The sequence below is a fragment of the Gigantopelta aegis genome, unplaced genomic scaffold (assembly GCF_016097555.1).
Source record: "Gigantopelta aegis isolate Gae_Host unplaced genomic scaffold, Gae_host_genome scaffold1924, whole genome shotgun sequence".
Lineage (NCBI taxonomy): Eukaryota > Metazoa > Mollusca > Gastropoda > Neomphalida > Peltospiridae > Gigantopelta > Gigantopelta aegis.
This window is the reverse complement of record NW_024537373.1, coordinates 1-68,408: the sequence shown is the minus strand read 5'-3', so window position 1 is coordinate 68,408 and position 68,408 is coordinate 1. Positions and strand designations below refer to the sequence as shown.

The window sequence follows — 68,408 nt, the reverse complement described above, 5'->3', positions numbered from 1 at the left end:
TGGATTTATTTAACAATAATAAGAAACATTACAATATGTAACATGAGGACAATGCAAATACCTAGCTAAAATACATGACACCTCTTATCAACACAAAATACATTTAGTTAACAATGTAATCAAAATAGCTCAAATGTGCGAAGGATAGACATCAATTCACAAGTTAACACGACTAGATTTAAAAATAATTAAATATATATTATTCTAGTGTTTTTAATATTTCGATTTTTACACTTAAATAAACAACGTGGTTCTTCTATATCAGTATCACAAAGATACATAGCATGTTTTCTTTAAAGGGACATTCCTGAGTTTGTTGCAATTTTTAAGATGTTATCGACTAACAGAGACTTTTTTAACGATTGTAATTGCATATCAAATATATTTTTCTGCATACAATATTAGTGGCTGGATATTAAACGTATTTCTGATTGTTCTAATATTTGTACTAGGTTAAATTCCATTCTATTTCCTAAAAAAGATTTTTTCGTACGTACAAAATTATTTGAAGGGTAGACAAAATCCAGTTTGGGCATCTTACAAATATTAAGATGACCAGAAACACATTGAATATACAGACACTGATATTTTAAACAAGAACATATATTAAATATGTAAGTTTAATCGTAGAACTATTTTATTAGTCGGAAACATTTTACAATGCAGCAAACTCGGGAATGTCCCTTTAACAATATAATCAAAATAGCTAAAATATGCGAAGGATAGACATCAATTTACAAGTTCACAAGACTAAAATAAATATATATTATTCTAGTGTTTTTATTATTTCGATTTTTACACATAAATAAATAACGTGTTTCTTCTTCTATATCAGTATCACAAAGTTACATAGCATGTTTTCTTTAAGACTATTAAACCATCAGGCGTTTTGCCAGAAAATAATTTGAGGGTATATAATAAAACGGATCATAAGTCACCCTATTAAGTGACCGCCCTCGGTGGCGTCGTGGTTAGGTAATCGGTCTACAGGCTGGTAGGTACTGGGTACCGACTTCAAACCCTGAGTGAGTACTCCGCAAGGCTCAATGGGTAGGCGTAAACCATAACTGGCTCAACAAAGGCCATCGTTTCTGCTATCCTGCCTGTGGGAAGCGCAAACAAAAGATCCCTTGCTGCTAATCGGAAAGAGTAGCCCATGTAGTGGCAACAGCGGGTTTCCTCTCAAAATATGTGTGGTCCTTAACCATGTGTCCTACGCCATATAATCGCAAATAAAATGTGTTGAGTGCGTCGTTAAATGAAACATTTCTTTCCCTATTAAGTGCTTATTGGTTTCAAGTGTTTTGAAATGAACGCTGCATTTCACTCTCTTTGACACATTTTAAATAGCAGTTCTTTTCCTATCGTTTATCTAAAACCTAAAAAAAAAAATCCATTAATTTCTAATAATTTATGGAACGTAATTTTACACTCCATACCTTAAACGTGTTACAGCTTTTATTCACAGATCTAGTCGACCATCGATCGTCACTACCTCGTGTAAAAATAGCACAACTGTAAGTATGATTGCAATCCTATTGATTACTGTTATGAAGTGTCCAAATTAAAAATAGTTGTAAATAATATATACCAACTGTGTCATAAACATTTGTACAATAGGCTTCTGTAATACAGTCCCTGCATCAGAGGAGTGAATTGTACATAATGGTCAGGTCAGGTCACAGGGCTTTAAGTGCACATTCAGAGCAAGCTGTTGTAGAGCACGCCTGCCCTTGGCACAAACGCTGGCCTTGGCCGGCTCCTCTGTCCAGGACAGGAAAGGTGGGGATGGGAAGGAGGAGAGACCGCCTGCACTGGCAGGTGCAAGGGAGCAGCAGCAGCCCGACCGTGGTCGGTAACAGGCGGGGGTACATAATGGATATGTGATGTCTATAAATAATGATGATCAGAACAGAACAACACGGGTGATCTAGTGCCCGTAAGCTTACCCTAGTACATGCACTGCTTTTTCTCTAGAAACAACTGGGGTTTTTTGTCGACTCAATCGTTCATAAACCTTTATTTGACAGTAAATAGCCAATGATAATTTGCGCAGGTGTGTCGTTCGCGTGTACATGAATTGTGGAATGCTGGTCAACTCGCCATAAAACCAACTCGCCTCCTACCAACTCGCACAAGTGTTTGGTCAACTAGCCCCAATGTTTGAACAACTCGCTGCAAACTTTAATGTCCATAAATAATTGTGACAAAATTAAAAATGGACGTCTACAACTTTGGTGTCATATTTTTCACTTATTTCCTTAAAAGAATGAATAGGCGAGGTTTTTGGACTCCGACTGGTGTGCATATTCAACAATATTTAATGCACATTATTGCTTAAAATATTGGTATATTGATAAATAATATGGTAATGATATGAGTTGACTAAACAGTAAAGTGCGAGTTGACACACCGCTGGGGCCAGTTGGTAGGGGGCGAGTTGGTTTTGAGGCGAGTCGACCTGTTGTCTTCAGTATTCGGTCCGAAAATGGTATTCGAATATTCGATGGAAATAACGAGCGAATACTCCAATACCAACTAAACAAAAACTGACTAACTAGTTTGAATTGTGACGTAACCTTGAAGTCCTACAAAGCAAGTTACGACAGAAACTGTTTTTAAAAAGCTAAACTAGCTATATATTTTGATTTCTCGTCTAGTAATACTGAAATATAAATATGTAAAACAGTATGATCGAAACAACTATGCGCCTGGAACTCATTTAGAAAACCACTAGATCAGTTCGCATATTTAATTGTTGTAGTTGATTGTTTTTGTTTTATTTGTGGGAGTTTTTTCTTGTTCTTTTTTGCCAGAAAATGTAACATTCTAACAGTGCTCAGCTCTTCGAGATGCACTTTGAAATTACGGCTTAACGGACGGATGGATTTATTTAACAATAATAAGAAACATTACAATATGTAACATGAGGACAATGCAAATACCTAGCTAAAATACATGACACCTCTTATCAACACAAAATACATTTAGTTAACAATGTAATCAAAATAGCTCAAATGTGCGAAGGATAGACATCAATTCACAAGTTAACACGACTAGATTTAAAAACAATTAAATATATATTATTCTAGTGTTTTTAATATTTCGATTTTTACACTTAAATAAACAACGTGGTTCTTCTATATCAGTATCACAAAGATACATAGCATGTTTTCTTTAAAGGGACATTCCTGAGTTTGTTGCAATTTTTAAGATGTTATCGACTAACAGAGACTTTTTTAACGATTGTAATTGCATATCAAATATATTTTTCTGCATACAATATTAGTGGCTGGATATTAAACGTGTTTCTGATCGTTCTAATATTTGTACTAGGTTAAATTCCATTCTATTTCCTAAACAAGATTTTTTCGTACGTACACAATTATTTGAAGGGTAGACAAAATCCAGTTTGGGCGTCTTACAAATATTAAGATGACCAGAAACACATTGAATATACAGACACTGATATTCTAAACAAGAAAATATATTAAATATGTAAGTTTAATCGTAGAACTATTTTATTAGTCGGAAACATTTTACAATGCAGCAAACTCGGGAATGTCCCTTTAACAATATAATCAAAATAGCTAAAATATGCGAAGGATAGACATCAATTTACAAGTTCACAAGACTAAAATAAATATATATTATTCTAGTGTTTTTATTATTTCGATTTTTACACTTAAATAAACAACGTGCTTCTTATCCTATATCAGTATCACAAAGTTACATAGCATGTTTTCTTTAAGACTGTTAAACCATCAGGCGTTCTGCCAGAAAATAATTTGAGGGTACGTAATAAAACGGATCATAAGTGACCGCCCTCGGTGGCGTCGTGGTTAGGCCATCGGTCTACAGTCTGGTAGGTACTGGGTTCCGATCCCAGTCGAGGCATGGGATTTTTAATTCAGATACCGACTCCAAACCCTGAGTGAGTGCTCCGCAAGGCTCAATGGGTAGGCGTAAACCATAACTGGCTCAACAAAGGCCATCGTTTCTGCTATTCCTGCCTGTGGGAAGCGCAAACAAAAGATCCCTTGCTGCTAATCGGAAAGAGTAGCCCATGTAGTGGCAACAGCGGGTTTCCTCTCAAAATCTGTGTGGTCCTTAACCATGTGTCCTACGCCATATAACTGTAAATAAAATGTGTTGAGTGCGTCGTTAAATGAAACATTTCTTTCCCTATTAAGTGCTTATTGGTTTCAAGTGTTTTGAAATGAACGCTGCATTTCACTCTCTTTGACACATTTTAAATAGCAGTTCTTTTCCTATCGTTTATCTAAAACCTAAAAAAAAATCCATTAATTTCTAATAATTTATGGAACGTAATTTTATACTCCATACCGCAACCATCTACCTGTTTGTTGTAGTAATCTTTAATTTGACATATTTGAATTTAGTTATTCAGTATCTATTTTGGTACGATAGTCTCGTCAAAAAAGTTTTGATGTAAAATTTCGTTTTTAATAAAGATGTATAAAATTCACGCCTAAGGGTGTGTACTACCAAATCAAATCCTATAGGCGACAATAGTAACATGCATGTATGTGGCTAAAATTCCTACCTGCAGTGTATGAATCGACATAAACACCACGGATATAAATACCACGCCTCACCCTTAAAGCAATAAGAAAAACATTGGGAATCAAGCTGCTCATTTCAGAGATAAAGGATAGCGTTTACGACTACCCTAGTTCCGCACAAGATCTGAGCACTTTTTACAGGTATCCCATACATGTTTCAAGCACAAAGCTACTTGACACTGTGGTACTAGATGAAATAAAATTGCATACATTTTTTAATTGTTTTGCCCAGATAAAACTACTTTTGTTTTTAACAACCAACACACTGACATTTATCACCAATCACAGGACTTGTGGTGTTAACTTCTCTATCAAAAGTTCGGTGCACCTTGAGCTTTGATCAAGCCGGAAGTTATTTGGTTTTGTACTATCATAAAAGTGTGTAATATTCGAAAAACTGTTATTGTGTGAATTGATCGCAGAAATGTGTTTGAATTCTTGTTTATAGGATTTACAATCGACATATTGATCAGTGTAGATGAACCCCATTCCCGTGTTATGGAAATGTTATGTTTTGTTTTTTTAAATTTCAGCCACCCGCATGATGTCACTACTAATACTCTATTATGAAACTCGAAGCGTGCGTTGGGTGCGTTGAGACAACCCATTTGTTGGGGTGATAGTAGGTACATGTGTTTGCATAACTTTTACCATTTTGTTGTGGCCTCTAACCGGAAGTACCATTACTTATATGCGGATGCGGATAGATCCCTGATGATAATAGAGGCACGACAGAAAGTATTGACCAGTAAGGTAGGTCACAGTGTTCCCAATTTGGGGAGGTGTAATATCACTACACGGACCTGTTTTATATCGATAAATACCATGGGAATCCCCATGTCCCAATTGCTTGAAATAATTTTGAAAGTTAGTATTCTGATGTCACCGGTAGATGTCGCTCGAAGCACAACAAAACCTACGTCACGACAAATTTCACAGAGTGCGCACAGACTGTTCTGTCCTGGTTGTATCCCCTCTCCAGATATCGTAAGACTTAGCAAAATTATTGGTTTTAAGGGTTTGTAACGTTTTGTATTGAGATACTTACTTGACTGAACTTTATTGTTACTGAAAATTTTCACGAATTGTGAAGAAAAATGTCACAAATGAACAACAAGCAAACGACAACAAATCGGATGTTGATTGCGCGAACCGTGCACGAGAAAACAAACCGAACCAAAATGATAACGGCCACGTGGTATACCAACGCCTGTGACGTTTACACGGGAAGATTCCCTCTAAAAATAGATTGGACCTCGCTTGCTTAACGGTTTTTTCTCGAGTGCGCGCGGCTTTTTAAGAAATAAAAAAAATGCATTTCGTGGTTTTACAAACATCAGGATTACCAGGATTACCAAAAAGCACTTCAGGTGAATGGAAATGTGTATTGTAAATAATAAAATATAAGTAAAGTGCAATTTTATTTGTGAAAAAATGTGTTCAATAGCGAAAAACAACGCCGTAATGGTTAACAACTAGTCGTAACTAGGGCGTGTCCCTTTAATACAAGGGACGTAATCCTGTTAATCGAGAATATCTTCATTTCAGTGCTTGTTTGTAGAACTGTATTATTTTTGTGTGCGCCGCCGAGTGGCAGACTCGTGGCACCTCAGTTAATTTCCTTTTACGTGATAGTCTCGATAGATTACAGGGCCGTAGCTACCGGGGGGGGGGGGGGGGGGGGGTTGAAAAAAAACCCGGAATAAATTCACAGAAACCTAAAGACAATTATCTTCTTAACCGTTTGAAGAGTTTTGGACTATTAACTACTCAGTTGCCCCCCCCCCCCCCCCCCCCCCCCCCCCCGCCTCCCCCAAACAAAACATCCTAGCAACGGCCCTGGATTAGACAGACAGATGGATTGATGCATGGATTTGCGTTGTTGGAAGATTAAGGTTATAGATATATTTGTGTGATTCTGCTATTAGTTTGCTTATATATATATTTAAATTCATTAAACAAAACAATGTTCTTGATGCTGCGTCTCTTTGATACAGAATCATGTCGGACGGGATGTAGGTCAGTGAAATAACATATGTTAGACACGAAATAGCCGTGGTTTAAAACGTGTTGAGGTATCGTTAAACAGTATCTGCCTTTCATTTCAGAAAAAAACACGTATCTTGAAATGCGTAAAATTATATGAACGACCAGGTGTTTCAGTTTCTTAATAAATGTACTTTCGTTTTGTAATTGCATATTGTCAGTTTTTACAAATTCAAGTAAACTAGTTATTTAAGAAACGTGTATATTGTAAGTGCTGATTTCATAATAATTGATTTTGTATTTTGCTAAAGTGTCACTGTGTAGTCTCATGGTAATAATAATAATAATAATAATAATAATAATAACAATAATAATAATAATAATAATAATAATAATAATAATAATAATAATAATATAATAATAATATTAACAACAACAACAACAACAGTAACATGATGAACAACAACAACAATAACAACATGATGGTGATGATGATGATGATGATGATGATGATGATGAATATTATTATTATTATTATTATTATTATTATTATTATTATTAATATTATTGTTATTATTATTATTGTTATTATTATTATTAATTTGTATTTTTTTCTAGCCTGCACCGTATGGGGTCTTCCCGGGTGCTACCCTACCTGATGTCCTTCAGAGGGATTTGCATGTTTCGGCGTCTGTCCGTCCTCTTCAGATATATGTTTTGCCCCACCATCACCATGGTGAGATAACTCTTTTCTAACACCGGGCAACATTCATTTATTTATGTTTAGTTTAGTGTGTGGCCAGGACAACGTGCTTGAACCGTAATTGGATAGAAGCACGGAAATAAGTTGAAATGAAATAGGTTAATGAGAGAGGAGTCAGCGTAGCGGTGTTACACCTACTCCCTGAAGCGTTAATCTTGCTCCGAGTAGGAGACGGCACCGGGTTGCGAACCCAGAACCTACCAGCGTTATGTCCGATGGCTTAACCATTACACCACCGGTTCCGGACAGTATTATAAGAATCCTATCTCAAGTATATTGCACCATCCTATCTGCAGTGTTCGGTTCGTGTGATAAATTAACACTATAAATTAACACGATATGACAGGTTTTAATCACACTTCACTTCATATAGCCAATTAAGCTATCTGGGTTTCCTCCCTAAGAATATATGTCAGAATTATCAAATGTTTGACATCCAATAGCCATGAATGTGCTATAGTGGTGTCGTTAAACAAAACAAACGTTAAATGTTATAATTCTGGGTGAAGTAAGATACGTCATATTAGCTAGCATATCCAGTGTAATCAAAGTATGTGATGATATCATATAACGTACTTTGAGAACTTTGCAAATTAGATGCAAACTAATCGAGGTCACGGCACTACGTGTATTGACATTTAAGCAAACGTTCTACGGTGACACTCCATAATTGACGTGTGCATTCATAGTCATCAATAGTAGTAAGGAGGCCTGTTGAGTGCCATGACCTACTTTCCGTGACCTTGACCTTGATGACGTCACGGCCTTGTGCCGTGACCTCGTCCTACTGGCCCTGACCTACTTAGACTGGCCTACTGTGCCGTGTGCAACGTCCTACTGACCCGACCCTGACTTACTTAGAACAATAACGTGTTGAGACATTAACTGTTTCAAACACGTGTGAGACACATGTATGTTTTTGTCATAACTGTATGTTTTGTCATATATTTTATGTACTACATTTTTGTTGTTTAGTAATAAAATTTTGCGTTGTATCCTTCCGTTATTTATAAATAGCATGACTTTGTGACATGTAGGTCAGTTGAGAACCATGTCTCGGTGGGAAAGGTACCTAGAGTCTATTTACTACGATGTAAAACATCCTGGGAGTTATGCAGGTCCTAGTAAACTGTATCAAGCTGTTAAAGCAGAGGGTAAATTTAAAATTCCTCTGACACGTATTAAATTATGGTTGAAAGTTCAAGAGACCTATACCATGACACATCAAGTGAGGCGAACGTTTCCACGTAATACCTATGTTGTGGAAGGGTTAGACAGTCACTGGCAATCCGATCTAATGGATATGGTCAGTTTGGCTAAATACAATGACGGGGTGAGATACCTCATGGTGATCATTGACCTGTTCTCCAGGTACTTGTGGGTGCTACCACTCAAGTCGAAAACGGGGAACGACGTGGTAGAGACTTTGACAGAATTCTGGAAATTAGAGTCCAGAAAACCCAAACTGTTTCAGTCCGATTCAGGGTCAGAATACAAGAACCATAAGGTCAAAGCATTGTTGAAGTCGCATGGCATAACACAGCTGTTTGCTCTAAATGAAACCAAAGCAAGTTATGCCGAACGGGTCATTAAAACTATCAAAATGCGTCTCTATCGCTACATGTTAAAAAACTTTACTTACAAGAAAGTCGTCTATAGCTATAACCACACCAAGCATCGAATGTTAGGTCAAACACCAGCCAGTGTCATCCAAACGAACGAAGAAGAGGTCCGTCTGTCTCAGTACCTGATCAAACCTAAAAAGGCAATCCACAAAAAGAAGTTTACATTTAACATAGGTGATAAAGTACGAGTCAGTCATCTTCGGGGCACCTTTGATCGGGAATACCAAGAGAAATGGTCTGGCGAAATATTTACCATTGAGAAAAGGTACTGGTCTCAAGGTAAAGACTTGTACAAATTAAAGGACTGGGGTGGTGATGCCATCGAAGGGACATTCTATGCAGCTGAACTTCAAAAGGTGACTGAGAATCCTGATCAACTGTACCGTATCCAAGACATTGTGAAAAGGAGAACTCGTAACAAACAGAAAGAAGTGTTGGTCAAATGGCTTCACTGGCCTAAGAAGTACAATTCGTGGATTCAAGAAGCAGACGTTGTTCGATATCAGACAGTATAAAAGACCTCAGCACATGTTTGACTTTTCATTATCATGGAAGAAATTGTAGAGACACAACCTCTGTCAAGAAGTCATTCAGGTGATACCTGGACATTTTTTGGTAAACGTGTGGCCAAATCGGAAACGGTATTTTTCTCTCAAATCATCATCATATACGTGGTGGTGATTACGTGTATCATCAACTTATCTCTTCATCAATGTAATTCTAACTTGTGGACAACACTACTCAGCAGTAGCTTGGGTTATTTGCTGCCAAATCCCAATATCAAAACGAATAAGCACCATGGATAAGTACATTACCATTCGAAGTACAGACAGCACGTCTTACTTTCCTGACAACACACACTGGTCTTTTAGAGTCAATCTATATGACAGACTACATCTCGGAAAAAAAGTGGGTGGTAGCAGCCACCGAAATCACCATTCAGAACTGGGAAGTTTCGAGAACATCAGACAGCCATGACATTTACGTGTGTTCCAACATCTGCTACAGCTCACACGTTGGAGAAAGAAAGGAGCCCTTGCTGAGACGCATCTGTTTGATGGGGAATAAAAAGGAAAGATATTTTGTGTTTCCAAACTATCATTACGTACCCCTGAGACTGGAAGATGTGCAGATCGTGGATATCTATATACAGGACGCAGATGGCAATCCAGCCTCATTTATCACGGGACCAGTGACGGTGACACTGCACGTAAAGCCGCAGCCTTTTTGGTTTTGAAACATGGCTGAATACGTTCTAAAACATTACAATTATTTAAAACTGATGACGAATATTCACGATTACCATATGACTCTGGGATTACTGAATGATATGAATGAAGAGCAAATGTTGGCCTTGGTGGAGATCGTTCAAGGGTTGCTGGACGGACGTATTCACGTCGGAGCAGGACAGAAACGTCGATTTTTACAGTCTAACAATGAATATCTGAACATGATGAAAATGCTCGTATCACCTGCCTAGAAAACGTATATTGAAACAAAACACCCCTTTGTTAGCCTTCATTTTGGACGACAGTCACCTGGATCAGATGAAAGCAAAAACCGTATGGTCAGTGGTCACGGATAGCTGGAGATATGCAGGATCTCTATAAATAGGATGTCTGTCAAAAACCATCATCATTTGAGATAGAACCTTCAGAGGAGCAACATGTCAGACCAGTACAAGCTGTACGTTCCCGACGTAGACAAATGGACCCGTTTCTACAAACTGCAGGCACAAGGCAAACTTCAACCTCACTTCGAAATTCAACGTGGTGAGCAAAGTCAGATCATGTACAGTGTGGATCGATGTCTAGAACTCTACGACCCCACATGGAAAAAAGAAAAAGAAGAACAGAACAAACCCCCGGCACCCAATGTTGTCATGGTCTCCCCAACGCAGCAAGTAGTGGAACAAGCCAAGGCCGATCTGAAACGGAAACGAGAACAGAGTGGCGTGGAACAGAAACGACAAGAGCAGACTGGGCAAAAACGGCACAAGCATTTCTGAGAAGGCTATAAAAGGGGGCATGGCAGTTTCAACATCGCCAGTTCACGTCGAACACTTCAACAGTCAACAACATGAATCAGTGTCACATTTGCGAAAAAAAATATGTTTGGACCCACGACCTAACTCGGCACGTACGAAATAAACATGGACTCTTGGAATTTGACAATAAGCCTTCCCAGCAGCAGCAGCAGCAGCAGCAGCAGCAGCAGCAGCAACAGCAGCAGCAGCAGCAGCAACAGCAGCAGCAGCAGCAGCAGCAGCAGCAGCAGCAGCAGCAGCAGCAGCAGCAGCAGCATCAGCAGCAGCAGCAGCAGCAGCAGCCACCACCACCACCACCACCACAGCAGCAGCAGCAGCAGCAACAGCAGCAGCAGCAGCAGCAGCAGCAGCCCCTAAGATTGTTACATCCGTTCACCATGATCGTGTCGGGACCCACGTCGTGTGGAAAGACATTTTTGTTGTACAAACTGCTAAGGGATGGTAAAATCCACCCGCCTCCTCAACGCATCATTTGGCTCTACAAACGATGGCAACCCCTCTATGATATGATCAAAATGGTTGCTCGAGTGAAATTTGTTCAAGGTATACCCGAGAATTTAGAAAAGGATCGTTATTTGGATTCGAGAGTCAGAAATCTCATCGTGTTGGACGACCTGATGTCTACAGCTGGAAAAGACCCTCGCATCACCGACCTGTTCACGGAAGGAAGTCACCACAGAAACCTCTCTGTGATTGCCATCAACCAGAACTTGTATCACAGCAAGGACCCGACACAGAGAAGAAACTGTCATTACCTGGCACTGTTTAACAACCCCATCGACAAGCAGCAAGTCCTAACCTTGGCACAGCAGATGTATCCTGGAAATACTCGTCATTTCATGCAGCGGTTTGAGGAAGCTACCCACAGGCCCTACGGATATCTCTTGGTGGACTTGAAACCGACCACGCCCGAACATTGGCGTCTTCGGCCTAATGGTTTACAGACGGGGCCGTCCGAATGGTATAAAAGCACGAACGTAACGGCGAATGTCTCAGAAGAGTTGCAGCCACCGACGAAGAAAGAGCTCTACATGCAAATCATGCAAAGAAACGCATTCAAAAGAAAACTACCAGGCATACCGCCTACGAAAGTGACGACGAAGAAGAAGATGAGGTGGAACCCTATCTGAAAAAAGTCAAGAGAATGCAGTCTTGCGATACGTGTGGTCTGGTCTTTAAAGACGGAAGCGACTTGCAGCGACATCTGCGATTTAAAACGTGCGAAGAGGGAAATGAAAAAGAAGAAGAGCCGTCGCCCGACCTGGAAAACGAAGGCATTCGTCTCATGGTGGAACGTGAATTCGACATCAATCATGACTATATCGAAAGCAAGAGGAAACGCTACGAAGAAAAAAACATGTCCCAAGATGCCATTGAAAGAAACATGAAGACATTGCAATGGAAGTTATTTAAAGACACGTACTCTCGCTTTCTGACCTATATGCATTACTTTGACAAAGGTCCCAACACCAGAAAATTTTACAGTTTGCGAATCCAGACAAAGATGTGAGACCACAGATTCGTTTTAAATTAAATCAGTATCGTTCATGGATCGGCGAATATTTGGATGAACAAGACGACGACGATACCGACGATGATGATACTGATGAGGAGGACGATGATGAAGAGAAATGAACACTCATATTATTCACATGTCGCCCTTAAGGCCTCTCGATGTAACCCAGTGTGTGTCCATTTTATATATGTCAGTGATTTGTAATTTAGAAATAAATGAAAAACCAAAACATTGCGTTTGTTTTTTGTGTTTTTTTACTCTATGACTAGATTTGTGATTGGATATTTCTACTGCTACTTTATAATAGCAAGAGCTGTGTGTACAAGACAGAACATACCACGATCTTTGATATACCAGACATAATACACTAGTTGGCTATAGCTTAATGGGCCACCGACGGGGATCGATCCTAGATCGACCACTGTATTTACCCATTTGGTAATTAAAAAGCCTGTAAAAAGGCTTGTACTCTAGGGAAATACTTGTGTTTAAAATGCAGCTAAAGGATCATAGGTTAGGTTGGAGCGTTCAGTTGCAGTCACGCGTTCTTTCTTCAAAGCAATGGGCTGGGGATCTTTCACTCTCTTTCACACACACACACACACACACACACACCACACACACACACACACACACACACACACACACACACACACACACACACACACATTCCTTTCTTCTCCTTAACAAATATTCCTTTCTTCTCCTTAACGCATATGCCTTTCTTCTTAACAAACATTCCTTTCTTCAAGACAAATATGTCTTTCTTTCCCTATGACTAAAATAAAAATAAATATTTGTATTCAATTAATCTTTATTTTACGAGGAAGGAAATGTTTTATTTACTCAACATATTTTATTTATGGTTATACGGACATATGGTTAAGGACCACACAGATATTGATTGAGGAAACCCGCTGTCGCCACTTCATGGGCTACTCTTTTTTTATTAGCAGCAAGGGATCCTACACCATCCCACAGACAGGATAGTACATACCGTTGTCCAGTTGTGGAGCATTGGCTGGATATATCCCAGACCGGCCCACATCAAGGGAACACTGAGTTACGTCCCGTCCCCACAGGGTTATTAGAGGCTGCTTGAAAAAAATAGTAACATAATAAATAAATAAACAAATAAATAAATAAGTAAATAAGTAAAATAAAAACAAACTATAAATTATTATTTTGTTTTAAAAATAATAGAAAAAATATAATTTCCCCACATGAGATACGCGAAGTCGTTCGCACCTGACTACTAAACGCATGTTAACAAAACCTGTCATTTAAACCATTATATGTGCAAGCGGCGAAGCGCGGAATGAAGTGACGAAATAGGTCAGTTAATAATAATCTTGTGAATGCGTTATCAGATAGCGTAGAACGAAAATTCTGTTTTACACCTATTTAAATAATTTCTTATTTCACGTCTTTAAGAATGTAACTTCTAGTTCCGAAGAGTATTTTATTTAGAGACTGACAACACAAGATACCACCGCTTCCCGGATGTAAACAGTGATAACCATTCATCATTCAGCGCGCTAAAATTAAACACACTACCTCGCGTCGGGCAGAGTCCTTAGACGTGGTACGTTTTGTTTAACGACACCACTAGAGCACCTCGATTTATGAATCATTGGCTATTGGATGTGAAACATACTTCTGACAGTTTTAGAGAGGAAACCCCCTGCACTTTCCCATTAGTAGCAAGGGATCCTACACTTCCCACAGACAGGATAGCACGGGCGTTGCTAAGTACGACGGATCGGGGTCGGGCTAAATAGGTCAGGATTAGACTAAGTAGGTTGGGGCCGGTCTAAGTAGGTCAGGGTCGGGTCAGTAGGACGTTGCACACGACACAGTAGGCCAGTCTAAGTAGGTCAGGGCCGGGTCAGTAGGACGAAGTCACGTGACAAGACCGTGACGTCATCAAGGTCAAGGTCAGTATAAGTAGGTCAGGGCCGGGTCAGGAGGACGGTGCACACGGCACAGTAGTCCGTGACGTCATCACGGTCAAGGTCAGTCTAAGTAGGTCAGGGTCAGTAGGACGAGGTCACGTGACAAGGCCGTGACGTCATCAAGGGCAAGGTCACGGAAAGTAGGTCATGGCGCCCGGCAGGCCCTGATACTACTATCAATAATAACATTTCAATAGCAACCTTACACTGAAAGCTGTTCAGTGTTCAGAAAAAAAACAGAAGTTAAGAAATAGTTTATTTTGATGTAAAGACATCCAAAATGACGTCATTCCAGTTTGATTGGGACTGGCAGCCCAGTGGTAAAGCGCTCGCTTGATATGCGGACGGTCTAAGATCGATCCCTGTCAATGGGCCCATTGAACTATTTCTCGTTCCAGCCAGTGCACCACAACTGGTATATCAAAGGCCTTGGTATGTGATATCCTGTCTGTGGGATGGTACATATAAAAGATCCCTTGGTACTAATGGAACAATGTCCTGGACGGAGGAGCCGTCCGAGGCCGGCACCTGTGCCCAGGATAGGCGTGCGCTACAACAGCTTGCTCTGAACGTGGACGTTAAACATTTTTCCATTCCATTCCATTGGAACAATGTAGCGGGTTTCCTTTCTAATACTATATGTCAAATTATCACATTTGACATCCAATAGCCGATTATTAATAAATCAATGTGCTCTATTGGTGTCGTTAAACAAAACAACTTTTCATTTGAGTTTGACATCATTTCCATTGAAAAAGACACCGCATCACATATTCTTACGTCATTTGAATATCTAGTAATGGCGGACTGGAATTAAAGTTGTGTGTACAGTTTACAAAAACACGTAGCTCTCGACATATCTTGAGGTCCAGTGTCGGTCCCGGCAATTTTCGTACGTAATGTTACGAAACTAAACACTGTTATCTCGAGCATGCTAATTTCGAGTACGAGGCTTATCTCGAGCATATTTTGGTGTCCCTGGGTGCACTTTACTGGTTTTTTCTCGAAGTATATAAAATAATTACGTGTAAAATGACTTCTCTTTTACTTACATTTAGGGTATCAATTTTATATGTCATTTCCTTCAACCCTAAATTCCGCCACTTAATAAAACGCACTGTTGCATTAAACACTAATATTTTTATTACTAGTATCGATGGCTTCCAAGGTTTATTTTAGTTTGTTTGTTCCAATTCGAAATCAGTTAACATAATATTAAGCATGGCAGGCTATTAGCACATTATACAAGCGTCGAGAAATGGTTAATTGTATAATTGTTCGCTTGTATGTGGGCACAATTTGGTATACTTGGTAACTATGTCAGAATGAAGAAATTAACACACAAAAAAAGGTTATTTTAAAATACAAAAACGACTATACTGTTTAGTGTTGTTAAGTTTAAAAACTTAAATTTATGTTTGAGATAATTTTAATCAGCAACCAGTATGTTTATCTCGAGTTATCGATATCTCAAGCTTGTTGGTCCGGTCCCTTCAGCATCGAGATAAAGAAGGGTCTGAGGGAATAACCTACGATGTCCACGTTTGACATATTTGTTGATTGTCTGCTCTGAGCCATAATTAGAGTAAGTACTTTTGAACTGCAAACTACTGCAGTACTAGAACATGCTAATTCGCACTGTAAAAGCGTATTTAAAATGCATTTAATAGGTAAGGGGCCAGTGGTAAAGCGCTCACTTGATGCGCTGTCGGTTTGGGATCGATCCCCGTCAGTGGGCCTATTCGACTATTTCTCGCCCCAGCCAGTGCACCACGACTGGTACATCAAAGGCCGTGGTGTGTGCTATCCTGTCTGCGGGATGGTGCATAAAAAAGATCCCATGCTGCTAATAGAAAAGAGTAGCCCATGACGTGGCGACAGCGGGTTTCCTCTCTCAGTATATGTGTGGTCCTTAACCATATGTCGGACTCCATATAACCGTAAATAAAATGTGTTGAGTGCGTCGTTAAATAAGCTATTCCCTTCCTTCCTTAATAGGTAACGCCACACTAGCTATGAAGAAATTGATGACGTTACGTAAAACTAGGTCACACAGGCGAATCTTGAACTTGTAACATTTATTCACCTCACGCTTGGTTCAGTTAGTTATTATACTATGGTACTATAGTATAGCAAATTTTGGCAATAAATAGAAAGTAGTAAATAAACGAAAATAATGTGGAGTCATTGTTAACCAGACGTTGTATTATCAAAAACATAAATTACAATGGAATAAACATGATGTCCAAACATAGTCAATGTTATAGAGGGCATGTATTTCAAGTCACAGCAACACAATGAAATACAAATATATAGTTATGATTGGCTATTATGGGTTGTTTGTAAAACATACAAATTATTGGAAGGTAAAATCTGGTTTGAGCTACCCAAACATTATGACAACAACCAACACTTTGCTCACAGAGATATTGATACTCTAAACAAGAAAAGAGATTTAATATGTAAGTTTAGTCATCAAAACGGATCTGTTAATCGTAAACATAGTTCCACGGCAGCACACTCAGGACAATCCCTTTAAGTTTGCAAACTTAATAGCATTTTGTCACAGCTGGTAATTTCGACGTGGAGATAGTGGACACATATTGGTTTTAGAGATAATGCAGTTATCAGACGTTAAACATTCAATTAACGTATGTCAGTTAATCTGCGTTTAATTCGATGTGCAGGTATTTATGCAGAATCAGACGTGGTACTTGCTTGATGACAAAGGATATCTACCACACGGTGGGTCATCCACAGGGTATGTTACTGTAATTAATTCTATTTAGAAAATTTAAAAATATTTTCTAAACGTTTTTTGTTCATAAAATACCTTTTAACACACACACACGCGCGCGCGCGCGCGCGCGCGATAAACGCCACTATACACACCCAATCCTAAAAGCGTTTTATTCCAAACCACCATAAACACTACGCCAGTTTCTCTGCAATCTGCAATATATCCTTAGATAATCGTATCGCGTTTTACTGAAAACTGAATTTGAACTTGTGTTTGTCTACGTGTGAACAGTGTCTGAGTGATGTTGGCACAATGGTTTTTAATATGGCGTTTATCGCGTTTTGCGATGAAACTCTTCATATATATATGTATGTATGTATGTATGTGTATGTATGTGTATGTATGTGTATATGTGTATATGTATATATGTATGTATATATATATATATATAGTATATATTAGCTAGCATATCCAATGCAATCAAAGTATGTGATATTTTTCAGATCACATACTTTCAGAACTTTGCAAGTTACAAACAAACGTACTACGGTGACTGACATATGCATTTATAGACATCAAACAAAAAAAACCCATTTCAATAGCAACTTTACACTGAAAGCTGTCCATCGTTTAAAAAACAAAACAAAAACCCAAACAATTGGTCACATTTATCCCCAATGGCAGGACTTGGGTATTAACTGCTCTGTCAAAAGTTAGGTGTGCCTCGAACTTTGACCCAGCCGAGTGTTATTTGATTTAGTATTACCTTCAACGTCACATACACTTGTTTAACTCGATTGCAACTTTATCCAAATAAGTCTCGTTGAAGGGGTTGACCCGGAAAAAAATGGAATTGTTTTTAGAAGCGGTTGAATATTTGTTTTTGCCATATAAGGTATATATATATATATATATATATATATAATATATATATATATATATATATATATATATATATATATATATATATATATATATATATACATACATAGTACCATCCCAGTTCAATTAGGAGATAAACATACTCTGATTTCATTTTCGAGATAGGTTATCGTTGACTTAACACCGCTAAATGCCATTTAAAACGGAATGCGTTATATGTTGAAGTCTTATTATTTTTCAACTGAATTTACAGTCAATGTTATAGAGCTGGGCGGTATTGAAATTTCAGGTTCGGTATCGGAATCGTAACACTGCTGACCCACTGCTGGAGGTAGCCTGTTGGACAGATTGGAGCAGTACCACTAAAGCAGGCAGGGGTGTACAGAATACATTACATAACCCAATAAAGAGTTTTGCCTATCAAATGGCATGTCTGTGTTATGGGATGTCTGACTTTTGGGAGGGAACCCTCTGAACACAGCGGCAAATGTGTGTGCATAATATCGCCAGTGCAATGAACTTAAACCTTACCATATTCTAGCTCAATCAAGAGTACTGTATAGCTTATATTTTGTTTAGTAATACTATAGCAGAACCTGTTTTTCCATCCAATTTGAACATATTGTAATATCATAATAGCCCTACTAAATTTAAAATGATACTAATTATGTTATTTTGTTGGTTTGACGTCACTTTGATCTGTGCATTTCAATGTGTTGATATATAATAATCAATTTTATGGGATTGAATTTGTTGTCGTCAGAATAGTTAGTGGATTGAAACAAGTACGATATACCTTGGCTTGGTAATACAAAGGCAAACTAATTAGGCCTTCTTGACCAGAAATAAAGGAGTGGAGGCTTGGACCCCTATCTAAATCCACGTCTGGAAACCTATGAAAATGTTTGAAAGAAGTATATTGTCGATCAATTTACCTGTCAATTTACGTTGTTTCAGTAGATTAACTAAACTAGGATATGCGAATTTGAAGAAACCTTTCTTACATCTTGTAGATACGGTCACTGACTTGAATCCAAACACAACGATGTCCTTGTCACAAGCTGAAAGTGACGACTATGTGAACGAAGCCAGTAACGAGACGCACGTGAAAGAGGAACATGATAAACAAGACCATGAGAGGTATAGTGATTTTAAAAACAACCTTTAATACGATACTCCATGGTGATGACGTAGATGTCAAAACCAAACCGTCCACTGAAATTAATATTATCGAAACTTTTTTGGTACCTTTGACTTGCAAGTTCATTGTACAAGCGCGGCGACTGCGTTTTAGATGTAAACTATATTTCAATATCTTTTGATCAAAATTTCTTGTTTTTTTGTTTTTTGTTTTTTTGGATGCGTTTTGAAGCAACTCGCTGTAAGATAAATGTTATTATGACGGCCACGCATGTATTGTATTCCCGTTAACCGTTCTTGGGGTTTTGCGGCGAAATGCACTATGACACACACATTGTGTTTGTTTTAAAGAACTCACTACATTGATTTGTTTAGTTCCTTTCTACATACTAACTGAGTATTAATACCTCTTTTTTTCTACTCATTTTAGATATGAACCTTACGCATGGGACATGTTCAAGCCGAATGAAGACGAGGAGGTCTCTAGGTCAGCAGAGTTAGAAGTATGGAAGACCGTTAACACCATAATAAAAATTCTCACCTGCACAGTTTTCTTTGGAATCGTTCTGTGCACGGCGGTTATTTCAAAACTCACCTTCCTCATGATGACGTATTACATCAATCCTCAAAACAGAGACTTCGACGTCACAAACCCTGGTGCGCGCGGAAGTGACGCAGTCTTCAGAATCAAGCCGTCTGGAGCCACGGACGTGAAGTGGGTGTGGGGGTTAATGATATGCATATGTACTCCGTACATCTTCACGTTTATTTTGAGATTGTGGCAACTGATTACCGAGAGGAAATCGAAATCTGACGTTCAGCTGGCAGAAGCAAATGTCGTGCCTAAGGACAATGAAGACAATCTGTGTTGCGTGCCTCTTTTTGTGGTAAGCTTGCTTTGAAAGTTTAGCGACGTAATCGGAATTGCAAGCACATTTTATCGCCTTTTGTGACGAAATGATGAAGCCCATACATCACTTCATCTGATTATTTGCAGTAGTGAAACCTCTGACACTATTTCAGTGAATAAATGGCCGATAGCGCAGCGGCATTAGATAAAGCCACGGGCCTCAGTGGTGTTGTGGTGAAGCCATCGGACATAAGGCTGGTAGGTACCGGCTCCTACCCAGAGCGAGTTTTAGTGGGTAGGTGTAAGACCACTACACCTTCTTCTTTCTCACTAACCACTAACAACTAAACCACTGTCCTGGACAGACAGCCCAGATAGCTGAGGTGTGTGCCCAGCACAGTCTGCTTGAACTTTAATTGGATATAAGGTCGAAAAGAAGTTGAAAAGAAAATTATAAAACCTTGACTCCTGGGGACATTCAAAACTTTTATGGAAGACATTCGGAGTCTGTATCTACTCAATACGATGCACGACTGACCGAAATCATGGCCGATGCTATTCTGTATTTTGAACTTGTGCATAATTTTGCATCTCTTTGGTGAAACCTTTGTGCATTTTTTCACAGATTTAGATGAACTGACGGACGTGACAGCTGTGGTGGCTGCACTAATGACGGGTGTCATCGGTGGGGCGGGACATGCTCATATTTCGCTAAAACCTAATAATCATCACTGTTTTGACAGTGATTCATGAGTGTGCACTAGTTATTGTTCTACTGTCATCCGACTTACTTTAGGCTAGGTACGGCCGTGAATAGATGTACTTTAAAATAAGACGAGGTGTCAGTAAACGAATAGTCTTGTTCTGTCTCTTTTCAGGCCTTAGTCGTCGAAACTGTCCATTCCATTAGCCTCTGCATGCTGGTGTTCTTTGTCATACCATGTCTGGATCCTCTCGTAGGATGTCTACTGACAACCAACATTGCGGTGATTCCCAGCTTTCTGAAGTTGATGGACACGTCTACGTTAAATGACACAGACAAGGCGCAAAATAATTATTTTTCATCGTACAGTTCGGTCAGTGGGACTCATCCAATTGTTAAAAACATTAAAATAGCATTAGCAATAGCTTGGGCTGCCGCTCGTCTAGCGGTTAGAATTATTAAAATTACATTACACGCAACTTCTGCACCCGCCCAGCTCTTAGCATTAATTCTATGGACAACAAAAGTGACTCTTAAAATCAAGTCTGTGACTTTGTCGGTGGTACTTCCGGTGAGTCTCATTTTCATTTCCATTACCTGGTGGCAGAATTTTGTCAGAAATGACGGCTTCTTAGGTAAAATAAAGAAAGATATCAAAGAACAGAAAGTGAAAATAGACCTATTGACATCACTGTGGAAAACAATCCTCACCTTCATAATGCCTTCGGTGATGTTCGCATATGGCAATAAGAATTGCATCCAGACGTTTTACTTCATGCGCTCAAACGCATCTGAGTGCTCACTATTGGGCAACATAGTCCTGACTAACATCAGTCCACCCACAGAATCGTCCTGCCACGACAGCTTTCCTTTGATCATAGCCGCCGTCAACATCCTCTCCAGTGCCGTCTGCTACAAGATTGCGCAGGCGTGCTGCCAGGTTCGAGCACAGATCGTCTGCTTCTCCTTGCCTCTCCTCCTGGCAACACCTACCACGTTTCTGTTCCTTCTTCTCTCCTACTCGACCAGCAACACGAATTTATTGTTCCTTCAGTGCGTCACCTCTTGGGTGGAACCCATCTCAGACATGTCCGCCGCTTTGAGAGGATACACCATTGACTTCTGGATTCCACTTGCCATAGTGACGTACATCACTCTGTTTTACGTAGCTGGACATATTTGGATACCGCAAGATGAACGAATAGCTAGAACACAGAAGTAAATATGTTTCTTTCGTGTGCTTTTCTTCCATGTGCACCTAAGCATCAGAATGTATGATACTCTAACGTTTTGTAGCTTCATTTAAGAATAATAATCAACGTTTCTGGTATATGACGTATACAAAATCAGTACTCAGTGTTTGTCTCTCTTTAACTCTGTCTCTCTGTCTCTGTCTCTCTCTCTGTCTGTATGTCTGTCTCTCTGTCTCTGTCTGTCTGTCTGTCTGTCTCTCTCTCTCTCTCTCTCTCTCTCTCTCTCTCTCTCTCTCTCTCTCTCTCTCTCTCTCTCTCTCTCTCTCTCTCTCTCTCTCTCTCTCTCTCTGTGTGTGTGTGTGTGTGTGTCACACGTAGTGTGCAGGCGTGTAATTGTATTGATACACGAATGTTTGTGTATGGACAGTGCGGTGTACGTCAGAAATCGTGTGTCTAATCCGTACGTTTTTCAATACCAATAAAATATGCTTCAGTTCAAACATTCTTTTTTTCAGGATAACAACCGGGAGGAAACGAAGGAGACGGCAATGATTTACGTCTGCGCGACAATGTGGCACGAATCTGAACAGGAAATGGCGCAGTTAATCAGATCGTTACTCAGGTAGGTTTAACCAAATGTAAACATCTATTGAAGTAAAATATATTTATAGCAACACCAGTTAATTAGTTTCAGAGTAATTTCTACGTCAGAAAGCTTTCAACGTCTATTTCGCCTATTTCATTGGATAGTATGGCTGCAGTGACCGGGTCATCACCTAGGAGCAGCCAGTCACATATCAGTAAATCGACAACAATCGTATGTGTGTTATTAGTATGTGTTATTATGAATAACGAACGATATTCTCACCAACGAGTGTTTAAGAAATTGCCAAATTAGATACCCAATTGCAACGGCCCTGTATTGGATTCAGAGTTATATGGAAAAAGGATGGAAAAGTAAACCCTTTTTGGTGAATTAATATCGCACGTTTAAAATAAAATGCTCTTCGGGTGCTTAGATTCTCGGATATTCTACAGCAAGAAACGTTAAATGAATGAGTTAGTTCCTTTAGCGTGTTGATTTTTGTTTCAGAATTGACGAAGATCAAAATGCCATACAGGAGAGTAATGAGTGTTATATGTTCGAAGGTAAAATCTTGTTTACTTTTATTGTTGTGTGTGTGTGTGTGTGTGTGTGTGTGTGTGTGTGTGTGTGTGTGTGTGAATATCTATATATTGTATGTATGCCTAGGTTGACTGTTTCATACATAGATATCAACACACTGTATGTGTATGTCTATGTCAATATATATATATATATATATATATATATATATATATATATATATATATATATATAGATAGAGGGGATGATTTTCCGCGATCACGAAAAAACGGACGGAATCGCGGAATTTAGTAACTGAAACGGAATTTGCAATTTTTTAAAAATAACCTTCAAAAGTTGTATTTCTGGTTGAAGCACCATAATAAATATTTTTAGTAGTTTTAAGATTCAATATTGATAATATACGCATAGTGTTTTGGTATGCGAACTTTCATGGAGTGTACTGTATGCCTAAATATTTTCAGAACCCGTTAATTCTCGGAAGTTACGCTTAATTGCCGTAAGCTTGCAACAAAGCATGTGACTGTTTACCCGTGTCACTTTACATAGTGAAATTTAACTTGAAATATAAATATAAATATATATATATATACATATATATATACATATATATATACAATATATATATATATATATAGTATATATATATATATATAATTACAAACTTTCCGAATTTATACGATTTACTGTATTCTGATTGCCTGACGTCACTAAAAAACCAAGCGTTATCCTTCCATAAACCTCATAAAAATACGTCATCACGGAAGACCAAGATCGATTGGAACTATTTTTAGCTCGATGGGCGAGAAGCGCAATGACACAGTTTTTTCGATTAAAAAAATAAGGGAAACTGGATGAGATATTCATGTTATAAAAAAAAAATCACAATATATTTTTTATTTGTTTTTATTCTTTTAAAAAAAACCCCCAAAATATCCAATAGTATGTATACATGTATTCCTACGCTTATTTACAGAACATGGCTGACGGTAAGAACGAAAGAAATTATTTTTGAGTGTTTTAAGGTACACTTCTTGTACTGTTTGTAATTATAAGAATTGTTTCTCATTTTTTAGGAATTTATCGATGTATAAAAGTCACAAATGTAGTATAAAATCGCTTCGCTACGCTACGCGATTTTATACCATTTGTGACTTTTATACATCGATAAATTCCTAAAAAATGAGAGAAACAATTCTTATATATATATATATATATATATATATATATATATATATATATATTATATTTATATATATATATATTAACTTTAACAGATTTCGCTTCCATTGGTTAGCAGTAATGCGTATGGATTGAGATTTTTCTATGCTATAATTTCACATATGTAAATTCTTTAAGAAAAAGTATGCTTGTTTGCCCACAATTAATTGAATTTCGTGTTAAATACATTAAAAATGTTACTATTGTAAACCACCGGTTTCAAACTAAGTCAGTTATTACATAACCCAAGTATGAGAGTTATAACTAATATGTGCAAACAGAATCACGAGCTAAATAGCAAAGCAAATAAATAATCGTACCTAGAAAAATGACGTGCGATTGTTGGAGTTGTTTTTGCATGTGAAGTTCTATTTTATCTGCTAGGTCAAAAAATTACTGTTTTTCGCCTTTCACAAACTGCTATTTCGAGCCATGAAATTATTAACATTATTATATAAGTAATAGATTATAAAAAGCTAATTCGAAAATCAAACAAATCCATTTTGTTTTAGAGCCTTTTTTGGTTTTTGCCCTAACTGGAACTTCAATTTGGCTAACGGTTTTCCGACCAACTTCACTCAACTTACTGATAATGTTGTGAGTTCACCTTGTATTACCGGCCTCGGTGGCGTCGTGGTAGGCCATCGGTCTACATGCTGGTAGGTACTGGGTTCGGATCCCAGTCGAGGCATGGGATTTTTAATCCAGATACAGACTCCAAACCCTGACTGAGTGCTCCGCAAGGCTCAGTGGGTAGGTGTAAACCACTTGCACCGACCAGTGATCCATAACTGGTTCAACAAAGGCCATGGTTTGTGCTATCCTGCCTGTGGGAAGCGCAAATAAAAGATCCCTTGCTGCTAATCGAAAAGAGTAGCCCATGTAGTGGCGACAGCGGGTTTCCTCTCAAAATCTGTGTGGTCCTTAACCATATGTCTGACGCCATATAACCGTAAATAAAATGTGTTGAGTGTGTCGTTAAATAAAACATTTCTTTCTTTCACCGTGTGTTGGTGTTTTCCCTAGATCTAATAGGACGGGACGTAGCCCAGTGGTACAGCACCCGCTTGATGCGCTGTCGGTCTAGGATCGATCCCTGTCGGTGGGCCTATCGGGTTATGTCTCGCTCTAGCCAGTGCACCACGACTGGTATATTAAAAGACCGTGGTATGTGCTATCCTGTCTGTGGGATGGTGCATATAAAAGATCCCTTGCTACTAATGGAAAACAATGTAGCGGGTTTCATCTCTGTGACTGTGTCAAAATGACCATATGTCTGGCATCCAATAGCCGATGATTAATAAATCAGTGTGTTCTAGTGGTGTCGTTAAACGAAACAAACTTTAATTTTTACCCTAAATCTAAATATCAGTACACGTTTTCAGCTCACATATATTTTGATGACGCGTATGAATACGACAACGGGGGCGACGTCGACTTCAGAGTCAACAAATACGTCAAACGACTCTGTTGGATCCTCAACGGCGACGCAAAGTAAGCACTCTTGGATCGGTCCAAATAAAGGAATAATTAAATATATACATAGACAAACATAATTTCAAGTGTCTTTGTCCTGTAATCATTTCTCTGTGACTTTTTATTTAATATTTAATTACTAATATCTAAGTGACATTTATATCAGGGGTTTTTTCTCCACTTTTATCAATTTTAGGGGTGGGTAACGCAATATGACAAATTTCGGGAGAATGACTCATGCATTCTTATTACTTCATACAGAAAAAAATATTGTTTTAGTTAACTGTTACGCAGACTTAATGTAGTTAGAACATGACTAATGTAACTGTTACTGAAATATTAATTTTGACTTACCTTACTGTAGGGCAAAACTGAAAATAAGGGCGAACCTCTGTAACCCTAAGAAGACTGCCACTCCCTATGGGAGTAGGTTGGAGTGGACACTGCTGTTTGGTAACACGCTGACTGTACACCTGAAAAACAGACTGAAAATACGAAAAGGAAAGCGATGGAGCCAGGTATGTTAACGTATTCAATGCTATTTTTCTCTATGAGATATACGTATATATGCTACAACACCGTTAGATTTATCACCAAGCGATATCTAACAGGTGGTGGTGCTTATAGTGACACCGAATGTTAACACTTTTAAAGGGGCATACCCTAGTTTTTAAACACTAACGCATATTTTTGACCATTATAACCGTTTTTGATAACTTAAATCATACTTTACATAGATTTTATTGTTTAGAATATCACTTTCCGTACATTCGAAGTGTTGTTGGTCATCCTGGTGTTTTTAATATCACAAAATGCATTTGTCATATTTTTAAAAATGCATGTGCGTCTGAGAAGTAACAGTTATGGAGTAGAGTTTTAGTCTATTTTTAGAGGGTATTTCACCATTTCAAAGTCACAGACTCATGTTTCACTCACTTGTAACTTTATTCAAATGTGTTACAGGTTTGTAGATTAATTAAAGTTAGTGTTAATTTTACGGGTTAAAACTAGGGTATGTCCCTTTAAAACCGATTCTTAGTTATGGCGTACAAGTTAACTGTGGAAATGAAAGAGCAGTATATTGGATTTTAGTTGAAAGAAATAATTAAATTTCTTTTAAACCTGGTTTTATGAATACGTATATTTAAGAATGAGAATTCTACATTTCATTATTTTTGTCTGTTGAATAACAGCTATCTTTAGTTAGACATCTAACTGAAACGTACCCAGCTCACTATCACTATTTGGATACAAGTTGTGTTTTGCCGCCACAGTGACCGTTCGAAGAATTTTGGGTAAACATGTCTACCAAATCAGCAGCACGTTTGCCATCGGGCGGTAAACATGTAAGTTACTGCTATGACGTCACATACGTAACTTGTAGAGCACCCTGTAAAGATTTCACAATCAGAGTGCTGTTGTTGTTGTTGTTGTTTTGTTTTTTTTTTTTTTTTTTTTGTTTTATTGTGTGGTTTTTTTATGTATTTGTTTTTTTGTACTTTTTTTTTGTATTTGTGTTTGTTTGTTTGTTTGGGTGTTTTTTAGTTTGTTTTTTGTTTGTTTGTTGTTGTTGTTTTGTTGTTGTTGTTTTGTTTTTTTTTTTTTTTTTTTTTTTTTTGGGGGGGGGTTTGCTTCTGTTTTCTGAGCATGTTGGTTTGGTTATAATGCTTTTTGTATTTAGATTTCAAAACAAAAATTAAAACAGTAAGTTTGGCCGTTAGGCAACATTCATTTCATTTCAATTTGTTTTCTCGCTTATACTCAATGGAAGTTGAAGTACGCTCTCGTGGGCACACACCTCAGCTATCTTGGTAATTTGCCCAGGACAGTCGCTAGTTGTTGTTTTTATATTGTTGGTTAATGAAAGATAATCAAAGTTGGTGTAGTTGCCTTACTTTACCCATGGAGCGAACCCAGTACCTACCAGTATTCAGCTCCATGACAGGTATATCAAAGACCGTGGCATGTGTTGTACTGTATGTGGGAAAGTGAATGTAAAAAATCCCTTGCTGCTAATGGAAAATGATATCGGATTAATATGAAGACCACATCTCACTCTGAAGATATGTGTGTGATATCCAATAGCCGATGATTAATTAATCAATGTACTCTAGTGGTATCGTTAAACCAAGCAAACTTCACTGGCAGATCCAGAGAGGGGTTACAGGTGTCTCGTGCGCCACACATCCTTCCCCCTGCCATTTTCTTGAGTAAAATAAAACATTATCAACAATGTACAGCACTAAATGTGTCTTTCACAACTTTGTCAAAACATCCTTTTATGTCTGTCTGGTGCAGAGATACGACTATGATCATGTCTCAGAACCCGTTACAGACCTCGCTCTCTTTGAGAGCTTGGCTCGTTTACGTTTGGAAAACTCAAACTTGCCCATTTTCGTTCCAGCCAGTGCACCACGACTGGTATATCAAATGCCAACTACCCTGTCTGTGGGATGGTGCATATAAAAGATCCCTTGCTGCTAATCAAAAAGAGTAGCCCATGAAGTGGCGACAGCGGGTTTCCTCTCTCAATATCAGTGTGGTCCTTAACCATATGTCCGACGCCATATAACCGTAGATAAAATGTGTTGAGTGCTTCGTTAAATAAAATATTTCTTTCTTTCTTTCTTTTTTTACAATTGTATGTCCTCTCCCCAACACAAAATCCTTGATCCGCCACCTAAATTTAACCTGTTTTACTAGCCGACGATTTAGCCACCATGTCACCGAGACTGGGATTTTAAACTTTGATACGGCCCCTTTGTTTTGTAAATTCTATATTTAGGTTATGTACATGCACTACTTCCTGGGGCACAGACTGGCGCACGTTCCTGTAGAGCAGCGGATGAATATCGCCAATAACACGTTCATACTGGCGCTCGACGGAGACGTCGACTTCCAGGCCGATGCTCTGCGCATGTTGATGGATAGGATGAGGCGGGACCCAAATGTTGGAGCAGCGTGTGGGCGGATACATCCTATTGGTTCGGGTAAAACTATTTAAATATTTATATATTGATTGACAGAAACAACGTGTGGGCGGATACGCCCTTTTGGCTCGGGTAAACCTATTTTAATATTGATAGGAACACTGTTTGGGCGGATAAAATTATTTTATGTTTAACTGCGCAGATTGTAAATCGAAGGAAGGAAGAAAATGTTTTATTTAACGACGCACTCAACATATTTTATTTACGGTTATATGGCGTCAGACATATGGTTAAGGACCACACAAATATAGAGACAGGAAACCTCATGGGCTACTCTTGTCGATTAGCAGCAAGGGATTTTTATATGTACCATCCAATAGACATGATAGCCCATACCACGGAATTTGATGTACCAGTCGTGGTGCGCTGGCTGGAGCGAGAAATAGCCCAATTGGCCCACTGACAGGGATCGATCCCAAACCGACCGCGCATCAAGCGAGCGATTTACCACTGGGCTACGTTTCGCCCCCAGATTGTATATCGGTTCGTGGCATTCAGATAGAGCTATTTCTATGAGTGTCATCTTTCCAGGACATTTTGTTAATGATTAGCTGTTGATGGTTAATGAGAGAGAAGTCTATACAGTGGTCTTATACCTCCCCTCTGAGTCGTTAAAGGGACGTTCCTGAGTTTGCTGCATTGTAAGATGTTTCCGACTAATAAAATATTTCTACGATTAAACTTACAAATTAAATATATTTTCTTGTTTAGAATATCAGTGTCTGTATATTCAATGTGTTTCTGGTAGTCTTAATATTTGTAAGGAGCTAAAACCAGATTTTGTCTTCAAATAATTTCGTAAGTACGACAAAAAAAATATTTTTAGGAAATAAAATGAAATTTAACCTAGTACAAATATTAAAACGATCAGAAGCACGTTTACTATACAGCCACCAATATTTTATGTTGAAAAATATATTTGATATGTAATTACAGTCGTCAAAAAGTCTCTGTTCGTCGATAACATCTTTAAAATTGCAGCAAACCCAGGAATGTCCCTTTAATACTCGCTATGGTCTCTGAAAATGGAAATTTCGTGTAACCCATTAATGGTTTACACTTTACACACATCTAAATTCAAATAAAAAAAAAAATTTCTCTTGTGTGTAACCCATTATGTTCTTGTAAATGATGTCTTATGTAAAATGTAAAAGTTTTGTTTACCCAAAAACATTTACATGACTGACGTGCGTGATGATCGATCGCGCAATTTTTCGAGGACTGATATTCCTGGTTACCTGTCTACTTACTTTGTGTTGTTTTATTTAGGTCCTATAGTATGGTACCAGAAGTTTGAATACGCCATCAGCCAGTGGTTGCAGAAAGCAACGGAGCACGTGCTTGGCTGTGTCCTTTGCAGCCCCGGATGTTTCAGCCTGTTCCGGGGATCAGCTTTGATGCATTGTGACGTCATAGGAAAATACAGCACCCTTCCCACGGAGTCCCGTGATTACATTCAATGTGAACAAGGTGCGTTGCCCCGAGTAGCTATAGCTTTGTTGGGGGTTTTTTGTGGGTTTTTTTTTTTTTTTTTTTTTTTTGCAGGTATGTTGTGGTAAAGAATTTCCTATCTCTATCTCTGTTTCTCTCTGCCCACTCTCCCCCTCTTCACCCAGTTATCAAAATAGCTTTAGTTAAAAAATGTGTTGAGTTGTAGTTAAACTAATATTGGGGATGTGAGTAATTTGTGGCATGCTTCCAACAGGGAACTGTTCAAGGGAAGCGAATAGAGGATGGGGGATTTTGGAGCTAAGGTACTAGTCCCGCCTTTTCCTTCCCGTTAATTCATTCATGCTTTCATTCATTTATCCAATTAAGGTTCAAACACGCTATCCTGGGCACACAACTGAGCTATCTGAAGTGTCTGTCCAGGACATTGCTAGTGGTTAGTTGTTAGTGGTTCATGAGAGATACTAGGGTGTAGTGGCCTAACACCTACACAATTGGTCGTTAAATTCGCTCTGGGTGGGAGCCGGTACCTGGGTGCGAACCCAGTAGCTATCAGCCTTTCGTCCGGTAACTTCATCACTACACCGCTGTGTTAATTATATGCCGCAGGTGAGGACAGGTGGCTGTGTAATCTTCTGCTTCAGAACGGTCACCGAGTGGAGTACTGCGCAGCCTCAGACTCGTTCACCTTTGCCCCGGAAGGGTTTAATGAGTTCTTCAATCAGCGGAAGCGGTGGATTCCATCAACAATAGCGAACACACTGGATCTTCTGCAAGTACGTTACAATTAAAGGGACATACTCTAGCTTTTAAACACTAAGGCATATTTTTGACTATTATAGCCGTTTTAGATAACTGAAATCAAACTTTACTTAGATTTTATGTTTTAGATTATTAGTTTTCGTACATTCTAAGTGTTTTTGGGGGAGAGAGTATCCTACTGTATACACCACACACACACACACACACACACACACACACACACACACACACACACACAAAGTAACATAAGTAGTACATTATTTTCCATCGTCGGGACTAGAAAAAGACGAGAGTAATCATTTCCTGTATGCACATGCTGTACTATACTATCATCGTACCTGATTCTATTAGTATCACAAACACTATTGCCACCACGACCACCAGCACCACTATGTTTCATCCTCAGAATTGGAAGAAGGTGACGCGGGTGAACAACAACATCTCGTGTGTGTACATCATGTACCAGATCCTGCTGATGGCGTCCTCCATCATCACCCCCGGCACCGTCTTCCTGCTCGTGATGGACGCCATTGACCTGGCGATCCCCAACTTCCCCGTGTACGCCTCCCTCATCATCAACATCATCCCCATCGTTGTGTTCGTGCTCATCGTGCTGTTTGCACACACCGATACGCAGGTACGTGGCTGTGGCCTTACTTATTAGAGGGGACAGGGAGGCAACTGTATTCCCAGAAAATAGGAAAATGGTGCCATGTTTGAGGACGTCAGATTTACTTTAACCAGTTTGTTTTACCAAGAGTGTCTTGTGAAAAGTGAGTCTTATTTCCCTCGCCTTTGTGAAGTAAAAACTCGTACGTTTATCTCAATGTTAAGATTTCGTCTTTAGCTCCATTTCTCATACTGAAATTTGGTTTATAGTTGCACCTATGGATATTCATCACAATGCATGTACAATAATAATTATTTAAATTAACAAAAATTGACTTAAAACAAAAGGCATGCATTGACATCAGCATCTATGGATGCAATTATCAGCGACATTGAATACGTTTATGGTTACGCAGCATTCTTATTTCAAAAATGAAAATCTAAAGCAACGACCATTCATTCATTCATTCATTCATTCATTTCAACTTATTTTCGTGCTTATATCCAATCAAGGTTCAAGCACGCTGTCGTGGACATCCACCTGGGCTCTGTCCAGGACAGTGGTTTAGTTGTTAGTGAGAGAGAAGAGTGTAGTGATCTTACACCTACCCATTAAGGCATTACAACTCGCTCTGGGTGGGAGCAGGTACTGGGCTGCGAACCCAGTACCTACCAACTTTATATCCGATGGCTTAACCACGACACAACGGAGGCCTTTGATGAATGACCTTACTTCTAACATTTTTATACTGAGCAAGGGACGGGTCGTAGCCCAGTGGGAAAGCACTCGCCTGATGAGCGATCTATCTTAGATCGATTCCCCTCGGTGAGCCCATTGGGCCATATCTTGTTCCAAGCCGTGCCCTACATCTGAAGTAACAAAGGCCATGCAATGTACTGCCCTGTCTGTGGGATGGTGCATATAAAATATCCCTTGCTGCTAATCAAAAAGAGTAGACCGTGGACTGGCGGTAGCCTGCTCCCTCTTTCATTATCTGTGTGGTCGATATGTCCAACACCATACAATCGTAAATACAAATGTGCTGCGTCATTCATTCATTTATTTATATTTATTTGTGTGCTTATATCAAATTAGGTTCAAACACGCTGTCCTGGACACACACATCAGCGTTCTGGACTGGATGACCTGTCTGTCCAGGACAGTGGGTTAGTAGTCAGCTGTTAGTGGTTATGAGAGAGAAGTTGGTGTAGTTGCCCCTTTGATTTTTATATTGCTCCTCTTACCCCTTCTTTTTCAGTTATTGTATGCAAAAGTTCACACCACAATATACAGCTTAGTAATGATGCTGATTCTGGTGGGGCTGATGTACAAGCATCACTTCAAATTGTTCTTCTTGATTCTGGTGGGGCTGATCTACAAACATTACTTCAAATTGTTCCTCTTCCCCCTTCATTTTCAGTTATTTTACGCCAAAGTCCTTACCACATTATATAGCCTAGTAATGATGCTGATTCTGGTGGGGCTGATCTACCAGGCAGCGGAATTCGGCTACTGCTCTGTGTCCACCATCGTCCTGACAGTGTTGATCGTCATATTCCTCGTCTCGGCCATTTTACACCCGCAGGAGTTCACCTGCGTTTTTCACGGGATATTTTACTTTCTGTTCATCCCTTCTGTATCCATGCTGCTCATGATCTACGCCCTGGGAAATATGCACGTGGTGTCGTGGGGCACGCGTGAGAACAGTCCGGCAGCGTCACCTACCGAGCTGGAGGGTAAAGTGAGTCGTAATAGATTTCAAACATGGTGGAAGAGACTTGCTAGACGACCAGACGACGATGGTTCTGTTGGAAGGAGTAGGTCGTCGTCGTCCCCATCATCGTCCTGGCTGCGCTGTGCTGTTAAGTGTGTCTGTTTATCGGACGCCAGTGCCCAGGATTATGACAGTAAGTTCAAGGTGATCATGGACACTCTGGAGGCGATGGTCAAGGACGATGACAGCAGGTTCAAGGTCATCATGGAAAGACTGGATGAGATGGAGGGTGCGCCTACTGATGCAACTGTGTCAGAGTCTCAGTGTCTTCTCGGGACACAGGCTGAAACGACCGACCGAGTTTCTCAGCCTCCGTCGTGTGACACAGGTGACCATCACGAAGGTTAGTGTTTCTTTCTTTCTTGCATTCTCATTTATTTTCCTTTTATATTCATTTAAATGTTCAAGCACGCTGTCCAGTTGCATACGTCAGGGCAATGTGCTTGTTCACTGATGACTGTTTAGCTGGTTCAATGTTCAGGCGAGTGTGGAGGTGAGTTATGACGAGTGATCACTCGCCTTTCCTGCTGAAGACCTAATGAACTAGCATTCTGGATAAATTAAACGTATATTTTTTGGTTTTAAGTGTGTATGGTTCAAGGTAAACTCTATCATATATTTTGTTGGTTTATGATGTTGGTTAATTGTTGTGTGTGACCCAGCCTCTAAAGAATACTAAGATGTATACTGTCCATTGAGTTATTGCTGTCTGTCCACTGAGTTATTATTCACTGTCCATCGAGTTATTGTTCACTGTCCAGTTATTAATTATTCACTGCCCAGTTAATTATACAACCGGTTGTTGGGTTGGTTGTTATACAATTCTGGAGATATTGCAAAATATAATAGTAGCAAGAAAATATTTTTTAAAAAGATTATTTAAATAGTAGGCAGTTGCTACACATTTGTTCTTAAATTATGTGCTGCATTTCCATCGATAAATCATTCCTTTCTTTTTCTTTCATTTTAGTAAAGACAACACTTAAGTCAATTGAAGAGGGACAACAACCAGGAGAACTACCAGAACACGAGGTCAAATTCTGGTCCGAGATAATCGAGAAATACTTAAACCCTATCGCGAAAGACGCCGAGGAAGCAAAGAAAATGGCGGACAAACTACTTCAGCTGAGGAACAGCGCTTGTCTGTTCTTCTTCATCATCAACAGCCTGTTCGTGATCCTCATCTCGACTCTCCAGATCGCGTCCAAGTCCTCGAACAATCTTTCCTTCAGCCTTCCCTGTGTCTCCGGACGGGCCCACAGTCAGAAGTTCGACCTGATCGCCGTTGTCTTCATGCTTGTCGTCGGCGTGTTGTTGGTCATCCAGTTCCTGGGTATGTTCTACCACAGGCTGTCCACCTTCCTGCACATCGCTTCGTTCGTCAGCTTCACGGGTTTGGAGTCGTCGCGTGTGAATGGAACAAAAACCACCTTGGAAATGTCAGCAAGCACAACAGATGAAGATACGGAACTGCTTCTCAAGAAAGAACGACCTGAAAACAGATGCATAAGAGATAGAGGTAATGTTGTTATCAAGAGAGATGGCAATAATATATATATATATATATATATATATATATATATATATATATATATATATATATACATATACAGTCGAACTTGGTCTAACGGCCACCTCTATATTACGGCCACCTGCCCGTAACGGCCACCCTGAAGTCCCCCCAACACGTTTCTTTCTTTATTTGACCTCTATAGAACGGCCACCTGTCCAAAGCGGCCAGCGGCCACTATTTGTCAGCAAAACTAAGCTCAGAACCTGCTTTAGCGGCCAAAATATTATTTTAAAAAATAAATCAAATTCATCCCCACACAAATGACTACAGCGATTTAGTTCCCAGTAAATCCCATTGTTTTCTGCAATGCCGCCATTGTGGTGTCACGTGACCGGAATGTTTGGCTATTTGATTGACTCGACAAAAAAACACAACTTATTGTGATGTTATCATACGATGTTATTGTCGTAAACAAATATACGTTTACTAATACTAAGCATTATTTTAATCCTTTTGTTAATTTGGTAAATGTCAACAGCTGTTCAGTTTCGGTGGTTGCATAATTTGCATTCGATAGTTCAGCTCGAATCGTTACTCAATAACAAGGCGATTTCCCATTGGCTGTAGCCTATGAAAGCAGAATGTATTACGGTATCTGATTGTTGCGGTATTATCAAAGGCAATTATAACCAAGGTGCCTGAGTAGTCCCCACCGTCAATCATCATGTTTGTTGTTCATAAGCAGTTTGCACCAAGCGGCAAACATTAATGAATTTAGTTAGGCCTGTATCATGGTATGCTTGGGTAAATCGCGACCTTTGTTTACCAAAATTATTTTGTTTGCAGGTCGCGACGTAACCCCAATGCAAGTACCATACCATTGGATTAGCGGGAACATAAAACTAATAATGAGTTAAACATGTCACCTGAGTAATAAATCCAAATTAAACAAATGTAAATTTCAGTTTTGTGTTATTTATTTATGAACCAACTGTCAAACAAAATGCCACCGAAAAATTGTAGAGTAGAAGTTATCAGGAAGTCGGAGAAAGATCGTTTAAGTGCTAGAAAGTATCGGGGTATTGGAATTAACAAAGGAAATCAAACTGTTACAACAGTTAATAATGAGATTTTATAGTGAAATATGTTAGGGTCTCGATTGAATATTTTGGAACCTCTATATAAAGGCCACCTGTCCATAACGGCCACTTTCTTTTGGTCCCTTGAGTGGTTGTTATATACAAGATCGACTGTATATATATATATATATATACATATATATATATATACATATATGCATATATATATATATATATATATATATATATATATATATATATAAACCCATTGTTTTAGGACCCGGTTGGAATTTTATCATCGATCATTGGTTACAATTATCTTATATCCACCGATTTGGATTACACTATCGGAAGTTATGCGAACCTAAGTATACGTTGAATTATAAGGATCGTGCACCTGATGTATGTTCACTGCAATAGATCTTACAAATCGCTAATTTTACTTTTAACAACTTTTTTAAATATTTTTTTCTTTATGACACATAAAAACAAATACCAACATATTTACACCAATTCCATCATTTAAACTTCTGGAACAATTACAGTTAACATTTTCCAACAAAATCGAAATTTTATAATGGATCATCACATCGGTAGACGCAAATCGATGAATGTTCGATTTTAATCGATCGCTGGTACATTACTAAAAGTATTTTATCCTCCAAACAAATTCAGTATTTTACGTACAAATTTTTCTGTAAAATACTTGCTTGAAATATTACTCCATGCACATCCGTGAATGCATTAAAACGTTTCCTGAAAGTGTGTAAACTAGACATTATGTTTCTGGTACGCTACGAAAGTGGCAGTCCTCCTACAGACGGATGTAGAACCACATATTGTAGTCCAAATCAGACATTTATATATATATATATATATATATATATATATATATATATATATATATATATATATATATATATTTGGGACTATATATACAGTGAAACCCCTCTAAACCGGACACCCTACAGACCAAGTAAAATGTCTGGTTTCTAAGAGGTATCCAGTTTAGAGAGGTTAATTTCTGTACTGATTTTTAAAAAAAGGACTGAATTTTTTTTCCGGTTTGGGGGAATTCCGGTTTACAGAGGGTCCGGTTTTATATCTATATAACTCATCCTACGGTGAGTCATGGCTACTCACGCCCACACTGACAATATTACGATGACTTCGTTTGGAATCTAGCTGGTACAGAGGCACGCTGTTGAATATGTTGACGGCAGATTCACAATCGCCATGTGTGTTCAGGGCTTTAATTACACACTTTAAACATTTTATTTTATTTCGTTGTTTCAGGTAAACGACAGTATGGTGCAACGCCCGGCAGTGGCCTGCAGAAGAACACAGATAGTCAATCAGCATCTCAGTGATGTTAGGCTGTAGAGGAACAGGACCACCTCTAGGTCCAGCCTGAAGGTTACACACCACCATTAATTATTCCATGCAGTCCAATACAATTTCTATGTCAGAATATATTCTGTGAAAAAAAAAAAAAAATATATCGAGAGGGTTATGTGACTACTAATTTTAGGGGTTGCTCTCAACTGACAAGTACCCTATAACATATCAACATAGGTCGACCACGAAGTTTTGCAGCTAGCAGCCCTCATGCCTTGGCAATGTCTCGTGTTGCAGTTATACAAGTGACATTATATCACTTAGACATTTAGTAATACATATAACACGTAACTTCAAACCAATGGGTTATTTAAACACTGCAGAGGTCAACCTATTTGTAATCGTCAAATAAAGATTTGAAAAAAGCATATCAGAATTGTGTAGTATTTTTTTTTATGAGGAACTATTTTCTAAACCGGACTATATTAAGCTGCTGTAACAAGTAACGAATGGTGTGTTGCCGGAAGATACATTCACAGAACATACAAGCTAGCCTCATATATTTTGTAACCGAAGCTTTCATTGGCTCATACATTTCAGGCCCGTACGCAGAAATTTATATGGGGGATGCGTAATCGACGGCCCAAAGTTGCTTCGGGGGTCCGGGAGCATGTCTCCCCCCCCCCCCCCCCCCCCGACATTTGTTTTTAATCTAGAATGCAGGAGATGTATTTTACTGCATTTTCCTACATTCTGGGAAGTAAATTTGTCACATCGTCGGACTACTTTTTGTTTTAACACATCCACGGATGGACCTCGGCCGACTATGGGGGGGGGGGGGGGGGGGGATGCGTACACCCCCTCGCACCCCCCTGCGTACGGGCCTGCATTTCCACAAATAATTTCAAACGATCACTGGCTTACCACTGTGTTTGGTCGTCCTAGATTTTAGAATACTATTCACTATTGGCGAGGTTTATAGGAATTTATTTTTTTATTTAACGACGCACTCAACACATTTTATTTATGGTTATATGGCGTCAGACATATGGTTAATGACCACACAGACCTTGAGAGGAAACCCGCTGTCGCCACTACATGGGATACTCTTTCCGATTAGCAGCAAGGGATCTTTTATTTGCGCTTCCCACAGGCAGGATAGCACAAACCATGATCTTTGTTGAACCAGTTATGGATCACTGGTCGGTGCAAGTGGTTTACACCTACCTATTTAGCCTTGCGGAACACTCACTCAGGGTTTGGAGACGGTATCTCGATTAAAAATCCCATGCCTCGACTGGGATCCGAACCCAGTACCTACCAGCCTGTTGACCGATGGCCTGACCACGACGCCACCGAGGCCGGTTCTGCTTAAGCGAGGTCGGGGGGGGGGGGGGGGGGCACCCCAAACCCCTCCCCACACGCATGCGTGACGTCACACAATTGATACCGAAGTCAGTAGGAGATACCCGTTTATATACCCGATACACGTTTATTTTACCAATATTTGTTTGTGTTGCTGACATTCCATGTATTCATATAAATTTGTTCATGTTATGGTATATACTATCTCCTATAACTTTGGGGTGAGACGTAGGTTGGTTTAGGATCGATCTCCGTCGGTGGGCCCATTGGGCCATTTCTCGTTCCAGCCAGTGCACCACGATTGATATATCAAAGGTCGTAATGTGTTCTGTCCTGTCTGTGGGATGGTACAGATAAAAGATCCCTTGGTACTAATGAGATAAAATCTATCGGGTTTCCTTTCTGAGAATTTAATATTTTGTTTTTACCATAGTGTGACACACAATAGCCAATGTATGTTTCGTGCTGGGGTGTCGTTAAACATTCATTCATTCATTCTTCTCTGAGACTAATTCAAAATGACCAAATGTTTGACATCCAATAGCTGACGATTAATAAATCAATGTGCCCTAGTGGTGTCGTTAACAAAACAAACTCATAACATTATAAAGAGTAGCCTGTATATGAAGAATTCATTTCCAAAACGCTATATATCCATTTACATAATTTTGAGAAAACATGTTTTTTATGTAGCACGACGTTATCACAGTTTTAACATTTTGATCAATGAATATATATAGATAGCGATTTGGCGGAAACGTTATTGCTGTATATATGTTGAGGTGTACCAACATTAGTATACCGTCACTGCTAACTCCCAAATCTGGAACTTAGAATTATTATGTTTTGGAAAAGAACTCTTCGTATATTTTAGTGGTATATATTGTATTGGAAACAAGAAAACAAAAACAAACAGAAAAAATGAAAAAAGAATGAAACAACCATGTATAATACATTAATAATTATTTCATAACTGGCCATGCATAGGGCACATATTGTATTTTTATCAGAAATCATTAATCAACATCGGTTTCTGGATATACAATACCATAGGACAGTGCATACATATAGATAGCCATATTGCCATTTTGGGTCTGCTTAAGAAAACAAATACATATGTAATAAATTGGTTTAATATACATACCTGGTATATATATATATATATATATATATATATACCATGAAAAAAAAAGTAAACTTATCTGCCTTAAAAACTATAATTAAAGAAACGTTGGAAACTGAAAAATGTGTCTTATTTAAAAATGGTAATTATAAAGATTTAAAAAAATGGGAACAGTGGTATAATTTATTTCAAACATCATAAAAGCTTATTAAATCTATCAAATATTGAGATATATTTATTTCTAAAATACCCTCTTCGCACCTTTTTATAACACTTTTTTAATCACTGTTAATTCTGTACATGACATCTTTTTCTTTTCTTTTTCCTTTCCGTTTGGCCCCAAATAATAAATTGAAAACAAAATCAACAACAAAAAACCCAAACCAACAAGTACAACATCAACAAGAAATGTATACATAAAGTGTGTTGATTATATATATTCGTGTGTAATATTTTGCTATATGTATGTATGTATATAGACTACGTATACCATATGTAATATAAAAAAAAAAATTGTGAGCTCAGGACACCCCAACCCTGACACTGCCATTCTATATTATGAGAACATTTTAAAATTAAAATAAAATCAGTTTCTCTTTGCACTTTACATAAATAATATGTATTGTAACAGAAATTCAAAAGGCTGAAATAAATATTTGTCATCATGACCTCATGACCTCATGTACACAATTTAGCCACTAGAAAGAACAGAATTTGATGACGTTTTCGCAAAAAGGTTAGTCTGTGTATGTATGTATGAATGCGGGCATTGTAATAATTATATTTGTTAAAAATATATTTGATAAGAATGATGATTACGGTATTTTGTACACATATAATGAACGTATACACATATTATGTATAATGCACGTTTCTATGTGGGTTGTGTTTTGTGTACCTTATTAAATATCATGTGATGAATCTTCAATAAAATAAATGTGTGATTTATGTGTTTTGCCATTTATTTAACACCTACAAAGTATGCACCTACATACCCTATTTTATCTATTCTGTCTGTGTCTCTGTCTGGGAAAATCATCGGGGTTGTCAAGTACGTTCCTTTCGAACTGAGTGCCATCGATTTAGCTCGGTCGGTTGAGTGTTCGTTTTGGGTGGTTGCGTCGCAGGATATAATCACCTCGGTGGATCCATTAAATTAATTGGGGGTTTTCTCATTCCAACTACTGCGCCACGACTGGTCAAAAGCCGTGGTATGTGCTTTCATGTATGTGGGAATGTGCATATAAAATATCCCTTGCTGCATTAGGAAAAATGTAGCGGGTTTCCTCTGATGACTACGTGCCAGAATTACCAAATGTTTGACATCCAATAGCCGATGATTAATTGATAAATGTGTTCTAGTGGTGTCGTTAAACAAAACAAACTTTAACTCGATCAATTTAATTATCATGTTTGTGGATGTATTCTTTATACAGCGCTAGATTAACATAAAACTGTCCGTCTCTCTCATTTTCTGTCTGTCAGTGTGGCTAAGAAAACCACCGACGTTTAGTTTTGAAGTTCTAGCCTTACGTCGCCTTCGAACTGAGTGTTTAACAGCACAGCACTAATCGTAACTACGAATTAACTGGATTTTCATTTTTGTGGATGTATTGCTTATAGAGGGCAAGATTTGAATAAAATATCTTTCTCTCTGTCTGTCTGTCTGTCTGTCTCTTTATGTCTGCCTGCCTGCCTATCTGACTGTTTTTGTTTAACGACACCACTAGGGCACATTGATTAATTAACCATTGTCTATTGGATGTCAAACGTGTTAATTCTGACACATAGTCATCAGAGGAAACCTACTACACTTTTCCTAATGCAGCACGGAATCTTTTATATGCACTTTTCCACAGACAAGAAAGCACACACCACGGCCTTTGATCAGTTCTGGTGGACCCGTTGGAACGAGAGAAAAAAAAAATCAGTTGAATGTATCCAGTGCAGGACTAAAATAAAACCTCTTCTGCCTGTCTGACTGTTTAGGAAAAACACCGAGGTTATGAAGTATTTGTGTTAAGCCTTGGTCAGACCGAGCTGCGACGTCGTGCGATGGGGTGAGATTCTAGATATCTATGATTGTCCCCAACTCGGCTACGATATTACAATCTTAGTTGTGTGATCACACTGGAAGCAATGGGTTTGCGACGCATCCGAGACAATCGTAGGGAAATCTTACGACATTGTACGACCGTGATGACGTCAAAAAACATGACGATATCGGGTGCTCGCGAAACTTAAGTATATTCTGCTCTACCAGTGACACCCGTGATTATCAAAGAAACATTTCAAAAGCAATATACGAATTTATTTTAATTTTATGAGAAACTATTCCCTAAACTTAAACCAAGACAACAATTAACGACCCGAGATATGGTGGTGTAGTGCCTACATGTGGGTGCAAGGCAATAGCTGGTGACATCTATACGTGTAAAAGGTCAATGTGGGCGACAATCCAAGATGGGTGACATTAAAGAAGGAATATTGCCTTCCTGCCGACACAAAAAGCTGACTCCTTAACTACTACAAAGATCTGTCATGTGTATGACAAAAGTGACAACGTATTGCCAATATTATGGTGACATATAACTGCAATCGACATAACGACGTAATTGGAACCATTTTTTTCGACAAAATTATATATTTCTAGGCATGTTGTCAATATAACGATACAATTAAACCAACGTATTCTGAAAATGTTTCACAACATATTGCGAATACTAACCCTAACCCTAGCCCCAATATTAACCCTATATTATGTCATGTCGATGGCAGTTCTATGCCACCATATTTATCGACACTAAAGATTAGGTTAGTTTGTGCGCCGGGCATTCGCTCTGGCTCAGATATGAGTCATTAGCAAGAGTGTGATATACAGATACTATCGACCATATGAGAGATGGTGTATTTTAAAACAACATTCAGTTGACTGATAACTTCTGCGGCATAGAGGTGAGTACCATAGTTTATTTGGAGAAAAATGTTAGTGTCGTACGCTATCGGTTTTAGTATGTGATGATAAGAATGGGGAACCCTGCAATGCTACAAACAATAATAACTTAGTGACGTAGGTTATCGGTTTTATAACGTGATGGTAAGAATGGGGAATTCTGCATGGCTACAAACAATAACAGGTTAGTGACGTAGGTTATCGGTTTTATCACATGATGGTGAAAATGGGGTACTCTGTGCGGCTACAAACAATAGCAGGCTAGTGACGTAGGTTATCACTGTTATCAAGTGATGGTAAGAATGGGGAACTCTGCAAGGCTACGAATAATAACAAGTTAGTGACGTAGGTTATCAGTTTTATCACGTGGTGATGAGAATGGGGTACTCCTCCGACCCATCGCACTTCAGGCGATCGATCATGGGACCCATCACACCTCAGGCGATCGATCATGGGACCCATCACACCTCAGGCGATCGATCCTGCGACCCATCGCACCTCAGGCGATCGATCTCCAACTGATCTACAACACACTCCTGTCAGTCTGTCTGTCTAACTGTTTGTCTTTTTTGCTCTATATCTGTGCCTGTCCACATATAATACTAGTATGCAAAGACGTTCGAGTACGCCTGGCCTGTACGCAAAACTGCCACATTTCCACAGAACCGATACATAAAGATAATTTTAAAATGTTCTTATCTGCTAAATTGCTAAACAGACATTCCTTTTCATTCCCGTCAGGTCCATCAACCAGTACTCTGCCATGAACGTTCTGTTGGGGACCAGTCTATTTCTGGCATGTTTTGTCTTGTCAAAAGGTAAGTACTAAACAATCAACTATTGTTTCATGGGGGGGGGGGGGGGGGGGGGGGAGTATTTTTAATTTTTAATTTTTCGTTTGTTTTTTAAATTTTAAGCTTTGGTACTAAGGATCCAAACTACGTAATGGAATCTCTCACGCGACACTTATAAAACATATTTCTGAAGCTCTTATATGAATCCTTTCCACACCGATGTGTCCATAGGAGGGTCCATCCCCCACCTCAAACACACATCTCTTTTTCCCCACCACCTTCTATATTTGCCTCTTGACCCATAAAACAACCCCTAGACAGTCAGGGTGCCCACCCACCCTACTCCACTCTCAATGTAGGTGAACCGAAATCAAATGCTGGCTATGCTGTTTTCCATTAACGATACATTCCCGAGTTTGCTGCCATTGTGAAATTGTTCCTTACTGACAGAACATTTATAATGAATTGACCTAACTTCCACATTTAAATACTTTTTCTTGTTTATAATATCAGTGTCTGCATAGTTAATGTGTTTTGGTCGATCTAAGTTATGTAATAGCTGCAACTTCATTTATTTCCTAACATATGTTTTTGTTTATGTACAAAAGATTTTAATATTTTCCAGAGGTAAAATTATGGAATATATATATTGTATTTGACGCCAAGCTGAGACAGTAAAACGGATATTTACGATTGTAAAACCGTTATTAACGTCTACAAATGATCAAATACAACATACTTTTTTATCCGAATTATAATTCAATAAGACCGGCCTCAGTGGCGTCGTGGTAGGTCATCGGTCTACAAGCATTTAGGTACTGGGTTCGGATCCCAGTCGAGGCTTGGGATTTTTAATCCAGATACCGACTCCAAACCCTGAGTGAGTGCTCCGCAAGGCTCAATGGGTAGGTGTAAACCACTTGCACCAACCAGTGATCCATAACTGGTTCCACAAAGGTCATGGTCTGTGCTATAAAATAAAAGATTCCTTGCTGCTAATCGGAAGAGTAGCCTATGTAGTGGCGACAGCGGGTTTCCTCTCAAAATGTGTGTGGTCCTTAACCATATGTCTGACGCCATATAACCGTAAAATAAAATGTGTTGAGTGCGTCGTTAAATAAAACATTTCTTTCTTTCTTTTTATAATTCAATAAATTAATTTGGTTAAAATGTGTACATTTAAATAACCATTTCACTTCAACTTATTTTCGTGCTTATATCCAATTACGGTTCAAACACTCTGTCCTGGGTACATACCTCAGCTATCTGGGCTGTCTGTCCAGGACAGTAGGTTAGTGGTTAGAAGGAGAGAAGAGAGTATAGTGGTTTTACACCTACCCACTGAGTCGTTAAAACTCGCTCTGGGTGTGAGCCGGTATCGGGCTGCGAACCCTGTACCTACCAGCCTTATGTCCGATGCCTTAACCACGACACCACCGAAGCCGGTTCTTTGTATCATACTAATCGAGCTCCATTTTTAAAAAAACCTGCCATTTTAACAATAGCCTAATCACTACTATTCTGTTTCAAATCATCCGCTTTTAAAAAAAAAAAAATTCAGTACAAATAAGTGAAACGAAATATTACCATGTGTAACAGATCTGATGTTCCTAATTATATGTATGCATATTATTGTTATAATAGTGACAACGTTAATTACTGTTATCAACTGACACTTTTTTTCTGAATACTTATCGCGACGACAGGTGCTTGATAACGCGTAGTCATGCATAGCAATAATTAAGCACTCGGTATATTTGCAGTCGGAGTCTGATGTACAAGATTGGTGGGGGTCAATGGACCCGTCCCTATTAAATATATTCATGTGTCCTTTCTTTCTTTCTTTTTTTCGCGGGGGTGAGTTCTTGCATTTTGTTTTCATTGAGTTGCCCTCTTCACGAGTTGGTCCATGTGCCCTTTTACACTTAGTCCACACACCCGATATTTCCTCTGCAGAACCTTATAAACAGCATTTAGGTCATAAATTTACAGTTTTTGTGTATTGTGTTTCCAAAAAACACGCAAAAGTCATATTTCATGAACAATTGGAAACACTGTTGCTCGTAGATGCATTTTATAATGCAATTTAGTGTTATTTTGCTTTTGTTAGCAACATTGTGTACGATAATTTGTGAATTTTAATAATTATGTATAATAATAATATGATTTAAAGGCATATTGTCACATACCACTGACCTATTAAATTACCGTACAAAGTATTACCTGAAAACTAAATATATTTGATTTGTCCCTAAGTATACTTTATTGAACCAGCTACGTAACGACCATACTCCACGTATTAATGATATTTTGTAAAAAAAAAAAAAAAAAAAAAAAAAAAAAAAGTTATTGAATTATGGCAATGGTCCACAATTTAAAAACTAAAATTGCCAAGAGGGTTGCTATGGATTTCACTCCATCATGGTTCAGTTAAGGTGATGAGATAGCTGAATTATATTTCCAAAAATTGATGTAATTTTCATTTATTATTCATTTTGAGAGAAATAAGGTCCTTAAATCCGAGACAGTATTTAACACGACGTTGAACGCCAGCCAAGACACAAGAAACAACAAGACACATATCAACAATGACAGACAAAACGTTAGCCTGTTTGTAATACTAATATTTTTTTAACGACACCACTAGAGTACATTGAAGTATTAATCATTGGCTATTGGATGTCAAATATGGTACTTTCGACAGTCATAGAGAGGACATCTGCTACATTGTTCAATAGTTTTCGCATGTTTATACAAAATATTTTCCATTGCATTCTAGTCTCATTAGTAACATCACTTTATTTATTGAAATTGAGGATCTGTGTTACTTTGCACTTACTTTGCTTTACCAGTTGCTGTGACGTCTTTATCTGATGTCAGTGCGTAGGATGGTAATTCCACGGTCACCTCGAACTTTGGTAAAACTAGAAAAGAAATATAGTGTAATTAAATTAATACAGTTGGGGTTTTTTTTTTATTATACCAGTGTCGAATTTGTTTTAAATTGGTTTTCTTTTGGAAGTATCTTTTTAACATTAGACTTCAATATCTTTGCCTTTGGTTATATTCAACATATTTTCTAAAGAGAAGATACATGCATATGAATACTGCATGTGCCAAATAGCCGGCACTGTAATCTTTACTTCCTACTAATTAATATTTCCTAGTTTGTTCGCGTTAGGTGATTTCATTAAATGGAAAGTGTACTCATCAACCAACCCACGACCGCAATTGTGAATCTTCGTTTACCCCAAGGTATGTCTGCTAGACTCTAAGACGTATTAGAATGTCACTCCTAAAGCGTGAATGCAAGACGACCAAGACAGTAGTCTACACCCCGTGCCAGATCCTATTTCTAAAGTCATCATATATCTCTTGATTCCATTTCTCTCCGGTGACATCTGCTCGAGATCTGACTTGGGTCAGACGTGTTCTCGGGAGAGGTATGCGTTATACCGGCTGGCTCGGACCATGCACTTAGTGTAATTTGACTTCACTCTGTATCGGTTACAATTGCGTCATCCCCAGGGACAGTACAGTTATAATATAATAAGATTGAATAATCCTAAGTAGATTGTACAATCATCTAGAGATTTGCGCACTTACCATATTCAGCAATTGTGAAGATCTGCTCGTGAGAGGCAGTCTGGAAATGAAAGTAGAGATAATCGTATCTGACTCTGATGTAATCTACAAATGGTTATACAGCATTAGTCTAGCTTGTGCAACCTACTCTAACATACATTATGATGAAAATTTTTTGGTCTTGATGATGATGATGATGATGATAATGATGATGAGAACGAATGGGCAGGTGGTTATGACGTGATTGCACGACAATGGTGATGATAATGATGATGATGATGACGACGACGACGACGACGACGATGGTGTGATACTAATGGTAATGGTCAAGGATATATTTGTTCTGGTGATAATGGTTAGTGGTGGTTGTAGTGTTAGTGCGGACAGATGTATATATGCATAATCGGGGCAAGAGTCGAGATTAGACGCGACTATCGCGTTTTTGCCTTACACACACCTACCGATTAATGCCGACGCGACTGAAGAGTCTGTGTTAATCGTTAGGTGTGTGCCAAGCATAACAGTCCATGTCGTAACTTACGTCTGTAGTGACTCTAATCTTCCAGTCGCCCATAACAGGCTGCGTGATCGTTTGAATCTGACTCTCGTAGACTCCACTGGCGTCCTTGACCCCAATCATCTGCTTGATCTTGTTACTCTTGGGGTCCTGCAACAGAACAAGCCGTACAGGGTTGTCTAGTCCTAAGCGTTCACGTCATAGACAAAACAAACCATTATATACTAGAGTACCATATTGGGAACTTGATTTTGTAAGTTATTGCAACGTATAGGTATTTTTTGTGGTAAACAAAAAGACTGATAACTTATTGTAAATAAAAAGAAAGAAAAACAAAATAATAATAATTGGTACTTCTTTTTCCCAGACATTTTGTTAGATTAGCACATACTCGTTGCCTTGGTATATGGGCAACTCCACGCTCATACACACACATGACAATTAATAAATCGAAATAGATAGAAATATAACATACCATTTGCTGCGAATGTATACCGTTGACATATAGGGTGTATACTACCAAGTCAAATCCCATAGACGACAATAGTAACATATGTGGCTAAAACTCCTACCTGCAGCGTATCAATCTATATAAACGCCGCAGATATAAATACTACCACCCCTCACACTTAAAGTGAATCAGAAAAAAATGGAGGTCAAGCTGCTCGTTTCTGAGATAACAGGTAGCGTCTATGACTACCCTAGTTCCGCACAAAATTCGAGTACTTTTTTTTACAGGTACCTCATACATGTTTCAAGCACAAGGCTACTTGACACATTGGTACTAGATGAAATAAAATTGCTTTTTTTTTTTACCCAGATGAAACTATTATTTTTTACAACCAACACACTCACATTTATAACCAATCACAGGACTTGTGGTGTTCACTTCTCTATCAAAAGTTGGGTGCACATCGAACTTTGACCCAGCCGGAAGTTATTTGGTTTAGTACTACCAATAGGTCCAGTCGGGCTATCTGGGTGCCTAGTGAGTCGTAGATGTATATAGATGGATTTTATTAAAATATATATTTGCCTTCCAAACTATGGAAGTAAATATCAGCATGTGCAAGAATATCTTTATCTGTATAATAATTCGAACAATATAGATGTTGTACCTTTATACTTAGGTGATATTATCATCTGATATTGTATCCATCAAGTAACAGTAATTCCACTAAACCACTTGACTATTGTACATGTATGTACTTACAAGGATGTCGATCGTCATTGGTCCAGTGTAGACCTTCATGTCTGGGTACATGGCAAACGCTCTGAAATGAACTGAAATGGAAAGCTATATATTGCTTCATGGACATCTGTGGGGTAGGGGTATTTGTATATTCTGCAACCGATAACGACAATGACACAATTTTTGTAAAACTAATATCACTTAAATAATGGTTTGGGTGTGTGTAAATGCGCTTGAAAAGTTGCAATAGTTTTTATCTGTTTGACCGGGCTTGTACATGGCTTTGTCGGTCTGTACAAACACGGACATGCTCTTTCTGTTGAATGTCAAAGTAGTTTCGTTGTGGAAAGTCAGACGTCCGGACCCGGTTACTTGTAGTTTGTACTGGCCAGAATTGGTTGTCTGTGGAACCTAGAGATAAAACTAACACCAATCAACATAGTTCCCGTAACCTAGTTAGGTAAAACAGTAAGCTATATGTTCCCGTACGTAATAGGAGGGGGTCATTTAATTGCACCATAATTAAAGACTATTGTATATTTTTATATTAAATAATAATAATATACTTCAATAGCTGGCGTCGAATATCATTATATTGCGACAAACGGCCCCAAACACATGCACAAAATGTACTGTTATGTGTAACTTTGCTAATAAGTAAATTTACTCAAATACGTAAAAGCACAATTAATAAGCGTTGGCATAATATTAATAAAGGTTGAGGCTTTTATTAATAACACAACATGTTGAAGTGTTTTAAATGAGATTGTGTAGACTATAAGATGGAAAGATTGTTATCAAAGAGGATTAAGAAGGAATCGGCTCTGAATGGCTGCAAGGGGCCGAACGTAGCCCAGTGGTAAAGCGCTCGCTTGATACGCTGTTGGTTTAGGATCGATCCCCGTCGGTGGACCCATTGGGTTATTTCTCGATCCAACCAGTGCGCCACGACTCGTATATCAAAAGCCGTGGTATGCGCTATACTGTCTGTGGGATGGAGCATATAAAAGATCCATCGCTACTAATGATGAACAAAATGTAGTGGGTTTCCTCACTATGACTGTGTCAAAATTACCATATGTTTGACATCCTTCTTCTTTTCGTTCCTTCGTGTAATGATATTACAGGGAGATGTTTGCTGTCAGGATGAATTTCACAGTGATTAATCAATCAATGTGCTCTAGTGGTGTCGTGAAACAAAATAAACTTTATTTAACCTGATCGGCTGCAACATACAGGTTTGATCACTCAGAGTGTTTCAGCCATGTCTTATATAGGCAGAATTCTATGACGTGTATTCAATAGACCGGCCTCTGTGGTGTCGTGGTTAGGACATCAGTCAACAGGCTGGTAGGTACTGGGTTCAGATCCCAGTCGAGACATGGGATTTTTAATCCAGATACCGACTCCAAACCCTCAGTGAGTGCTTCACAAGGCTCAATGGGTAGGTTTAAACCACTTGCACCGACCAGTGATCCATAACTGGCTCAACAAAGGTCATGGTTTGTGCTATCCTGCCTGTGGGAAGCGCAAATAAAAGATCCTTGCTGCTAATCGGAAAGAGTAGCCCATGAAGTGGCGACAGCGGGTTTCCTCTCAAAATATGTGTGGTCCGTAACCATATGTCTGACGCCATATAACCGTAAATAAAATGTGTTGAGTGCGTCGTTAAATAAAACATTTCTTTCTTTCTTTTTTTTATTCAGTAGACATTTCACTGTCATCTGGAATCATGTGCAATTTGATTATGGATAACATTCAACGATTTTTTTTAAAAAGCGGCTACAGTGACACTGACTGTTACACATGCTTACCTTCAGAGACAGTTCTTGTGATTGACCTGAAAAAAACTAAAAACAATGAGATTTAAAAACAATAATATTCATTGAAATGTCTATGTGCATATCTTATTACATGTGACACAATAAAAAGAAATGCTCACGGCACTTGTTTAAAATTCCATTAAGGTGCAATTTGTAATACTGTAATGCTAGAATCAGACTGTCAGCTGTCACGACGAAGTTGGCCAACTCGACGGTTGCGTTGTAATTTACCCAACTCCCGACTTACGACAGTTGCGTTCAGATTAACAACTAGTGGGTTATACGACGGTAATCGAGTTGTAAGAGCGCTTCAGACTAGCAGCTTGACTGTCGTAGAAGTCGTGAGAGCAAAAAGTGGGCCAACTTTGTGCTAAGCAGTTGGTATTCGATCCTAGCCAACTTTGTGCTAGCAGTTTGGTAGTATGTAGTATATCCTAGCGCTGACTTAACGTTAGTTACTTAATCAGGGAATATATAATTTTGTAATAATCGATTCTAGGCTTTTAATGTAATAACGGTTGGCATCCATATAGGTATCTTTTGTAGCCACGCCACGTCGATTCCATTGTGAATGAGAGCACAAATTATGTGTCATAGATATCACAAAGTGAAATAATATGAAACTTTGTGTTTAGATTTATTTCGATGGTCGATGGTTCGCCTGGGATACGAAATTTCTAACGCTAACCCCCTAAATATACATTGTTTTCTTGTTCCAACCAGTGCTATTCGGTTGGGGTATGAAGAACCAAGTATGTTCTACAGCTGTGTATCAAAAATAGTAGCTTGTGTGGGTAGTCTGTATCATAATTATCGGAACAGCAACAGCTGATTAAAATACTTTGTGATGTTAAAGAAGCATACATTAAAGATTTAATTAATATTGATAAGTATATTAGTTTGGCATAAAAATTATAAGTTAAGGCACTCTCTTGTCTAAAAGCATACTAGTTGTGACTTTTCTTTTATACTGTTTGTGAATGCATGTAGGTAACATTTAGTTTATATATTTCATTGTATTATTACCTAACATGAAAACCAAAAGCGTGTAATTGATGAATATAATAATTGAATTCTCTTGTGCGTTTATACATAATGTGTATATATGCTGTGCTGATAAGCTTACAGCTTAAAGCAATAAAATAATTGAATTGAAACACATATACATTTAAAACAGGAGATGATTATTTTGTCGTGCATTGATTATACTCTCCGTATGGATGAAAATTTGGATCCTAGCTAAAATAATACAAAGGTGAATGAATACATATACACAATCCAATGAATGCATATGTAAGCTGCACATTTTTGCACCCCAGCCCTTGAATTCTCCTTAATTTGAATCAGTTTACTTTTAACTAAATGTTGTTTATTCGTACTATAGATTACACATCAATTTTCTTTTTTCAGATCCTTTGATAAAGTAGCCGCTAAAGCAGCAAGTTGAAAACATAATATTTTGATGTTCCTTTCTGAACATGTTGATTGAAGGACGGTTTCTTTTGAAAACGCGAGCACACCAGGATGAAAGACAAAAAATATTGAAACCTAATTTCTTTGTACTTGATTATTTCTTTTCATTTGTTTTAGGATTCGTCGTCATTGTAAACATGTTAACTTGGTTATTCTGTAATATTATTACACTGTATATATTTAAAATGTTCATATTTATGGGATGATTAGCAAATGTACATAGAAGTTTAGAAAGAAATATATATATATATATATATATATATATATATATATATATATATATATATATATATATTATATATATATATATATATATATATATATATATATATGCATTCAAGACCGCATATGAGCACATAGTCAGGCGACAAATTAAAGTACAGTGTAAGCGGTAAATCGGTTAATGGACAGTACCTGTACACAATAATTGTAGAATTAACTTCCACAACCATCGGCTGAATGATCACATGTGTTTTATGTGTATTGTTCACTTTCTCGTGGTGGGTGGGGGATGGGGTAGGGCGGCTGGGGTGTGTGGGGAGGGAGTGTCAGTGGGAAATCACTTTTGACGGATACTAGTTTAAGTGTATTTCAGCTTAAGTACTTGTCGATTAAACCCACTATTTTTAATCAGCTGCTACGGCTTTTACAACACATAAATGTAGGTTACTTTCTCTTACACATATCTACACTTAGATTATAATGTAACAGTCGTGGCGTAATGGGGGGGGGGGGGGGGGGAGGAACTGGTTGGAACGGCAAAAAGCCCAATTGACGTGTTCACCGAGAAGGTTCTATCCTGTTACCCAAGTCCCCCAGGCGAACGTTCAACCGATTAAGCTAGATCCCGCCCCGATCATGATAGATAATACCACACGATGGGTATTTTATATGCACTTTTCCATAGTCAGGATAGTACATACCAGGGCTTTTAGTATACCAGTTTTAGGGTACTGGTTGGAACAGACAAAAAACCCAATTTGTGTGTCTACAGAAGTTCGATCCTGCGACACAAGCACCTCAAGCGAGCGGTCTGGAGTAATGGATGAACGGAAAAACTGAATAGGTTCACTTACAGAATCAACCTTAAGACATATTCGTACCCCTGACGAACTCCCAACCACTGAAAAAAATCTAAACACAAAGTTTAAAATTATTTCAATTTGTATATATTTAACATCTATGTCGTATTCTGACGTTTTAAGCCTTTATTACAGAATGGACATTTTTTTAATTACAAAATGGGTACCTATTTTTTATTACAAAATGGGTCCGATTTTATTACAAAATGGGTACCTATGTTTATTACAGAATGGGTCGTTTTTTATTACAAAATGGGTACTTATTACAAAATGGGTCGTTTTTTATTACAAAATGGGTACATATTACAAAATTGGTCGTTTATTACAAAATGGGCCTCAACACACGTTGCCCTGCGACTTGAGGACCTTGACGCTGATGTCGAAGTTCATACCTGGACGAATCGCCGTCGGCGAGAAGACGACATAGGAGCTGGCGAAATGGAAAACATCATCAGTGTCACTCAAATCTCTAAAGTTATACCGTTTTAACAATGGGAATCTAACTAATATCTTTCATACCTCATTCTATCGAAAATGTAAAACACCATCAACATCGTTGTCATTATGCCCCGTTAACATGTGAATCTAACTAATATCTTCCATACCTCATTCTAGCGAAAATGTAAAATACCATGAATACCGCAGTTATTATTGCCCCGTTAACATGTGAATCTAACTAATATCTTCCATACCTCATTCTAGCGAAAATGTAAAATACCATCAACATCGCAGTCATTATGCCCCGTTATCATGTGAATCTAATTAATATCTGTCATACCTCATTCTAGCAAAAATGTAAAATACCATCAACATCGCTGTCATTATGCCCCGTTAACATGATAATCTAACTAATATCTTCCATACCTGATTCTAACGAAAATGTAAAAACCATCAACATCGCTGTCATTATGCCCCGTTAACATGTGAATCTAATTAATATCTTCCATACCTGATTCTAACGAAAATGCAAAATAGCATCAACACCGCAGTCATTATGCCCCATTAACATGTGAATCTAATTAATATCTTCCATACCTCATTCTTACGAAAATGTAAAATACCATCAACACCGCAGTCAGTATGCCCGTTAACATATGAATCTAACTAATATCTTCCATATCTCATTCTAACGAAAATATAAAATACCATCAATACCGCAGTCATTATGCCCCGATAACATGTGAATCTAACTAATATCTTCCATGCCTCATTCTAGCAAAACTGTAAAATACCATCAACATCGCAGTCATTATGCCCCGTTAACATGTGAATCTAACTAATATCTTGCATACCTCATTCTAGCGAAACTGTAAAATACCATCAACATCGCAGTCATTATGCCCCGTTATCATGTGAATCTAATTAATATCTGTCATACCTCATTCTAGCGAAAATGTAAAATACCATCAACATCGCTGTCATTATGCCCCGTTAACATGATAATCTAACTAATATCTTCCATACCTGATTCTAACGAAAATGTAAAAACCATCAACATCGCTGTCATTATGCCCCGTTAACATGTGAATCTAATTAATATCTTCCATACCTCATTCTAACGAAAATGCAAAATAGCATCAACACCGCAGTCATTATGCCCCATTAACATGTGAATCTAATTAATATCTTCCATACCTCATTCTTACGAAAATGTAAAATACCATCAACACCGCAGTCAGTATGCCCCGTTAACATATGAATCTAACTAATATCTTCCATATCTCATTCTAACGAAAATATAAAATACCATCAATACCGCAGTCATTATGCCCCGATAACATGTGAATCTAACTAATATCTTCCATGCCTCATTCTAGCGAAACTGTAAAATACCATCAACATCGCAGTCATTATGCCCCGTTAACATGTGAATCTAACTAATATCTTGCATACCTCATTCTAGCGAAACTGTAAAATACCATCAACATCGCAGTCATTATGCCCCGTTATCATGTGAATCTAATTAATATCTGTCATACCTCATTCTAGCGAAAATGTAAAATACCATCAACATCGCTGTCATTATGCCCCGTTAACATGATAATCTAACTAATATCTTCCATACCTGATTCTAACGAAAATGTAAAAACCATCAACATCGCTGTCATTATGCCCCGTTAACATGTGAATCTAATTAATATCTTCCATACCTCATTCTAACGAAAATGCAAAATAGCATCAACACCGCAGTCATTATGCCCCATTAACATGTGAATCTAATTAATATCTTCCATACCTCATTCTTACGAAAATGTAAAATACCATCAACACCGCAGTCAGTATGCCCCGTTAACATATGAATCTAACTAATATCTTCCATATCTCATTCTAACGAAAATATAAAATACCATCAATACCGCAGTCATTATGCCCCGATAACATGTGAATCTAACTAATATCTTCCATGCCTCATTCTAGCGAAACTGTAAAATACCATCAACATCGCAGTCATTATGCCCCGTTAACATGTGAATCTAACTAATATCTTGCATACCTCATTCTAGCGAAACTGTAAAATACCATCAACATCGCAGTCATTATGCCCCGTTATCATGTGAATCTAATTAATATCTGTCATACCTCATTCTAGCGAAAATGTAAAATACCATCAACATCGCTGTCATTATGCCCCGTTAACATGATAATCTAACTAATATCTTCCATACCTGATTCTAACGAAAATGTAAAAACCATCAACATCGCTGTCATTATGCCCCGTTAACATGTGAATCTAATTAATATCTTCCATACCTCATTCTTACGAAAATGTAAAATACCATCAACACCGCAGTCAGTATGCCCCGTTAACATATGAATCTAACTAATATCTTCCATATCTCATTCTAACGAAAATATAAAATACCATCAATACCGCAGTCATTATGCCCCGTTAACATGTGAATCTAATTAATATCTTCCATGCCTCATTCTAGCGAAACTGTAAAATACTATCAACATCGCAGTCATTATGCCCCGTTATCACGTGCATCTAATTAATATCTTCCATAGCTCATTCTAGCGAAAATGTAAAACACCATCAACATCGCTGTCATTATGCCCCGTTAACATGTGAATCTAACTAATATCTTCCATACCTCATTCTAGCGAAGATGTAAAATACCATCAACATCGCTGTCATTATGCCCCGTTAACATGTGAATCTAACTAATATCTTGCATACCTCATTCTAGTGAAACTGTAAAGTGTTTTGTGGCAATAATTCCAGTTTGGCTTGACATAAAACGAAAACGTTTCTTTTTACGTCATGTCAAATTGAAATTATTGACAAACCCTTCATAAAATATTTGTCGTGAAGAAGTAGTGCAATCTACTTGAATCATTCTTCAACCTTATTAATATGTCATTCAGACAACGTCTGTGACACAATGTAAACAGTGTAAAGCAGATGTGGAACAACTGAAGTTTGTAATTTTTACACCTAGTGTGTGTTTACAGTTGCTATGGAGTTTTTGAAATATATTCTTTGTGTATCTATCACCTGAAATCTGTTCCTGTGATGGGTTTTGTTTTATATAGTCTTTGTGATATTAACAGGAAGCAATTAGTATCACATTAACTATAAGTATCTGTAATAAAGATATTACTTCTGACACTAATATAGAACAGTAAATATCCAATCATCCAAGTCAAATGTAATCTACATAATAGCATTAGTGCTATCTACAACACTGTTCAAGAATCATTCATTATTAATATCGGATTTTGGGGCGGAACGGAGCCCACTGGTACAGCGCTCGCCTGGTGTGCGGTCGGTTTAAGAACAATCCCTGTCGGTTGGCCCTTTGGGCTATTTCTCAATCCAGCAAATGCACCACGACTGATATCTGTGCTATCCTGTCTGTGGGATGGCGCATATAAAAGATCCATTGCTACTAGTGAAGAAAAATGTAACGGACATCCTCTCTAAGACTGTACATCAAAATTACCAACTGTTTGACATACAGTAGCCGATGATAAATAAGTCAATGTTCTCTAGTGGTGCCGTTAAACAAAACAAAACTTTAAACATTATAAATGCATTTCGTGATATAACAATGAAAAGATATGTAAAATCTCATCATTCAGAATACATAGAATCTACAACTGTCTACTTACATTTCACGATTCTACAACTGTCTACTTACATTTCACGATTCTACAACTGTCTACTTACATCTGACGATTCTACAACTGTCTACTTACATCTGACGATTCTACAACTGCCTACTTACATTTCACGATTCTACAACTGTCTACTTACATTTTCACGATTCTACAACCCTCTACTTACATCCACGATTCTACAAGATTCTACAACTGTCTACTTACATTTTCACGATTCTACAACTGTCTACTTACATCTGACGATTCTACAACTGTCTACTTACATCTGACGATTCTACAACTGACTACTTACATTTCACGATTCTACAACTGTCTACTTACATCAACGATTCTACAACTGTCTACTTACTTTTCACGATTCTACAACTGTCTACTTACATTTCACGATTCTACAACTGTCTACTTACATCTCACGATTCTACAAGGTTCTACAACTGTCTACTTACATCTCATAGTTTTACAATATAGGGATATGCCATTTCATTTTATAATCGTATACTTAGATATAGATCAGTTTCGTGATTAAACAGTACGTTATATTATATAATGGAATTAAAGGGACATTCCTGCGTTTGCTGCAATTTTTAAGATGTTATCGACTAACGGAGACTTTTTAACGATTGTAATTAAATATAAAAAAAATATATCTGCATAAAATATTAGTGGCTCTATATTAAGCATGTTTCTGATCGTTCTAATATTTGTACTAGGTTAAATTTCATATTATTTCCTAATTATTATATTTTTTCGTACGTACGAAATTATTTGAAGACAAAATCCAGTTTGGGCTTCTTACAAATATTAAGACGACCAGAAACACATTGAATATACAGATACTGATATTCTAAACAAGGAAATATATTTAATATGTAAGTTTAATCATAGAAATATTCTGATAGTCAGAAACATCTTACAATGCAGCAAACTCAGGAATGTCCCTTTAAGAACATTTCCAGTATATCGTAACTGTATGCTTACATTCGATTTAATTAACTGAGTGGATTAAGATAATTGTAGTTGTTGCCTCTGTTACTGTTAGAGCTGGGGTGTCGTTAAACATCTATTTATGTATTCATTCATTCATTCATTCATTTTTCATTCATTCATTCATTCATTCGTTCAATCATTCATTCTTTCTTTCAATCATTCATTCACTCTTTCAATCAGTCATTCATTATTTTGCTTTTAGATGTAAATGTATGGACGTCAGTTACACGGATCAGTTTTGCAACCTCGATCAAATATTGTTTCTTTTTTTTTCTTTTTTCTTTTTTTTTTGGGGGGTGGGTGGGCTTGTTGTTGCTGTTGGGGCTTTTTTGATGGTGGGGGTGATTTTGTATGAATTAATATTTAATATGATTTTAGTATTTAACTATTTATGTTTGTGGTTCAGATTCCTGTTAGGTATCACGTGCTCGTTAATACTTTGAAACCTATATAACAAGTGAGTATTTAAAGGGGCATTCCTGAGTTTGCTGCAACTTTTAAGATGTTATCGACTAACAGAGACTTTTTAACGATTGTAATTACACATCAAATATATTTTTCTGTATAAAATATTAGTGGCTGTATATTAAACGTGTTTGTGGTCGTTCTAATATTTTTACTAGGTTAAAGTTCATTTTATTTCCTAAAATATGATTTTTTCGTACGTACGAAATTATTTTGAAAACAGAATCCAGTTTGGGCTCCTTACAAATATTAAAACGACCAGAAACACACTGAATGTACAGAAATTGATATTCTAAACAAGAAATGTAAGTATAATCATAGACATATTTTATTAATCGGAAACATTTTACAATGCAGCAAATTCAGGAATGTCCCTTTAAGCAACCTCGTATCTAGTCTACAATGAAACTTCAGCAGCCAGTGAAAGAAAGAAATGTTTTATTTAACGACACACTCAACACATTTTATTTACGGTCATATGGCGTCAGACTTATGGTTAAGGACCACTACATGGGCTACTCTTTCCGGTTAGCAGCAAGGGATCGTTTATTTGTGCTTCTCACAGGCAGGATAGCACAAACCATGGCGGCCTTTGTTGAACCAGTTATGGATCACTGGTCGGTGCAAGTGGTTTACACCTATCCATTGAGCCTATCCACTGAACACTCACTGAGGGTTTGGAGTCGGTATCTGGATGAAAATTTCCATGCCTCGACTGGGATCCGAACCCAGTACCTACCAGCCTGTAGATCGATGGTCTAACCACGACGCCAGCGAGGCCGGTCTCAGCAGCCAGTGAATACCAATTGATAATGTATCTGGTTATAACTAGTTTAAAGGCAAGATCTAGCTCAGCACATTCACTTTTATAAGCCGAGATTATGTACATAATAAGCTCAATACCACTGTTAAATTAGTATGCGTTATGGATCACTTTTAAAACAGATGTCACACTTGTAAATTACACGATTTAACTACAAGCTGACTAAATGTTTATAGATCTTACAAATATGCATAGACATTGACGCAATATGTGCCATAACATTCTCAAAATCAATATCAGTGAGCATGTTTACAGAGATTTTATATTATTATGTTAATAACTAATACTGAAACGTGTTACCTAACACGACAAAGTCGATTGTTGTGGCAGTTACGTATAAAAGACGTTACATATGTCGCAATATCTCACAAGGAGTTTAGCATAAGACCTTGACACTAGTGAAACAGGTACGTATCTTTTCTGATTCGCACAAAATTAATTTTAAACTATTACAAATACGAAGACGACCAAAAAAGATAAAGTTTGTATCGTTTAATGACTCCACAAGAGCACATTATTTATTCATCATCGGCTAATCGACGTCAAACAGTTGATATTTTTTACTTATAATCTTAGAGAGAAAACCCGCCCCATTAGCAACAAGGAATCTTTTATATACACCATCCCACAAACAAGATAGCACATACCACATCATTTGATACTCCAGTCGTGGTGCACTGACTGGGACAAGACAGCCCAATGGGCCCACTGATAGGAGTCGATCCCTGACCTACCGCGCATCAGGCGAGCGCTTTACCATTGACCTACGACCTGCCCAAGAAAGAGGACCGTGTCACATGGATTTGCTAAATTTAATGGGGGAAGGAGGGGGGGGGGGGTTAAAAAGAAGTAAGGACTTGTAAATTTACAGTAACGAAGTAACAGGTAAAAACTATTCTTTGCTGCTTTTATATCTCAGGTCAATGCCTTTAATATATCGTATATGAATATACTTGATACAAAGCTATTACTAAGACATACGGAAGGAAGGAAATGTTTTATTTAACGACGCACTCAACACATACGGAGACAGTTTTATTTGCTTATGCTGAATAATACTTAGAGAATAACTAACGAGCTACGAGGAATTATGAATTATTTGTCCCGAGTGAATGAATGTTGTAAACCCGAGCCTTTGGCTCAATAGAGGCGCCATATAACCGTAGATAAAATGTTCGTTAAATAAAACGGTTATTCCTTCCCACTGACTAACTGATCCGTTGATTTGTTTTCCTGTTCCACTTTGCTTGCCACAACATATTCTTTATGCACTGGGATATATAGTCCAGTGCTATTACAATCGCCAAATGTAGATAAGTTTTTGTTTGTTTTTAGGGGTTGTTTTTTTTTTTTTTTTTTTTTTTTTTTTTTTTGGGGGGGGGGGGTTTGGCGGGGGGATATTCCGTTTTAATCAGTATTCCACGACGGGTTAGGTGAAAGGTCTAATAAGGGAACGAGACGGGGAGTGGAGGGGGCAGGGGTGCAACTGGCCCCTAGTGATGTAGCAAATCCTGAGATTCGGTGCAAAAACGATAGCGCTATTCGAGAAAAGTGAACCGGTTTGAAACGTTTTCACCAGCCCCTGCGCGTGCTGTAACCTCACCGTGGTGCAGGGGTGTAACATTCTCTTTGAGAATGGCCAATACAGCACAAATTGAAGTTTAGAGTAAAATTCGGTGTCTGTAAAATTCTGTGATATTTGTATTTGTATTTTTGCACAGTTCTTTACACTGTTTTTGTTTAAACCTTGAATTTTTATATTGATGTTGATCATCACTTTATTTATTTGCATTACCATAGTTTGGCACCCAATAGCCGATGTATTTTTCGTGCTGGGGTGTCGTTAAATATTCATTCATTCATTCATTCGTTTTCACCAATGATATGGTATTTCCATCATTCTACCCACAATATTAGTTATAATCAATGTAAAGATGCGTAGTGATTCGTTTGCATATTAGCTGTTTGGCAGTAATGCTAATATGAATAAATATTGCTATGCAGATTCGGAGATTTTCGTTTAATTCAGCCCAACCCCTCCCCCTACCCCCACCCCATACACACTACAAAAATGGGAGCCCGTAAAGATTTGTCTTTAAGGAAGCGCATATAAAAGATATAAACTGTTATTAAGTTACAGTAACCTTTACAGTAGCAACGCTGTTCCTCTTACGCTATCTGGATAAAGTGTCAGAATAATCACATTTTACACATCTGTGCACCGCTAAATTAAAGACGGCCACAAATCAGCGGTTTAGTCCCAGTTGAAAGGAATCTGCAATACATCTGAAATTTCAAATTAGCGGCAGGATTCATTTTAGCGGTGCGCGCACGCACGCACACACACACACACACACACACACATACACACCAAACAGATGCAGTTTAAAATGTGCTGAGGTTAACAAATATCCCTTTCCTTTCGTACTGGTGAAATGTGTTAACTGTGACAACAAGATTTTCACAGATTCTTTGATGCAAATTGGACGAAATAGTCTATGTGGGGGCAATAGTTTGTTTCAATTGTTTCACCTGCCATTTAAATGTCACAGTACCCTAAACTGAACGTCGATCAAACCTTGGCCTTTCAAATATATTACTATCATTTACTGATGTTTTAAAATACTGTACAATAAAGAAAATAACGCACCGTTATTTTCTTTATTGTGTCATTACATCGGTTGTGTACTTAACTTATCGTGGCCGTTCTTTAGTACATGGACGCTACCCTATGACCCAAACCAAAATAAATAGATGCGCAAGCACACACGCGTCCTTCGTGCTTCGAATAATGTGGTCATTTAGAAGAAAACCTTTCAGAAATCAGTAATATCATTAGAGTGATTGAACTGCTTCAGTTAAGGCAATGGGTAACGCAACCAGTAGCTAAAAAAAAAGCATTTCACGTTGCATAAGTGAATCAAATGATCTAGGAAAGATTAAAACAAAAAATAATGTTTAACGACACTTCAATACATTTTAAACCTTGGATATTTCGTGACTAACTATTTTGACTTTGGTCGATAGACCGCAAGAGAGGAAACCTCTTTCAGCAAAATTGGCTACTTCTACTGATAACGTAGCAAGGGACCTTTTGTGCGCACTGTTACATACACAGGGGCGGAATGTAGCCCAGTGGTAAAGCGTTCCCTTGACGCGCTGTCGGTCTGGGATCGATCCCCGTCGGTGGGCCCATTGAGCTATTTCTCGCTCCAGCAAGTGCAAAGGCCGTTGTATGTGCTATCCTGTCTATCAGATGGTCCATATAAAAGATCCCTTGCTACTAATAAAACAAATGTAGCGAGTTTCCTCTTTAAGACTATATGTCAAATTACCAAATGTTATCCAATAGCCGATGATTAATAAATCAATGTGCTCTAGTGGTGTCGTTAAACAAAACAAACAAGCAAACGTTTTGTTCCATAGACAGAACAGTATATATATATATATATATATATATATATATATATATATATATATATACCACGGCCCTTGATGTGCCAGTCGTGGGGTATTGGTTGGGATGGGAGAAAAAACCAGAGTCCTAGAGGGTGATCGATCATTCGACACACCGCACCTACGGTGATCGTTCTACCACCCTGCTCTCAAACGATGCAGGTGTAGACTATGGTACAAATCTGTCGGTGACATTGATAGAGCTACCGGCCATCCAGTACTAGTATCGCATGCCTGATTTCACTGTGAGGTTAGTGATACATCCACACCATCAAACAGGCACATTGTTTAAAGAGAAGGAACACTAAGTTAACAGTCCAACAAATTGGCAGTCAGTATCAACGCTATACCATATTCATGACTCCAGTTTAAAATTCGCACAGCTATGTTGCTGGATGACCATGTTTGTTAATGTTCCTGGAATGGGACAGAATGCCCAAATGCACCCTAAAACACGTGAAACTCGGGGAAAAGATTGGGGTAGTGATGGGTATTTAAAGCTGCAATGCTCGCAATGATGACTAATTTCCATTTCGACGTAGACGAGTTCAGAAATGCCAAGACTAAGCCTGCCGAATCGAAACATTGCAATAGGCCGTCTCCAGTTAGGTGAATCGCAGTCAGCAGTCGCACGCCACATGAACGTCCATCTGAGCACAATTTCACGTCTCTGGAACAGGTACCAGCAGTTTCAATCAGCTGAAAACCAGCCCAGAAGTGGAAGACCTCACATAACAACAGCAGCACAAGATCGCTGCATCACCGAACTGCCACAGCAACGCAAGATCGCTGCATCACCGAACTGCCACAGCAACGAACACTGCTGGACGCATACCTGGTTTGAGAAGGGTGTCTGCACAAACCATTCGGAACCGACTTCGAGAACCTGGTTTACGGGCTAGGAGACCGTATGTTCGCTCCGTCCTGCGACGTCAACATCGACATTGACGTGTTCGCTGGTGTACGAATGTACAGGGGTAGAACTTGGGAAACTGACGGCAAGTATGGTTCAGCGACAAGTCACTTTTCCTTCTACAGCGACGTGATGGACGACAACGTGTTTACAGACACCGCAATGAACGTTTTGCCAACAACTGCGTCGCCCAAGTTGACAGATTCGGTGGAGGGAGTGTCATGATGTGGGGAGTCATCTCATACACCGGCAGAAGTGAACTTGTGTTCATACAAGGCAACCTGACAGCTGTACGCTACCGGGATGAAATTCTTCGCCGTCACATGCTTCCCATTTTGGATCGACAGACAGAACTCTTTCAGCAGGACAATGCCAGGCCGCATACGGCACGTGTAGCAATGGATTTCCTTCAGAATGAGAACATTGATGTGCTGCCATGGCCATCAAGATCGCCAGATCTCAACCCCATTGAACATCTATGGGACGAACTGGACAGACGTGTACTCCAGCGTGACCCGGAGCCTCAGACGCTTCCGTAACTATCACATGCACTGCAGGAAGAATGGGCTAGGATTCCGCGTGCCCGGATTCAGAGACTCATTCAGTCTATGCCAAGGAGGTGTCGCGCAGTAATGCTGCTGCTGGTGGCCACACAAGGTACTGATTTCAGCGCCCTCGTGCGACGCTGTTTGGTGAAGAAAACGTCTCCACTGCCGTCAGTCCATAGCAAGAACATTGTCACATACTCATGTCAAATTTGACTGTGATACGATCATAAATAACGAAATTATGTAACTTTGTATTAAAGAAATAATTCCATGAATATTTCGCCTATGCGTTTCTTTTTTGACAGAGTATATATTAGACGTTTGCAATGCAAAACAAAAAGACCTTCTGAGATCCACATCAGAGAACATGTCATAAAACAATTACATCGTTCTTGTAGTTATCTCTTTTAACATAATAAGATTGGCTAGTTAATATAAGGAATAGTATATGAGTAAAATATTGATGCAAATGCTTGAACACAATTGTTCATCTGCGGATGTACATTATACTGTGATCGCTAAACTACACTAGACGCTTTCAACTGTTTAAATGTTTCATTAGTAATTAATCTATAGTCTTTCCCACATGGAAAGCTTTTTTTCATACTATGGACTATACTACAAGTTATTTATTTCTGAGCCGACTGTTTTTTAAATTGCACACAAAAATAGTATTTTGTTTTATTTCCAAAACACTGTTACTGTTTTTCTTACATCAAACCAAACTAAAATTATTTGCAAAACAAACATTTTCATAAGGAGGGTGGGATGGACTATAGATTCCCACTGAAGTGTTAAAACGATACCATATAACACATTTTAGTTAAAGGAAAAATAATTAAAATTGAGAAATAATCATAACACTGCTAAGTGTGTCTATGATTGATAAACGAAAGTGTGTTATATTCTGGAACCAAGTAAGATGTAAAGACATGAAAGTCGTAATTAAGTTAAATTAAATTTTCAAACATATAATCTGGACACCTTACCTTTACCAGAAGGGGTAGGGACTCGCACTCTCTGGTCAGGTCAGGTCATAGGGTTTTACGTGCACATTCAGAACAAGCTGTTGTAGCGCACGCCTGTCGTGGGCACAAGAGCCGGCCTTGGCCGTCTCCTCTGTCCATGACAGGAAAGGTGGAGGAGGGGAGAGGAGGGACCGCCTGCACTGGCAGGTGCAAGGGAGCACCAGCAGCCCGACTGAATCGGTAGCAGGCTGGTGGGGGGTGGTGGTGGTGCTATGGAGTTTTGAATGGAGCCGTTACATGCCAAAGAGAAAAGGGTGCGCAATTTTGGTTGAAGAAGTTTGGCGCAATTTTGAACGGTCGGTCGAAAGGTAAATGGCCGAGCTAATATAGGTTTTGATATTAGTGAATCAAGAGTAGCTCGTTCGCACTCTCTGTCCCAGGGATGCCTTATATACCCCTTGGTTCGGCCTTCTTACCCAGATATCACCCGTCGAGAGACCTCAGGGTTGTGGTGTCCCACTGAACGCTGACATTGCACAGTTATCAAGATGACAGGTCTTAGCGTCATTGTTGCTACCCGATTGAGTTGCTGGGGTACCGTCCATAGTGGAAGCCTGTAGCACGAACGTTGAACTGGTTACCTTATTCAGACAACGAAATACGTTTATTCGGACATCGGCGAAGACTACAATTACAATATTACTGTCCTCATTTATAGTAATTAGGGTTACTTTAATATGACGATTTGATTGTTTATTAAAGTGTCAAATGACAATATACATAAAATTATACAAAACATATTGTCACCTAGCATAAATAAACTGATTGGACACCTAAAACGTTTTATTACATGAAACTTGTAACTATTACGAGAGAGAGAGAGAGAGAGAGAGAGAGAGAGAGAGAGAGAGAGAGAGAGAGAGAGAGAGAGAGAGAGAGAGAGAGAGAGTATTTGTTTTGTGGTTTGGTTTGATGTAATAACCGTATTTCGTTGTCTGAATAAGGTAACTTGAAGTAGCGATAATCACCTAATGTATGTAGATAGATATACATCTATATATTGCTGGTTTATCAAAGACCGTGGTATGTGCTGCTAATAGAAAAATGTTGGGATTTCCTCTCTAAGACTAAATATCGGGGCCCCTTTCACTAAACATCGTAAGTTTATGTCTGCTACTAGCAGTTATACCGGTCGTGCGTTTGCACGTGTTTGTTATTAATTTCACGCAGAAAATTACATCATTACGGAAGCTGGATGAATTTTAAAGACAAAAGAAAATGAAATATGTGTTCTTCTAACTATATTTGTTGAACTATAATGTATTAAGAATTGTGGTTTAGTCGTAGATTTACGTTTACGTGCAAACTAGGCTTACGATGTTTTGTGAAATTGGGCCCAGAATTATTAAATGTCTAACATCCAATAGCCGATTATTAATCAATCAGTGTGCTCTAACGGTGTCGTTAAACAAAAACAAACATTTTATATATGCATGTTCCGCAAAATGAACGGTAGGGATTAAAAGTACCCGTATGTTTTTTCCAAGTATCATGAAAGTAATGGATTAAAGTTCTTTATTCGTTTATGGAAGGAAGGAAGAAAATGTTTTATTTAACGACGCACTCAACACATTTTAATTACGGTTATATGGCGTCGGATATATGGTTAAGGACCACACAGATGTTGAGGGAGGAAACCCGGTGTCGCCATTTCATGGGCTACTCTTTTCGATTAGCAGCAAGGGATCTTTTGTATGCACCATCCCACAGACAGGATAACACATACCACGGCCTTTGATACGCCAGTCGTGATGCACTGGCTGGAGCGAGAAATAGCCTCATAGGTCCACCGACGGGGATCGATCCCAGACCGACCGCGCATCAAGCGAACGCTTTACCACTGGGCTACATCCCGCCCTATTCGTTTATGGTGTTATCTGTTATTGTTAACGATTCCTTCAAAATGAATAGTGTGAAATAAAGGAAAAAAAAAATCAAAATAAATAACAAGGGCAGGTAAATGCTTGCTTGACTGGTTTTCACGCTTAACCTTAAACAGAATCTATAATAGAATACACAAGGATTTTTAACATTTTCCTATCGTTCTGATCGCTTCTCCTCTATTCATCGACACTGCCGACAGCCTTGTTTGTACTTGCCGCATTTCTTAAGTTGTTGTTTTTTTGAGTTTTTTTGTGGGTTTTTTGTGTTTTTTTGTTTGTTTGTTTGTTGTTTTTTTTTTTTGTTTTTTTTTTTTTTTTTTTGGGGGGGGGGGGGGGGGGGGGGGGGGGTGCGCTCAGGTTCAGTCGACTACCAAACATACTTTGTGCTAAATATTGCGTACAAAGATGAATTCTTTAAATACAACGGTAAAGAAGACCGCGATTTATATTACTTAAAGCAGAAGTGGCAATATAAACTGCAGCCGTGTGTATAAAGCTTTGTTTTCTTTAACGACACCACTAGAGCACATTATTAATCATCGGCTATTGGATGTCAAACATAGTCATCAGAGGAAACCCCTACAGTTTTATAATGCAGTAAGATATATTTTATATGCACTTTCTCTCAGACAGGATAGCATATACCACAGCCTTTGATATACGAGTCTTGGAGCAAAGGCTGGAATGAGAAATAGCCCAATGGACCCACCGGCAGGGGTCGATCCCAAATCGACAGCGCATCAAGCGAACGCTTTACCACTTGGCTACGTGCCGCCTTCAAGTAACGGAGAGAAACGCACGTAACTCTGTAAAACACATTTACTAAAAGTAAACAGGTGCTTGTCGTTGGATGCTATCTCGTGTTTGTAACCTCAATAAGATAACAAAGTTGACCAACTGGATGAGCCTGTCATGTTGAAATAAATTAATATTGACTGTTTCTGCGTCG

The 68,408-nt window shown here is 38.4% G+C and overlaps 1 protein-coding gene across 1 annotated transcript; it reads left to right on the top strand.

Annotated features, from left to right (window-relative positions):
• The first annotated feature begins 10,200 nt into the window (after positions 1-10,200).
• LOC121367219 (chitin synthase chs-1-like) lies at positions 10,201-37,356 on the top strand. The gene is made up of 17 exons (XM_041491329.1): positions 10,201-10,425; positions 15,916-16,020; positions 17,166-17,223; positions 19,114-19,240; positions 19,671-20,127; positions 20,969-21,958; positions 22,502-22,608; positions 23,080-23,135; positions 25,719-25,827; positions 26,174-26,327; positions 28,595-28,799; positions 30,069-30,269; positions 30,858-31,024; positions 31,417-31,647; positions 32,879-33,737; positions 34,365-34,913; positions 37,283-37,356. The coding sequence occupies exons 1-17, from the start codon at positions 10,201-10,203 to the stop codon at positions 37,354-37,356; spliced, it is 4,674 nt and encodes a 1,557-aa protein (XP_041347263.1).
• Positions 37,357-68,408: the final 31,052 nt, after the last annotated feature.

Coding starts and splice junctions, on each gene's coding strand:
- LOC121367219 (XM_041491329.1), top strand. CDS start 10,201: ATGGCTGAATACGTTCTAAAACATTACAATTATTTAAAACTGATGACG. Junction 16,021..17,165: donor GAATAACCTACGATGTCCAC/GTTTGACATATT, acceptor TTCGATGTGCAG/GTATTTATGCAGAATCAGAC. Junction 20,128..20,968: donor GTTGCGTGCCTCTTTTTGTG/GTAAGCTTGCTT, acceptor GTCTCTTTTCAG/GCCTTAGTCGTCGAAACTGT.